General features: G+C 50.8%; 2 protein-coding genes across 2 annotated transcripts in view; one reads left to right on the forward strand and one right to left on the reverse strand.

Annotated features, from left to right (window-relative positions):
- Positions 1 to 41,196: 41,196 nt before the first annotated feature.
- On the reverse strand, positions 41,197 to 57,649 carry MCM2 (minichromosome maintenance complex component 2). Its single transcript, XM_055413395.2, has 16 exons — positions 57,529 to 57,649; positions 56,899 to 57,131; positions 52,939 to 53,114; positions 52,598 to 52,858; positions 52,237 to 52,456; positions 51,922 to 52,129; positions 50,389 to 50,523; positions 49,990 to 50,181; positions 45,904 to 45,997; positions 45,207 to 45,457; positions 44,982 to 45,108; positions 44,467 to 44,579; positions 43,523 to 43,768; positions 42,546 to 42,728; positions 42,207 to 42,362; positions 41,197 to 41,921 (listed from the first exon to the last, which is right to left on the reverse strand). The coding sequence occupies exons 1-16, from the start codon at positions 57,532 to 57,534 to the stop codon at positions 41,811 to 41,813; spliced, it is 2,712 nt and encodes a 903-aa protein (XP_055269370.2). The 5' UTR covers positions 57,535 to 57,649; the 3' UTR covers positions 41,197 to 41,810.
- An 8,594-nt stretch (positions 57,650 to 66,243) lies between these two features.
- TPRA1 (transmembrane protein adipocyte associated 1) overlaps positions 66,244 to 71,279 on the forward strand; it is a 9,066-nt gene continuing 4,030 nt past the window's right edge. Inside the window, exons 1-3 of the mRNA XM_055413396.2 lie at positions 66,244 to 66,505; positions 70,720 to 70,843; positions 71,004 to 71,136. Coding sequence (XP_055269371.2) covers positions 70,737 to 70,843; positions 71,004 to 71,136 — 240 coding nt within the window. The 5' untranslated portion in view covers positions 66,244 to 66,505; positions 70,720 to 70,736. The remainder of the gene's footprint in view (positions 66,506 to 70,719; positions 70,844 to 71,003; positions 71,137 to 71,279) is intronic.

The raw sequence follows: 71,279 nt of genomic DNA on the forward strand, positions 1-71,279 counted from the left end.
TCTGTTCAAAGTTTTAAAAGATTACTTAAGAATAGTTTCTTGTATTTCTATGCCACCTTTATAGTTCTGGTTTCTCATTTCTTGATTAGTAAATTCAGCGTGCAGGTTCTATCCAGGCTAATTTATACACTTCCGGAAGGAACGGCCTCTTAAATCCACAGAGTGTTGAGGTGGGGAATCCCCAACCACGTCAGATTCATTTCACATATGATAATATACATGCTTCAATCCATTCTCCCAAATTATCCCACCCTCGCCCTCTCCCACAGAGTCCGAAAGACTGCTCCATACATCCGAGTCTCTGCTGTTGTCTCGTATACAGGGTTATCGTTATCCTCTTGCTATATTCCATATATATGTGTTAATATGCTGTATTGGTGTTTTTCTTTCTGGCTTACTTCACTCTGTATAATAGGCTCCAGTTTCATCCACCTCATTAGAACTAATTCAAATGTATTCTTTTTAATTGCTGAGTAGTACTCCATTGTGTATATGTACCACAGCTTTCTTATCCATTCGTCTCCAGATGGACATCTAGGTTGCTTCCACGTCCTGGCTATTATAAACAGTGCGGCGATGAACATTGGGGTACATGTGTCTCTTTCAATTCTGGTTTCCTCAGTGTGTATGCCCAGCAGTGGGATTTCTGGGTCGTATGGCAGTTCTATTTCCAGTTTTTTAAGGAATCTCCACACTGTTCTCCATAGTGGCTGTACTAGTTTGCATATCCACCAACAGGGCAAGAGGGTTCCCTTTTCTCCACACCCTCTCCAGCATTGATTGCTTGTAGACTTTTGGATAGCAGCGATTCTGACTGCTGTGAAATGGTACCTCATTGTGGTATTAATTTGCATTTCTCTGATTATGAGTGATGTTGAGCATCTTTTCATATGTTTGTTAGCCATCTGTATGTCTTCTTTGGAGAAATGTCTGTTTAGTTCTTTGGCCCATTTTTTGATTGGGTCGTTTATTTTTCTGGAACTGAGCTGCAGGAGTTGCTTGTATCTTTTTGAGATTAATCCTTTATCAGTAGCTTCATTTGCTATTATTTTCTCCCATTCTGAAGGCTGTCTTTTCACCTTGTTTATAGTTTCCTTTGCTGTGCAGAAGCTTTTCATTTTAATTAGGTCCCATTTGTTTATTTTTGCTTTTATTTCCAATATTCTGGGAGGTGGGTCATGGAGGATCCTGCTGTGATTTATATCGGAGAGTGTTTTGCCTATGTTCTCCTCTAGGAGTTTTATAGTTTCTGGTCTTACATTTAGATCTTTAATCCATTTTGAGTTTATTTTTGTGTATGGTGTGAGGAAGTGTTCTAGTTTCATTCTTTTACAAGTGGTTGACCAGTTTTCCCAGCACTACTTGTTAAAGAGATTGTCTTTTCTCCATTGAATATTCTTGCCTCCCTTGTCAAAGATAAGGTGTCCATAGGTGCATGGATTTATCTCTGGGCTTTCTATTTTGTTCCATTGATCTATATTTCTGTCTTTATGCCAGTACCATCCTGTCTTGATGACTGTGGCTTTGTAGTAGAGCCTGAAGTCCGGCAGGTTGATTCCCCCAGTTCCATTCTTCTTTCTTAAGATTGCTTTGGCTATGCGAGGTTTTTTGTCTTTCCATACAAATTGTGACATTATTTGTTCTAGCTCTGTGAAAAACACCGTTGGTAGCTTGATAGGGATTGCATTGAACTTATAAATTACTTTGGGTAATATATTCATTTTCACAATATTTATTCTTCCAATCCATGAACATGGTATATTTCTCCATCTATTAGTGTCCTCTCTGATTTCTTTCACCAATGTTTTATAGTTTTCTATACATAGGTCTTTTGTTTCTTTAGGCAGATATATTCCTAAGTATTTTATTCTTTTCGTTGCAACGGTGAATGGAATTATTTCCTTAATTTCGCTTTCTATTTTCTCATTATTAGTGTATAGGAATGCAAGGGATTTCTGTGTGTTGATTTTATATCCTGCAACTTTACTATATTCATTGATTAGCTCTAGTAATTTTCTAGTAGAGTCTTTAGGGTTTTCTGTGTAGAGGATCATGTCATCTGCAAACAGTGAGAGTTTTACTTCTTTTCCAATTTGAATTCCTTTTATGTCTTTTTCTGCTCTGATTGCTGTGGCCAAAACTTCCAAAACTGTGTTGAATAGTAGTGGTGAGAGTGGGCACCATTGTCTTGTTCCTGACTTTAGGGGAAACGCTTTCAATTTTTCACCATTGAGGATAATGTTTGCTGTGGGTTTGTCATATATAGCTTTTATTACGTTGAGGAATGTTCCTTCTATTCCCGCCTTCTGGAGGGTTTTGATCATAAATGGATGTTGAATTTTGTCAAAGGCTTTCTCTGCATCTATTTAAATAAACATATGGTTTTTATTTTTCAATTTGTTAATGTGGTGTATTACATTGATTGATTTGCGGATATTGAAGAATCCTTGCATCCCTGGGATAAAGCCCACTTGGTCATGATGTATGATCTTTTTAATGTGTTGTTGGATTCTGATTGCTAGAATTTTGTTAAGGATTTTTGCATCTATGTTCATCAGTGATATTGGCCTGAAGTTCTCTTTTTTGGGGGGGGGACATCTTTGTCAGGTTTTGGGATTAGGGTGATGGTGGCCTCATAGAATGAGTTAGGAAGTTTACCTTCCTCTGCAATTTTCTGGAAGAGTTTGAGTAGGATAGGTGTTAGCTCTTCTCTAAATTTTTGGTAGAATTCAGCTGTGAAGCCATCTGGACCTGGGCTTTTGTTTGCTGGAAGATTTCTGATTACAGTTTCAATTTTCATGCTTGTGATGGGTCTGTTAAGATTTTCTATATCTTCTTGGTTCAGTTTTGGAAAGTTAGACTTTTCTAAGAATTTGTGCATTTCTTTCAAGTTGTCCATTTTATTGGCATATAATTGCTGATAATAGTCTCTTATGATCCTTTGTATTTCTGTGTTGTCTGTTGTGATCTCTCCCTTTTCATTTCTAATTTTATTGATTTGGTTTTTCTCCCTCTGTTTCTTGATGAGTCTGGCTAGTGGTTTGTCAATTTTATTTACCCTCTCAAAGAACCAGCTTTTGGCTTTGTTGATTTTTGCTATGGTCTCTTTTGTTTCTTTTGTATTTATTTCTGCCTTAATTTTTAAGATCTCTTTCCTTCTACTGACCCTAGGGTTCTTCATTTCTTCCTTTTCTAGTTGCTTTAGCTGCAGAGTTAGGTTATTTATTTGGCTTTTTTCTTGTTTCTTGAGGTATGCCTGTATTGCTATGAACTTTCCCCTTAGCACTGCTTTTACAGTGTCCCACAGGTTTTGGGTTGTTGTGTTTTCATTTTCATTCATTTCTATGCATATTTTGATTTCTTTAATTGAAAATTAAAGGAACAACATTATTAGAATAAGCAGGAAGACAAACGATGCCCCCAGTGATCTATTACTTGGAGGATTTTACAGTCCTCATGAGAAAACACTCACTCTCATCACCCTCGAGGCATCAGCACGAGGTAGGAATCATCTGCATTCTTTATTTACCCCTATGAACCAATCACTTCATGGGAAATAGATGGAGAAACAGTGGAAGCAGTGTCAGACTTTATTTTCTGGGGCTCCAAAATCACCGCAGATGCTGATTGCAGCCAGGAAATTAAAAGACGCTTTCTCCTTGGAAGGAAAGTTATGACCAACCTAGGTAGCATATTAAAAAGCAGAGACATTACTTTGCAACCAAGGTCCATCTAGTCAAGGCTATGGTTTTTCCTGTGGTCATGTATGGATGTGAGAGTTGGACTGTGAAGAAAGCTGATTGCCGAAGAATTGATGCTTTTGAACTGTGGTGCTGGAGAAGACTGTTGAGAGTCCCTTGGACTGCAAGGAGATCCAACCAGTCCGTCTAGTCAAAGCTATGGTTTTTCCTGTGGTCATGTATGGATGTGAGAGTTGGACTGTGAAGAAAGCTGATTGCCGAAGAATTGATGCTTTTGAACTGTGGTGCTGGAGAAGACTCTTGAGAGTCCCTTGGACTGCAAGGAGATCCAACCAGTCCATTCTAAAGGAAATCAGTCCTGGGTGTTCATTGGAAGGACTGATGCTAAAGCTGAAACTCCAATACTTTGGCCACCTCCTGCAACGAGTTGACTCACTGGAAAAGACTCTGATGCTGGGAGGGATTGGGGGTGGAGGAGACAGGGACGACAGAGGAGATGGCTGGATGGCATCACCGACTCTGTGGACATGAGTTTGAGTGAACTCCGGGAATTGGTGATGGACAGGGAGGCCTGGCGTGCTGTGATTCGTGGGGTCGCAGAGAGTCGGACACGACTGAGCAACTGAACTGAACTGAACTGATGAATCTTTCAGAAACCTGTCCTTCAGGAGAAATCTCTGGGCTCTTCAGGAACTGTGAGTGGCGATGTCAGGTAACTCTGAGACTGAAAAGCAAGAGGAAAAGAGAAGGTGAGGAGATGAGAGTTCTTGATGGATAAGCAGGGGCGTCCACGTTCAGAGCCAACCTGCGAGTCTGAGTTAGTATCCAGTGAAAGCAAGGACCACCAGGACCTCCCCCACCGGCCTCGTCACCTGGTGCGGGGACTGGAGACACTCAACCTGCCCTGGCCACTTTTAGAGAGATGAAGAAGGTGGGAGAACACCACGGGGGCCACACTGGAAAAGGTCACTGCTACGAAATAAGATGCACTTTTCAAGAAAGTGAAGGATGATCCCTTGGTCCTCAAAGACTTGCAAAGATTCTGTGTTCTTCTGGAGACATGTTGAAGCCTCCAGTCTTTGAGGGCAGTGATGAGAAGGAGCAGGGCTCAAAACCATCCTGCACTCACTCCTTGAGGGTGCTGAGGATGACCAGTGTCCAGCCCAAGGTTGCTGTGGGGCCTGAAACCCCCTTATCACCTGGGGTGGGAGGGGCCCCACAGGCACCCCACTGGGCCAGCGGGGTCTCGGCTTGTAGGCTACAGACCTTTATCAGGTACGATATCTGCAAACATCTTGTGCCGTTTTGGTGGCAGATCTTTTCCCTGACTCCTTTTGTGCACAACTTTTGTTGTGAAGAAGTCTGATTCATCTCTTTTTTCTTCTGTTGCTTGTGGCTTTGGTAGCAGATCTAAGAAATCATGGCCAAATCCAAAGTCATGAAGGTTTTCTCATGTTTTCTTCCATGGGGTGTATAATTTTGGTTCTTACATCTAGGCCTTTGAGCCATTTTGAGTTGACTTAGTACAGTGAGGGAAGTAGGGGTCCAACTTTGTTCTTTTGCATGTGGGATCTTGAGTACATTCAAGATGCTGGTGGAATGCGTGTCCAGTCAACTTTGGAAGACAGTTTGGCACTTTCCTCCAAATCTAAACAGTCTCACCTCAGGATCCAAGAAGTGTGTCTCTTGTATTTAGACAAGTGCTTAGCAAAACTGTGAAATAAAAACTAGCATCAAGTAATGTACGAGAGCTCTATTCATGATAGCTAAACACTTAAAGATATCAGGATGTCCGTCCGCAGATGCATTCATAAGTAAATCAGGTCACAGACATGTCAAGGGGAGCACAGTACAGCACACCCAAAACACGCACCTCTGACAAAAGGGTTATTCTGGACAGATTAGTTTAAAAACAGTAGCACCAGGAGAATCCTGGCAAACCAAGGAGAAGTGCCATTTTATGAAGCAGATTTCCATTTATTAAGGATATCTCCATCGGTAAGGGTGTGTCCCTCTCTGGGACAGGATTGGATGATGACATCTCCAGATGGTCAACACCGAAATCAGACTGATTATATTCTTTGCAGCCAAAGATGGATAAGATAAGTCAGCACAAACAAGAATGGGAGCTGACTGGAGTCCAGACCATGAACTCCTTACTGCAAAATTCAGACTTAAATGGAAGAATGTAGGGAAATCACTAGACCATTCAGGTATGACCTATATCAAATCCCTTATGACTATCCAGTGGAGGTGACAAATAGATTTAAGGCATTAGATCTGATAGAGTGCCTGAAGAACTATGAATGGAGGTTCGTGACATTGTACAGGAGGCAGTGATTAAGACCACTCCCAAGAAGAAGTGGAAAAAGGCAAAGTGGGTGTCTGAGGAGGTCTTACAAATAGCTGAGGAAAGCAGAGAAGCTAAAGGCAAAGGAGAAAGGAAAGATATACCCACTTGAATGCAGAGTTCCAAAGAATAGCAAGGAAAGATAAGAAAGACTTCCTCAGTGATCAATGCAAAAAAATAGAGGAAAACAATAGAATGGGGAAGACTAGAGACCTCTTCAAGAAAATAAGAGATACCAAGGGAACATTTTGTGCAAAGATGGGCACGATAAAGGACAGAAATGGTATGGACCTAACAGAAGCAGAAGATATTAAGAATACACAGAAGAACTATACTATCATGACCAAGATATCCACAATGGTGTGATCACTCACCTAGAGCCAGACATCCTGGAATATGAAGTCAAGGAGGCCTTAGAAAGCGTAACTACAAACAAAGCTACTGGAGGTGATGCAATTCCGATTGAGCTATTTCAAATCCTAAAAGATGGTGCTGTGAAAGTGCTGCACTCTATATGTCAGCAAATTCGGAAAACTCAGCAGTGGCCACGGGACTGAAAAGGTCAGTTTTCATTCCAATCCCAAAGGAGAGAAATGCCAAAAAATGTTCAAACTACCGTACAATTGCACTCATCTCACACACTAGCAAAGTAATGCTCAAAATTTCTACTCCAGGCTTAAACAGTATGTGAATCATGAACATCCAGATGTTCAAGCTGGATTTAGAAAAGAAGAGGAACCAGAGATCTAACTGCCAACATCTGCTGGATCATAGAAAAAAATAGCAGAAATCCAGGAAAATCATCTATTTCTGATTTATTGATTATGCCAAAGCCTTTGACTGTGTAGATCACAACAAACCATGGAATATTCTTAAACAGATGGAAATACCAGACCACCTGACCTTCCTCCTGAGAAATATCTATGGAGGTCAAGAAGCAACAGGTAGAATCGGACAAGGAACAAGGGACTGGTTCCAAATCGGGAAAGGAGTACATCAAGACTGTATATTGCTACCCTGTTTATTTAACTTATATGCAGAGTACATTATGTGAAATGCTAGGCTGGATGAAAGACAAGCCGGAGTCAAGATTGCTGGGAGAAATATCAATAACCTCAGATACATAGATGACACCACCCTTGTGGCAAAAAGTGAAGAGGAACTGAAGAGCCTCTTGATGAAAGTGAAAGAGGAGAGTGAAAAAGTAGGTTTAAAACTCAACATTCAGAAAACTAAGATCATGTCATCTGGTCCCATCACTTCATGTCAAATAGATGGGGAAACAATGGAAACAGTGAGAGACTTTATTTTTCTGGGCTCCAAAATCACTGCACATGGTGACTGTAGCCATGAAATTCAAAGACACTTGCTCCTTGGAAGAAAAGTAATGACCAACCTAGACAGCATATTAAAAAGCAGAGACATCACTTTGCCAACAAAGGTCTGTCTAGTCAAAGCTATGGTTTTTCCAGTAGTCATGTATGGATGTGAGAGTTGGACTATAAAGAAAGCTGAGTGCTGAGATATGGATGCTTTTTAACTGCGGTGTTGGAGAAGACTCTTGAGAGTCCCTTGGACTGCAAGGAGATCCAACCAGTCTATCCTAAAAGAAATCATTCCTGTGTATTTATTGGAAGGACAGATGCTGAAGCTGAAACTCCAACACATTGGCCATCTGATGCGAACAAGTGACTCATCTGAAAAAATCCTGATGCTGGGAATGATTGAAGGCAGGAAAAGGGGACAACAGGCGATCAGATGGTTGGATGGCATCACTGACTCGATGGACATGAGTTTGAGCAAGCTCTGGCAGTTGGTGCTGGACAGGGAAGCCTGGCGTCCTGCAGTCCAGGGGGTTGTAAACAGTTGGTCTTGACTGAGTGAACTCAACTGACCTTGCACCATTTCAGGAAGTGACTCAGCTTTCCCAGGTATCTTTCAAGTCTACACGAATGCGTGGCATATATTAAACCTTCCATTGTTTTTCTCCAGTTCATCTCCCTTTCATTATGAGGATCTCAATGAAGAACATCGAATGGTAGAGAGAAAATTATCTTTCCTCTCTTATAATGCAACACAATAGTATTCAGAGATACACAGGAATGAACCACCAACCCATTTATTTATAAAGCATGAATCTAGCACATTACTAAGTGAAGGAATCCAGCCTCAAGTGCTACACACTGTACAAACTTATAAGACATTCTAGAAAAGGCAAACCAGACATGATAAACAGTTTATGGAATGCATGGTTGAAATATTTCATATGGTATTGCAGTGATGAATATCTGCCATTATGCATTTGTCTAAGCACATGTATTTTTCTTTTTAGAACCCAACAAGTAAATTATTACCTATTCACATTTATTTATTTATGGTATGGGAGTGTCAAAGACTGGAAAGCAGAATTTAACAAAGAATCTAACTGATTGAGAAATCTATGAAAAACTTCAGGACTTCCCTGGTGGTCCAGTGATTAAGACTCCCCGTTGCCAATGCAGGAAAGGTGGGTTCAATTCCTCGTCAGGGACCTAAAATCCCACATGCCATATAGCACAGCCAAGAGATTTTTTTAAATAGAAGAAAAAGAAAAAACCCACTCTTAGTGGTAGGATAAAATGAGCTGACCTAAGTTCACTGTGGCAAAGAATGGAATCTGCAGGCCAAAGGTAAAATGTACCATGCATAAACAATGGACTCTGTAAGTTCTTTCCTATGGGAGGTTGTAGCTAACAGGACTGAAACTACTGTTTTTATCAGTCATCGAATGGAACAAGCACTGAATTTGATAAATGACAAGTAGTGGAAGCCAGGCTTCTTACCACTGGAGTGGGAAGTTACAGGCAGACAAAGGGAGAAGGTTACAATACCTGTGTCATAACAGATCAGGTTGGAGACATAATTATAAACTGCCTTTAAACACGTAGCTCCCTGTGAAAATCTTCATAACTGTGTGTATGCATAGTCTGAGGCAGATGCATATGTATTTTCATGCATTGTCTACTGAGAATAGTAAGTTCCCACATGCAAGTTTTTATTACCATTCTCTAATAAAGAGGAACAATGGCTCTTTAAATATGTGGCTGATACTAGGACTGAGACAGTAAATATGGAAAGCAAGATAATCTTAAAATATGATAAAGAAGTACCAAAAACCCCCACAAAAGCTGAATTATGTAAAATAAAAACAGGAGAACATGGAAAAAGCTCTCAATAGCCAAAGCAAGAATAAACGAAGCAGTCTAATAACGTAGTGCTGGATTATAACCAAAACTTTAAAATAATTTTCATGTGTCCAAACTGGTTTTTAAAGAAAGTCACATATGTTTTATGAGTAGTGTTGAATAAAAATCTCCATGCAGAAAGAGTCTAAACAATTGATACAGACACTCAGCTGTCCATCAAGTATGTGAAGCTAACTTCCCTCTCCTCAAGTGTGGGTCCTGCATTATGACTTCCTCCTTAATAAGGCACACAGGATGGACATGGGGAAAATCAACAATAAAGACAAATAACAAATGCTGGCAAAAATGTACAGAAATTGGAACTCAAACTTTACTTGTGGAGATGTAAAATGGTGCAATCAATGGGTGTAAAACTTCAGCATTTTCTCAAAAATATAGAAATGTAATTATCATATGTTTTGGAAGCTCCACTCCTAGACATACATACAAAGAATTTAAAACAAGTATTCAAATATAAAGTTGTACACCAAGATTCATAGCAGCACTGTTCTCAACAGCCCAAGGTAAAAACAATGAAAATGTCCACCAACAGGTAAATGAATAAGCAAAATAAGGTAGATCCATCCATAAGATGCATTACTCTGCCATAGAAAGGCATATAGTAATATATGCCATATAGTAAAATAGAGCCACAGCTGCAGAAAACAGTAGGGGGCTCCTCAAAAACAAACACAGCGTTAACATAGACTCCATCAATTTCAGTCTAGGGAATACACCCAAAATATTTAAAACCAAGAACGGGAACATATATTCGTATCCCATATTCATAGCAGCATTATTCACAGTAGCCAAAAGGTGGAAGCAACACAGCATTCAACAGATGAATGGATAAGCACAGCGTAGTATATACACAATGGAATATGATTCAACCTTTAAAAACAAGATAACTCTCACATATGCTCTAATGTGAATGAACCTTCAAGTCATGATGTGAAGTGAAACAAGGCCGACACAAAAGGAAAAATGTTCCATGTTCCAAAAATGTACGAGATATCCATATAAGACAAACTCCAAGTAGAAGAAGGTAGCCAGGGATTGAGGGTGGTGAGTGTTTAATAGTTACTTGTCACTTCAGGAAAAGGAAAAGATTCTGGAGATAAATGGTGTGGATACTTTTACAACATGAGTGCAGTTAATGCTATAGAAGTGCATACTTAAAGTGACTCAAATGATAAATATTATATGTTTGTAATCACAATTTAAGATGATACAGGTTACAACATGGAAAAGTACTGAAAACATCCTCAGTGAAAGAAGCCACACAGAAAAAGCTATGCAGATCATACTCATCTTGTTACTTTAAATCCACGAAAGTTTATGACATGAGGAAAAGCTCCAATGGTGGTCCCAGAAAAACAAAAGTGCATTAGAATGCAGAAAGACATTTGCACAAAGTTTGGGCAGCTGATGCAAGTTGAAGTGGTCCTATGGATAAGATTGTAATGTGGACACCATAACTATCCCCCATTTGGGGGTTATGGGTTGGTTCCCTGGGAAAGTGACCCTGTTTTAGGTAAAACACATTGTATTTTTCGGTGTGAATATAGAAAACTTTGTACCACTATTTAAACTTGAAGCTTTTGAAATTTTACTAGAAAGTAAATTACTTTTGACTACAACCATATAAGTCACATGCCAGAGAATCAGAGATGGCATCAAACATTCCAGTAGACTCCAAAACTTAACCAGACCAAATTCAACTAAAGTAGTGATGCTAATTGCCTTGTAGTAGTCCACATGGTATTAAAAGTCACCGTAGGAAGAGTAGCCACCGTGCCTTGAGTGCTGTGGATGGCCCTGATGGAACTGAAACAATGAGATGTCTGAATTCTAGTTTTCCATGTAACACTTCACCAAAGCAACTGTCAGAACATAAAGTGAATTCAGGGACTTCCCTGGCAGTCCAGTGGTGAAGATTCTGCACATCCACTGCAGGGGGTCCAGGTTTGATCCTTGGTCAGGGAACTAAGATCCAACATGCTCAGTTGCATGGCCAAAAAATAAATCAGTAGAACTGCAGGATCATGTGTGATTTTCTACACTAATAATGAACTATCAGAAAGAGAAATTAAGAAAATAATACCCTGTACAATTGCATCCCTCCAAAACTAGAAATTTAACCAAGGACTTGAAAGAGCTGCAAACTAAAAACTGAAAGACACAGTGCTCAATTAAAATGAACAGATATGAAAATAAATCCCATGCTCATGGGTGACAGTACCATTAAAACGTCCATTCTAACCAAAGTAACATACACATTCATGCAATCACTACCAACATCTCACTGACATTTTTCACAGAAACAAAAACAATGTTAACATCCGTGTGGAACCACAAAGGACCCAGAAGAGCCAAAGTGACCCTGAGAAAGGAGAACAGGCTGGCAGCAGCTCCATCCCTGACTTCAATCTACATTACTCACCTAAGGGCACCACAAGATGTGTGGAACTGTATCAGAAACAGGCACAGATACCAGAGACCCAGAAATAAATCTGCAGGTTCATGGTAATCAATTTACAAGAAAGGAGCTAAGAACATACACCCAGGAAAGGACAGTCCCCTCAATAAGCCATGCTGGGGAAAATGGACACCACACACCAAGGAACAACACTGGACACCATTCTATACCACAGACAAAAACTGACGAAAAACCCACAACTTTCCACATCAAGCCCTAACAGTCCTGGGTCCTCTGAAGACAGACACTCAGCAACAGCCACACACAGAAAGTTTCTTCCCAATTTTCCTCACCTATTCCTTCAGCGGCACCACCTCCCTGCAGGTCCTGAGGAAACCAGACTCCTGTCAGACTCGACTGAACCCCACAATGTAACAAAGATGAAACCCCAGCAGGTCCTGAGGAAACCAGGCTGTCAACCTGAACTGAACCCCACAATATCCCAAAGCCAAAGTCCTAATGGGTCCTGAGGGGCCAGACTCCCATCACCCTGGATTGAACCCTAAATGTATCAAAGCTGAAACCCCAGTGGGTCCTCAGTGGCCAGACTCCCTTCAGCCTGAACTGAACCCCACAACGTCTGGAAGCTGAAGCCCCAATGGGTCCTGAGGAGACCAGACTCCAATCAGCAGCCACACGCAGCCAGGCGCTCCGTAAGAGTGGGAACTCCGCTTGGGGTGGGGGCGGGGCAGGGAGGCGGGCTCCGCGCTCCTACCAGCCAATGAGAACTGCAGATCTAGCCTCCCTCACTTGCGCAGGCGCAGCCAAGCGGAGACTCCGCCCCTCAGGGCAGTTCTTAATATCTTGCCACCTGTTAATATCTTCTGCTTCTGTTAGGTCCACACCATTTCTGTCCTTTATCAAGCCCATCTTTGCATGAAATGTTCCCTTGGTATCTCTAATTTTCTTGAAGAGATCTCTTGTATTTCCTATTCTGTTGTTTTCCTCTTTTTCTTTGCATTTATCGCTGAGGAAGGCTTTCTTATCTCTCCTTGCTGTTCTTTAAGTTCAGTTCAGTCACTCAGTCGCGACCGACTCTTTGCCACCCCATGAATCACAGCACGCCAGGACTTCCTGGCCATCACCAACTCCCAGAGTTCACTCAAACTCATGTCCATCGAGTTGGTGATGCCATCCAGCCATCTCATTCTCTGTCGTCCCTGTCTCCTCCTGCCCCCAATCCCTCCCAGCATCAGACTCTTTTCCAGTGAGTCAACTCGTTGCATGAGGTGGCCAAAGTATTGGAGTTTCAGCTTCAGCATCAGTCCTTCCAATGAACACCCAGGACTGATCTCCTCTAGAATGGACTGGTTGGATTTCCTTGCAGTCCAAGGGACTCTCAAGAGTCTTCTCCAGCACCACAGTTCAAAAGCATCAATTCTTCGGCCATCAGCTTTCTTCACAGTCCAACTCTCACATCCATACATGACCATGGGAAAAACCATAGCCTTGACTAGACGGACCTTGGTTGGCAAAGTAATGTCTCTGCTTTTTAATATGCTATCTAGGTTGGTCATAACTTTCCTTCCAAGGAGTAAGCGTCTTTTAATTTCATGGCTGCAATCACCATCTGCAGTGATTTTGGAGCCCAAAAAAATAAAGTCTGACATTGCTTCCACTGTTTCCCCATCTATTTCCCATGAAGTGATGGGACCAGATGCCATGATCTTTGTTTTCTGAATGTTGAGCTTCAAGCCAACCTTTTCACTCTCCTCTTTCACTTTCATCAAGAGACTTTTTAGTTCCTCTTCACTTTCTGCCATAAGGGTGGTGTCATCTGCATACCTGAGGTTATTGATATTTCTCCTGGCAATCTTGATTCCAGCTTGTGCTTCTTCCTCCCAGCGTTCCTCATGAAGTATTCTGCCACTAGACCATTCAGATATGACCTAAATCAAATCCCTTATGATTATACAGTGGAAGTAAGAAATAGATTTAAGGGACTAGATCTGATAGATAGGGTGCTTGATGAACTATGGACGGAGGTTCATGACATTGTACAGGAGACAGGGACCAAGACCATCCCCATGGGAAAGAAATGCAAAAAAGCAAAATGGTGTCTGAGGAGGCCTTACAAATAGCTGTGAAAAGAAGAGAAGCGAAAAGCAAAGGAGAAAAGGAAAGATATAAGCATCTGAATGTAGAGTTCCAAAGAATAGCAAGGAGAGATAAGAAAGCCTTCCTCAGCGATCAATGCAAAGAAATAGAGGAAAACAACAGAATAGGAAAAACAAGAGATCTCTTCAAGAAAATTAGAGATATCAAGGGAACATTTCATGAAAAGATGGGCTCTATAAAGGACAGAAATGCTATGGACCTAACAGAAGCAGAAGATGTTAAGAAGAGGTGGCAAGAATATACAGAAGAACTACACTAAAAAGATCTTCATGACCCAGATAACCACGATGGTGTGATCACTCACCTGGAGCCAGACATCTTGGAATGTGAAGTCAAGTGGGTCTTAGAGAGCATCACTACGACCAAAGCTAGTGGAGGTGATGGAATTCCAATTGAGCTATTTCAAATCCTGAAAGATGATGCTGTGAAAGTGCTGCACTCAATATGCCAGCAAATTTGGAAAACTCAGCAGTGGCCACAGGACTGGAAAAGGTCAGTTTTCATTCCAATCCCAAAGAAAGGCAATGCCAAAGAATGTTCAAACTACCGCACAATTGCACTCATCTCACACGCTAGTAAAGTCATGCTCAAAATTCTCCAAGCCAGGCTTCAGCAATACATGAACCGAGAACTTCCAGATGTTCAAGCTGGTTTTAGAAAAGGCAGAGGCACCAGAGTTCAAATTGCCAACATCCGCTGGATCATGGAGAAAGCAACAGAGTTCCAGGAAAACATCTATTTCTGCTTCATTGACTATGCCAAAGCCTTTGACTGTGTGGATCACAATAAACTGTGGAACATTCTGAAAGAGATGGGAATACCAGACCACCTGACCTGCCTCTTGAGAAACCTGTATGTAGAACTGGACATGGAACAACAGACTGGTCCCAAATAGGAAAAGGAGTACGTCAAGGTTGTATATTGTCACCCTGCTATTCTTTGGAACTCTGCATTTAGATGCTTATATCTTTCCTTTTCTCCTTTACACATATTATCCTTTGATTATCCTTACAACACTCCCTTCCCCTTGGAGTTACATGTCAGAAAGGCCAGGCCACAGAGTCAATGAACTGCTAGACTCAATACTGGGCTACAGACACCAGCCTAGGACTGTTTTTGACAAGACCCTAACACCTCTGTTCCTCATCACTAAGTCCTGACTGCAAGCCCTCGTCCTATATAAGCCCCTGGACTCCTCAAGGGAGGGGGCACAGTTCCCAAGGCATCACCCTACTGGGTTCCCCTCTCCACTGGCTGGAAATTTCTTTTAGGAAGTTCTATTCTGTAACTTCAGACTTAAATTATTATGCCTTCAAAGTTTTTATAAGGCATTCAGCACAGACCTTTTTCAATGTATAAATCGAGCCAAAGCAAAATTCCTATTTTTAAGTAAGAGGTTCTGGGATCACCAGAGTCGGGTAGAGCTGAGGAAGTCAGCCCTTTTTGGCTCAGTTCAGTTCAGTCACTCAGTCGTGTCCGACTCTTTGCGACCCCATGAACTGCAGCACACCAGGCCTCCCTGTCCATCACCAACTCCCGGAGTTTATTCAAACTCATGTCCATTGAGTCAGTGATGCTGTCCAACCATCTCATCCTCTGTCATCCCCTTCTCCTGCCTTCAATCTTTCCCAGCATCAGGGTCTTTTCCAGTGAGTCAGTATTTGCATCAGCTGGCCAAAGTATCGGAGCTTCAACTTCAGCATCAGTCCTTCCAATGAATATTTAGGACTGATTTCCTTTAGGATGGACTGGTTGGATCTCCTTGCAGTCCAAGGGACTCTCAAGAGTCTTCTCCAACACCACAGTTCTAAAGCATCAATTCCACCGTGCTCAGATTTTTATGATCCAACTCTCACATCCATATATGATTACTGGAAAAACCATAGCTTTGACTAGTGTTGAGAAACTAAGGAAGAGATGCCTGAGGAGAAGGTCCTCACCAGAGGCCTTGGCAGAGGGCCGGCCTCGCTTAGCACGTCTCCAACATTTTCACAAACATCTTGCCCTTTGAACCTGTTTCATTTGGCCCTTAACAACCCTTGGCATGAAGGGCAAGAAACAATCCCTAGCCTAAGAAACACTTTCTTTGTTCTTTATTTAGCTTTAGGAATACTCCCTACGCACGTAGTCCTTGAGCTAATTGAAAGCCATGCCAGTAACCTTGATTGATAGCTGACTTGAAGCTTCAGTTCAGTTCAGTCACTCAGTCGTGTCCAACTTTTTGCGACCCCATGAATCACAGCACACCAGGCCTCCCTGTCCATCACCAACTCCCGGAGTTCACTCAAACTCATGTCCATAGAGTCAGTGATGCCATCCAACCATCTCATTCTCTGTCGTCCCCTTCCCCTCCTGCCCCCAATCTTTCCCAGCATCAGAGTCTTTTCCAGTGAGTCAACTCGTCACATGAGGTGGCCAAAGTATTGGAGTTTCAGCTTTAGCATCAGTCCTTCCAATGAACACCCAGGATTGAACTCCCTTAGAATGGACTGGTTGGATCTCCTTGCAGTCCAAGGGACTCTCAAGAATCTTCTCCAGCACCACAGTTCAAAAGCATCAATTCTTCGGCGATCAGCTGTCTTCATAGTCCAACTCTCACATCCATACATGACCATGGGAAAAACCATAACCTTGACTAGACGGACCTTGGTTGGCAAAGTAATGTCTCTGCTTTTTAATATACTGTCTAGGTTGGTCATAACTTTCCTTCCAATCCCAAAGAAAGGCAATGCCAAAGAATGTTCAAACTACCGCACAATTGCACTCATCTCACATGCTACTAAAGTCATGCTCAAAATTCTCCAAGCCATGCTTCAGCAATATGTGAACCGTGAACTTCCAGATGTTCAAGCAGGTTTTAGAAAAGGCAGAGGCACCAGAGATCAAATTGCCAACATCCGCTGGATCATGGAGAAAGCAACAGAGTTCCAGGAAAACATCTATTTCTGTTTCATCGACTATGCCAAAGCCTTTGACTGTGTGGATCACAATAAACTGTGGGAAATTCTGAAAGAGATGGGAATACCAGACCACCTGACCTGCCTCTTGAGGAACCTGTATACAGGTCAGGAAGCAACAGTTAGAACTGGACATGGAACAACAGACTGGTTCCAAATAGGAAAAGGAGTACGTCAAGGTTGTATATTGTCACCCTGCTTATTTAACTTATATGCAGAGTACATCATGAGGAACGCTGGGCTGGAAGAAGCACAAGCTGGAATCAAGATTTCGGGGAGAAATATCAATAACCTCAGATATGCAGGTGACACCACCCTTATGGCAGAAAGTGAAGAGGAACTAAAAAGTCTCTTGATGAAAGTGAAAGAGGAGAGTGAAAAGGTTGGCTTGAAGCTCAACATTCAGAAAACAAAGATCATGGCATCTGATCCCATCACTTCATGGGAAATAGATGGGAAAACAGTGGAAACAGTGTCAGATTTTATTTTTTGGGGGCTCCAAAATCACTGCGGATGTTGACTGCAGCCATGAAATTAAAAGACTTGAAGCTTAGGAAATTGATTATGCTTAGAAGTGGAGACAGCATGTCTGGTAAAGCTATGTAAATCTAAGTTTATCAACACTTCACAGGTGTCCTGGTTTTTGTCATGCTGATATAGCTGTTAAAGTCTTACCTCCTTGTTAAACTATATAATAGCGCTTGTAAAATAAAGCAAATTGTCAGTCTCCGAGAAGGCTGTCCATGTCCCTTTTTCAGAGGCATCTCCGCCGAGCTCTACAAATGGCGCCCAACGTGGGGCTCGAAGAACACGCATTTCGAAAACGGAGACGTGCTTCCTGCAGAAAGAGGTAAGCAGAACATGGGACACCAAGCGAGTAAGATTCCTTTTGTTTCTCTAATGCATCATTTTTTAAAACATTTTTTGGAGCGAATGTTTCTACAGAACAGCTAATGGAATGTTACAACCTTGTTGTTGATTCCAACCCATGGTTTCCGGAGGAAGGGACTTTACATGAGCAGGTTTGGCAGAGAGTGTGAACTAATGTCTTGACGGCATACAGACGAGGAGCCCAGATTCCTCCCCGTTGGTGGGTAACCTGCGCTCTAATTCGTACCGTCTTTGAACAATTAGATGGGAAAAAAGTGGATGTTGAGGTAGAAACAGTGCAATCACTGCATGAATATGAATTGGAAGAAAAGGATATGCAGGGGACTCTTCATCACAGAAATGTCCTTTTTGGACAGAGGGGTGTATCTCATTTGCTGCCGCCGCCTCAGCCAGCAAAAACGGACGCAAAAACGGCTGAACCACTGGAGAGCCAGTTTCCCCCTCCTCCGAAGGAAATCCTATCTTTCCCTACTGCTCCAACTTTAACTCTTCCATCACTGACAACTAACGTTCCCCCTGCTCCTTTTCTGACCCCCGCTACCAGCTCCTTGACTCCTTGGGACTTGGTCAAGCAGGCTTTTCCTATATTCTTTGACCATCCCCAACAGGGGCAAGTGACATGGAGCACTCCTGATTTCAACATCATTTCGACCTTTAAAAAAGCATGTACACTCTACGGGCCCACTGCTCCTTACTGTCTTGAATTCCTTCGGAACTGGGCAAAAAACTGGATACCAGCGGATTTTACTGCCATTGTGAAAATGGTCCTTCAGTTCAGTTCAGTTGCTCAGTCGTGTCCGACTCTTTGCGACCCCATGAATCACAGCACACCAGGCCTCCCTGTCCATCACCAACTCCTGGAGTTCATGCAAACTCATGTCCATCGAGTCAGTGATGCCATCCAGCCATCTCATTCTCTGTCGTCCCCATCTCCTCCCACCCCAAATCCCTCCCAGCATCAGCCTCTTTTCCAGTGAGTCAACTCGTCGCATGAGGTGGCCAAAATATTGGAGTTTCAGCTTTAGCATCAGTCCTTCCATTGAACACCCCCCCAACAATTGCTCCAGTGGCAGATGTGGGTGAATGATGAAGCGAAAGGGATGCTTCAAGAACAGCAAAGTCGGGGAAACCCCGCACAGTTTACTTTTGATATTTTAACAGACACAGGGACAATGGCAGAGATGGCCGCTCAAATACAGGGCGTGACTCCACCCATGATGCATGGAATTAAACAAGTAGCCCTAAATGCATGGTCTAAAGTGGATAGCTCTCTGTCTGATGGGTCCTTTGTAAAAATATTTCAAGGACCAAATGAGAAATATGCTCAATTCCTCAGAAAGTTAAAAGATGCAATGAAAAAATCTATTAGGGATGCAAATGTGCAACAAATGATTTTGAAGCAATTAGCATTTGAAAATGCAAACGAGGACTGTCAAAATGTTATCAGACCCATCAAAGAAACAGGCTCTATTATGGATTACATAAAAGTATGTAGAAACATTGGCTCAATACGTCATAGGGTGAAGGTCGCCGCTATGAAAACATATGCCATACAAAAAAGTATAAATGTAAAATGTTTTAACTGTGGCAAGCCAGGTCACATAAAAAAATAATGCTGTCTGCCTGCAAATCCGTCTTTGACTGCTCCTACAAATAAAAAAGGGAAACCTCCCGGGCCTTGCCCGCGATGCAAAAGGACAATCATTGGTTAAATAAATACAAATCTAAATTTGACCAAGATGACAATCCATTGCCCTTAAAGCTAAAACACAATCAGGGAGATGTGAGAAACTAAAAATGGGGCTTCCCTTCAGCCCTGCACCAAAAGAAGGGGATAATACAAAACCTAGTGTTATGACTCTTTCCTCAGCTACGCAGCGCAGTGCCTGTGTAGATATGCCTAGCCCAAGGGACATAAAACTGTTACTAATTAATTCTCCATATAAAATAGATACTGGTTATTATGGGCCTATTCCTGCTAACACTGTGGGACTTATATTGGGCAAAAGTAGTTGTACTATAAAAGGGTTGCATGTTATGACTGGGGTTATTGATAAAGATTATGACAGAGAGATTTCAATAATAGTACAAGTCACTCAAAATATATCTGCAAAAAGGGGATCACTTTGCCCAGATGCTCCTGTTACCCTATGAGAAACCACAAAAATCGTCCCAAGCTGTTCGTGCTGGGGGCTTTGGCAACACTAACTTATCTGCAGGATTAACTGCTCTCTTACAGGAGTTAGAAAAGCCCATTTTGACTTTGAACATTAGGGGAAAAAAATTTTTTTAAATGTTAGATACTGGGGCCGATATTTCCATTATCCGCTTGTCAGAGTGGCCCCCTAAGTGGCCTCTCCAAACACCCGCAAACCGTATTACCGGCTTGAGAGAGGCCAGCCTTAATGAGACTTTTGAAAGTGTCTCTTACCTGCAGGCTCGAGGGCCCGAGCAGATTGTAGCCTACATTAAACCTTACATTACAGAGGTCCCTATAAATCTGTGGGGCCAAGATGTTTTGCAACAGACTCAAGCCCGTTTGGTATCAAATAAACCTTTTTGTTAGGGGCCATTAAGATACAGCCGCTAAAATTACAATGGAAGTCTAATGATCCAGGATAGACGGCTCAGTGGCCCCTGCCTTTTAAAAAAAATTAGTGGCCTTAACAAAACTGATAAAACAGCAACTTGATCAAGGGCGAATCGAGCCCTCTTTCTCGCCACAGAATTCTCCTGTGTTTGCAATTTTTAAAAAAATCAAGAAAATGGCAAATGTTAATAGATTTAAAAAATGTTAATGAGACTATGGTCACCATGGGAGCCTTACAGCCAGGACTTCCAAATCCGAATATAATACCCAAAAGATGGCCAGTAATTATTATAGACCTTCAAGATTGCTTTTTTACCCTTCCTCTTCATCCAGATGACAACCAGCGGTTTGCTTTTTCTATTCCCACAACAAATAACAAGCAACCCGTTCAAAGGTATCATTAAAAAGTGCTTCCTCAGGGAATGAAAAATTCCCCCACTATTTGCCAGTTTTTAGTGAGACAGATGGAGAAGGCAATGGCAAGTCACTCCAGTACTCTTGCCTAGAAAATCCCATGGACAGAGGAACCTGGTAGGCTGCAGTCCATGGGGTCACTACTAGTTGGACACGACTGAGCAACTTCACTTTCACACATTGGAGAAGGAAATGGCAACCCACTCCTGTGTTCTTGCGTGGAGAATCCCAGCGATGGGGGAGCCTGGTGGGCTGCCATCTATGGGGACGCACAGAGTCGGACATGACTGAAGCGACTTAGCAGCAGCAGCAGCAGTGAGACAGATCCTACTACCCATAAGGGAGAGATTCCCAGATGCATATATAATTCACTACATGGATGATATCTTACTTGCTGCGTCAACAACAGCAACTGTGGAAGCCTTGTTAGTGGCTACCACACAACAATTGCAAATGAGATATCTAATAGTATCTGAAAAAAAATACAATTCCAGGAACCTTTTAATTGTTTGGGATATGTAATGACTAAACAGACTGTAAAACCTCAAAAAATGTCTGTGAGATTGGACAAAACTCAAACCTTAAATGATTTTCAAAAACTTCTTGGCAATATTAATTGGCTCCGGCCTTCTCTAGGTATACCCAATTATGCATTAAAAAACCTTTCAAAACGTTAGAGGGACCCTCTGATCTAAATAGTTCCCGAACTTTAACCCCCTCAGCCAAACAAGAACTAAAACTAATAGAAGAAAAAATTTCTAAAGCCTTCGCCTTGCAGCTACATTTCGGTGTTCTGATTGCTCTTTACGTTTTTGCTACAATAGATTCCCCTACCGCCAAAATAGCTCGGGGAAAAAAGCCTTTAGAATGGGTTTATTTGCATACCAAGCAGACAAAAAAGATTGTTGCTTATATTAAATTAATTGGCAAACTTGTTCATTCGAAAAGGCAACTCATTCAAGCCCTTACGGGTTATGACCCTGTGAAAATTTATCTCCCAATTTCCAAAAAAAATTTTACTGCTGCTTTACAAGTCAATCTCATGTTCCAGATAGTTTTTTCTGATTACCAGGGACAACTTATTCCTAACCTCCCAAAAGACAAACTGTGGGATTTTTTACAAACCACCCCGTTCATTATTAACAACATAGTATCTTCCCAACCACTTTCTGCAGTGCCTACTTATTTCTTTGATGGCAATAAAGCAGGCTATTCTGGGGTAATAGGCCCAAAATGCATAAAACGACTCAAAAGTCCTTTCTCCTCAGTGCAACGTGCTAAATCACATGCTCTTTTTCTTCTCTTGCAAATGGAACCAAATGCCTTTAATGTGCTCACCGACTCTTTATACATTGCTAATATGTTTCCACAATTTGTCACTGCTAGATTCTCCTCTTCTAATGAAAAATTATTACAGTTATTCTCTTCTACACAAACCCTTATTCAAGCCCAAACTAAACCTTTTTTCAATGCTCATATACGGGCACACACGGGCCTCCCTGACCCGCTATCCGAAGGGAATGCTAAAGTTGATAAATTACTAAAAATGATTTTCTCCTCAGCACAAAAAGAGCATGACCTTTTTCATACAAACACAAATAGGTTACATGCTCTTTATCACATTCCTTTAAAGAAAACAAGACAGCTTGTCCGTACGTGTTCAATATGTGCCCCTTTATATCAACGTTCAGTTCCTGCTAGATCTAATCCTAGAAGACTAATCCCAAATAAACTCTGACAAGCTGACTTCTCACATTTCTTTCTCCCTCACACTACTCTTCTTTTTGTGGTTTTAAGCTAGCTTTTTCATGTTCCTCTTTCACTCTCATCAAGACACTATTTAATTCTTCTTCGCTTTCTGCTATAAGGGTGCTGTCATCTGCATATCTGAGGTTATTCAGGCAGCCTTTCCCTCTCCTGGTGCTGGGGGTCCCAGTTCCAGCCTCCTGCCTGAGAATGCAGCCTTCTGACACCTAAGAACTCCCAGCAGTGCACTGTGTGCCCTGAAGGGACTCATCTGGACGGGCTGTTTGTGAGATGCTGTAGGGGAAAGGAGTGAGACTCAGGCCCTGTCTTCTTTGCTCAGGCACATCCCACTCATTTCTTGCACAGTCCAGGAGGCCAGCTTAAGGGTCCGCTTGCCCCCAGGATCCAAAGGAGGGCATGGGAATGTGCTGCCTCCTTTTGGACATTTCCTGTAATGACAACATGACCACAGGCACCTCAGTTCAATCCTCAAGGCCTGGGCTTCTGAACCAGCTGCCCCCAGGGAATGGCAGTGGCTGTTCAGGAAGCCAACTGCCTAAGGAAAATTGTCCTCCACCCTTAAAGGAGAAGAAAGAAAAAACCAGAAAAGCACAGACGCACCCAACCTCCCCCACCAAACAAGGCGCTCAGCATCCCTGATTATTGCAGGAATGCCAATCGAAAGGACAATGGGAAGTCACATTGCAATAACTCACAAATGCCAACATGGCAAGGCTATAGACAATCAACGTGGAAGAGAGTCTAGAGGAAGAAGAATCGCCCTAGGCTGTGGGCGGAAACACCCATTGACAGCAGCCACTAGAATGGAGATGGACAGTCTCTGAATGCCTGAAAGAAACACTCTCAAGTCAGGCCTTATGTCATTCCCACACCTTGGCCTGTTTCCTGAGAGCTCCACTGATCAAAAGGCACATGCACCCCAACAAACCTCGAGCACTTCTTCCTCAGGAGCCTAGACGCACACCCCGCAAAATCCCCAATGAGAGACTGAAGCTTCAACAAAATGTTGTACATAGATCCAGTAAATGGTTTCTCAGAAAAAGTAACACAGAAAGTAGGGAACTCTAACCCTTGGAGACACGGATGAATGGCCCATGAAGGGTAGGAGGCCAAGAGAAGTCAGTCAGGCAGAGGAAGATCCAGGTATATGAGGTCTAGTCTAGGCCAAGTGAGGACAGACATAGAAGGCAATAAACTGACATCCCAGAAAGAGATGCTGAGAGTTCAAAGTCAAAGAAAGGGCTTCAGAAAGAAAGAAAGAGCACGGCCTGGAACAAATTAGCGGGTAAGTACCCAAAACGAAAGCAGATCTGTCCCTGTAATTGTTATGCCCTGAGTCCGGTCCCCCCTTACTGGTTGAATAAGACACTCGCAGCAATGCAAAAGCAAGAAGGGGGTTTATTTCTAGCTCGAGCTAGGGCTCATGCCTCCTCCAGCGCAGTGGAGTGGGACAAGAGCCCCGAGCCCAGGTCACATCGGTTTTTATAGTCTTAGATTACATAAGCACCTATTTTTGTTCAAAAGATCAAACTGGCAGAAGCTCATTGGCCAGTTCATACGCGCGCAGAAGCTCATTGGCCAGTTTATGCGCGCGCGGGGTTTTTCTGGAGGATTTCCTTTTTTCCTCTGATTGGCCTGATTTTTGGCGCCAGCGGGACTTTTCTAGGGAGGAGTTTCTTAATTTTGGCGCTGGCGGGATCTTCTTAGGGAGGAGTTTCTGTGAACTTAGCCTCCACCCTGTCTCCAGGAAATCGAAACATAGGCCTAAGAAGGTCTCAGGCCTATCCCGGCTACTCAGATGTTAGGGCTCCTAACATAATGAATCACCCACGTGGACTGTACCCTTTCTTCCTCCCTTCCACCCACACATACGTACAACTCTGTAGTTCTAAGAGATGATCCAGACCAGTTATCTGTTATCTTCCTGCTTTCCATTGGCAAAAAAAAAAAAAGGTATCTGAGGTAGAAAAGGCATGAAGACCTGATGCTCATCACTCTGCTCGAACTCCTAAGGCAAATAGTCCCCTGAACACCATAGAGAAAACCCACAGATGACTTCATTTCGAATCAGTACAGTGACAATCGTCACAGCAGGTCAACTGGATTATGCTGCAGGTAGTATTGGCAAGATGTTAAAGAAAAGGGAAGGAAAGCAGTGCCTACTGTATGATGTCTGACCTCCCTAGCATGGGATGCTATCGCATCCCTGGAGGCTGAGCAGGCTTGAGTCCCACTGCTGAACTGGGGTGGGGTGGAAACAGTCTGGCAGGGTGCCCCTCACTGAACAATTTTTAAAGGTTTAGTGTGTGCTATGTTGGGCTGGGACAAGATTGCATTGTAGGATGAAGGCCGCTAGGAATTTCGGGCAAAATTAAGCCAGTCTTCACCTCTGCTGGTCCTGCGGATGTTAGCTCAAGCCTCCTTCCTGACAATGCTGCCTCCTGGCATATAAACACCCTCAGTAGTGTACTGTGGACCCTGAAAAGATTCGTCTGGATTGGGTGTTTGTGTGATGCTTTATGGGGAAATACTAGTGAGACTCAAGCCCTTTTGTGTTTGTTCAGGTAGAATCCAGACAGGTAGTCCAGGTAGAATCCACAAACACAGAAAACTAATCAAACTGGTCACACGGACCACAGCCTTGTCTAACTCAATGAAACTGAGCCATGCTGTGTAGCGCCACCTAAGACGGACGGGTCATGGCGGAGAGTTCTGACAAAACGTGGTCCACTGGAGAAGGGAATGACAAACCACTTTAGTATTCTTGCCTTGATAATCCCATGAACAGTATGAAAAGGCAAAAATATATGACACTGAAAGATAAACTCCCCAGGTCGGTAGGTGCCCCATATGCTACTGGAGATCAGTGGAGAAATAACTCCAGGAAGAATGAAGAGACAGAGCCAAAGTGAAAACAACGCCCAGTTGTGGATGTGATTGGTGATGGAAGCAAGGTCCAATGCTGTAAAGAGCAATACTGCATAGGAACCTGGAATGTTAGGTCCATGAATCAAGGTAAATTAGAAGTGGTCAAACAGGGGATGGCAAGGGTGAACATTGACATTTTAGCAATCAGTGAACTAAAATGGACTGGAATGGGTGAATTTAACTCAGATGAACATTATATCTACTACTGTGGGCAAGAATCCCTTAGAAGAAATGGAGTAGCCATCATAGTCAATAAGAGTCCAAAATGCAGTGCTTGGGTGCAATCTCAAAAATGACAGAATGATTTCTGTTCATTACCAAGGCGAGCCATTCAATACCACAGTGATCCAAGTCAATGCCTCTACCGATAATACTGAAGAAGATGAAAGATTCTATGAAGACCTATAAGATGTTCTAAAACTAACACCCCCCCAAAAATGTCCTAATTATAGGGGCTTGAATGCAAAAGTAATAAGTCAAGAAACACCTGGAGTAACAGGCAAATTTGGCCTGGAAGTACAAAATGAAACAGGGCAAAGGCTAACAGAGTTTTGCTAAGAGAACACACTGGTCACAGCAAACACCCTCTTCCAACAACACAAGAGAAGATTCTGGACATGGATGTCACCAGATGGTCAATACCAAAATTAGATTGACCATATTCTTTGTAGCCAAAGATGGAGAAGCTCTATACAGTCAGCAGAAAACAAGACCAGGAGCTGACTGTGGCTCAGATCATGAACTCCTTATTGCCAAAGTCATACTTAAAAGGAAGAAAGTAGGGAAAACCACTAGACCATTCAGGTATGACCTAAATCAAATCCCTTACAATTATACAGTGGAAATGACAAATAGATTCAAGGGATTAGATCTGATAGACAGAGTGACTGAAGAACTATGGACAGAGGTTCATGACATTGTTCAGGAGGCAATGATCAAGACCTTCCCCAAGAAAAAGAAATGCAGAAAGGCAAAATGGGATTGTCTGAGGAGGCCTTACAAATACTGAGAAAAGAAGAGAAGTGAAAGGGAAAGGAGAAAGGAAAGATATACCCATTTGAATGCAGAGTTTCAAAGAAGAGCAGGAGAGATAAGAAAGCCTTCCTCAATGATCAGTGCAAAGAAATAGAAGAAAACAATAGAATGGGAAAGACTAGAGATCTCTTCAAGAAAATTAGAGATACCAAGGGAACATTTCATGCAAAGATGGTCACAATAAAGGACAGAAATAGTATGGACCTAACAGAAGCAGAAGATTTTAAGAAGAGGTGGCAAGACTACACAAAAGAACTACACAAAAAAGATCTTTATAATCCAGATAACCACGATGGTATGATCACTCACCTAAAGCCAGACATCCTGGAATGTGAAGTCAAGTGGGCTTTAGAAAGCATCACTACAAAGCTAGTGGAGGTGATGGAATTCCAGTGGAGCTATTTCAAATTCTAAAAGATGATGCTGTGAAAGTGCTGCACTCAATATGCCAACAAATTTAGGAAACTCAGCAGTGGCCACAGGACTGGAAGAGATTAGTTTTCATTCCAACCCAAAATAAGGGCAATGCCAAAGAACGTTCAAACTACCACACAACTGCACTCATCTCTAGCTAGCAAAGTAATGCTCAAAAGTCTCCAAGCCAGGCTTCAACAGTACATGAAGAATGAAATTCCAGATGTTCAAGCTGGATTTAGAAAAGGCAGAGGAACCAGAGATGAAATTGCCAGCATCCGTTGGATCATAGAAAAAGCAAGAGAATTCGAGAAAAACAACTACTCCTGCTTTATTGACTATGCCAAAGCCTTTGACTGTGATCACAACAAAGTGTGGAAACTTGTTCAAGAGATGGAAATACCAGACCACCTGAACTGCCTCCTGAGAAATCTGTATGCAGGTCAAGAAGCAACAGTTAGAACCCGACATGGAACAATGGACTGGCTCCAAATTGGGAAAGGAGTATGTCAAGGCTGTATATTATCACCCTGCTTATTTACTTTATATGCAGAGTACATCATAAGAAATGCCAGGCTGGATGAAGTACAAGCTGGAATCAAGATTGCTGGGAGAAATATCAATAACCTCAGATATGCAGATGACACCACCCTTATGGCAGAAAGCAAAGAAGAACTAAAGAGCCTCTTGATGAAAGTGAAAGGGGGGAGTGAAAAAGTTGGCTTAAAGCTCAACATTCAGAAAACAAAGATCATGGCATCCGGTCCCATCACTTCATGGCAAATAGATGGGGAAACAATGGAAAAAGTAAGAGTTTGTTTTCTTGGGCTACAAAATCACTGCAGAAGATGACTGCAGCCATGAAATTAAACGATGCTTAATTCTTGAAAGAAAAGTTATGACCAACCTAGACAGCATATTAAAAAGCAGAGATCTTTGCCAACAAAGATCAGTCTAGTCAAAGCTATGGTTTTTCCAGTAGTCATGTATGGATGTGAGAGTTGGACCATAAAGAAAGCTGAACACCAAAGAATTCATTCTTTTGAACTGTGGTCTTGGAGAAGACTCTTGAGAGTCCCTTGGACTGCAAGACCAAACCAGTCCTTCCTGAAGGAAATCAGTCCTGAATATTCATTGGAAGGACTGATACTGAAGCTGAAACTCCAATACTTTGGCCACCTGATGCGAAGAGCTGACTCACTGGAAAAGACCCTGATGCTGGGAAAGATTGAAGGCAAGAGGAAAAGGGGATGACAGAGGATGAAACGGTTGGATGGCATCACCGACTCGATGGACATGAGTTTGAGCAAGCTCTGGGCATTGGTGATGGACAGGGAGGCCTGGCGTGCCGCCGTCCATGGGGTCACAGAGTGGACACGATTGAGCGACTGACCAACAAGAAGATGTGCTGCACTCACATGGTGGACGATTACTCACTCACAATAAACTGCTGCTGAAGTCAGGGAATTGTGACCTAATGGTCACAGGGACGGACCTTGAAGGATCATACACTAAGGGAAGTCAGTCAGGCAGAGGTAGAACATGGTGTATGAGGCATTGTCCAGGTAAACTAAAAAACGGTGTACATGTCAACAAATTTACAATTCAGAAAGAGACTCTGAGAATGCAAAATCAAGCAAATGGTTCCAGAAAAAAAAAAATTGAAGTGAAGGGATGGAACAAATTAGGAGGCCCGTACCTAAATTGACAAGAAATCAATATATCTAACAAGCAATCCATGAGGATAATCCTCTTTCTGCCTTCCTTCCTTCCTTTGACATATGCACAGAAATCTTTCTCTCTAAGAGGTAATTCATAAAATTTACTTCCTACTGAAAGGTTGTTGCTGAACCACGAAAGCTGGGATTCTTGGCCTCCAGAGGAGAAGAATTCAACCTGGAACCAGAGACAAGGCTTGAGAGTTTTTGTGTAATAAAGTTTTATTAAAGTATAAAAGAGATAGAGAAAGCTTCTGACACAGACAGCAGAAGAGGGCAGAAAGAGTGCCCCCTTCTCTAGTGTTAGCAAGGGAGTTATATACTTTTTAATTAGTTACTACAATGAATCAAAAGAGTGTCTGGAGGTTGTAAAGATCTACTAGACCCACTCTCATAATTTACATTTTAAGATAACAGGATTAGCCAGGTTTCCAGGAAGGAGAAACTGTTCTCAAGCAGGACAAATTGTTGTTATATAATCCTTAGTACAGAGTTTAAACTGAGTTTTTTGTTGTGTAATCATCAGTTTGAGGCTAAGGAACGTAGGAGGGAAAAAAGTTTGTCCTTTCCTCCTCCTCGAGAACCCCAGACCCCTCTGTCCTTGGGGACCCCTGGATTTCTTATCAACCTGCCTAGGAATTGACTCTCTCACCATCTTCCTGCTTATATTCACAGAAAAGTGCATCTGATATAAGTAACTCACAAGGACCCTATGCTCACCACTCTGCTCAACCTTCTAAGGCAAAAAGTCCAGGGAACAAAGCAGAGATTTCCCATAGATAACTTGCATTTCAGTCCCCTATGATGAAAAGGACATCTCTTTTTGGTCTCAGTTTTTGTAGGTCTTCCTAGAATTGGTACTTCAGCTTCTTCAGCATTAGACGTTAGGGCATAGACTTGGATTACTTTGATATTGAATGATTTGCCTTGGAAACAAACAGAGATCATTCTCTTTTGAGACTGCAGCCAAGTACTGCATTTCACACTCTTTCGTTGACTATCAGGGCTGCTCTGTTTCTTCTAAGGGATTCCTGCCCACGGTAGTGGATATAATGGTCATCTGAGTTACATTCACTCATTCCAGTCCATTTTAGTTTGCTGATTCCTCAAATGCCAATGTTCACTCTTGCAATCTCCTTGACCACTTCTAAGTTACCTGGATTCATAGACCTAACATTCCAGGTTCCTGTGCAGTATTGCGCTTTACAGCATCGGACTTTACTTCCACCACCAGACACACCCACCACTGTTTCCCCTTTGGCTTAGCCTTTTCATTCCCTCTGGATTTATTTCTTCACTCTTCTCCAGTAGCATACTGGGCACCTCTAAACAAGGGAGTTCATCTTTCAGTGTCACATATTTTTGTCTTTTCATACTGTGCAGCTGAACATTAAATGCCAGCTGAATTGTGAAGCAGTTAATATTCAGGAGGATCCAGGGTTTTGTAGTTGTCCAGTTGCTAAGTCATGTCTGACTCTTTGTAACCCCATGGACTGCAGCATGCCAGGCTTCCCTGTCCCTCACTGTCTCTAGAAGTCTGCACAAACTCATGTCTGTTGAGTGGGTGATGCCATCCAACTGTCTCATCCTCTGCTGCCCGCTTCTCCTCCTGCCCTCAGTCTTTCCCAGCATTAGGGTCTTTTCCAATCAGTCAGCTCTTCGCATCAGGTGGCTGAAAGATTGGAGCTTCAGCTTCAGTCTTTCCAATGAATATTCAGGGTTGACTCCACAAGGAGTTTCTCTCCAACATATACAGATCATTAAAACTCAACAAAAAAAATCAACCAAAGATCTAAATGCATGTTTGCTGTTGCGTCACTTCAGTCGTGTCCGACTCTGTGTGACCCCATAGATGGAAGCCCACCAGGGTCCCCCATCCCTGGGATTCTCCAGGCAAGAACACTGGAGTGGGTTGCCATTTCCTTCTCCAATGTGTGAAAGTAAAAAGTGAAAGTGAAGTCGCACAGTCGTGTCCGACCCTTAGCGACCCCACAGACTGCAGCCTACCAGGCTCCTCCATCAAAGAGGTCATAGAGACGGTCATAAAGCACATGAAAAGATGCTCAGCATCACTAGTTCTTTGAGAAAGGCAAATCAAATGTACCATGAGGTATCACCTCACACTGGTCAGAATGGCCACGTCAAAAACCTACAACAATAAATTCTGCAGATGATGTGGAGAGAAAGGAACCCTCCTATACTGTTGGTGGGAATGTAAATTAATACACCCATTAGGGAGAACATTATGGAAGTTCTTTTAAAAACTAAGCATACAAGTACCCAGTGACCCAGAGATCCAATACCTAGAAGTAGATCCAGAATAAAAAGCAAGCTTATAAAAGACACTTGCACTCCAAAGATCATGGCAGCCTTAGGTACAATAGCCAAGACAGAGGAGCAACTTAAGTGTCCGAGGACAGACGAATGGATACATAAAATGAGATCATACACACAACCCAATATTGCTCAGACACAAAGAGGGTGAAATAATGCCATTTCCAGTCACAGCGGAGAAACCTGAGGCCCTCAGAGGAGTGACATAACTGAGAAAGGGAGAGACGGGCAGCAGAGGGCGTTGCTTCCGGTGGGATCTAAACACGGTGCAAATGAACCTCACTACTGTGGCTCAGCTGGTAAAGAATCTGTCTGCAATGCAGGAGACCTGGGTTTGATCCCTGGGTTGGGAAGATCCCCTGGAGAAGGGAAAGGCTACCTACTCCAGTATTCTAGCCTAGAGAATTCCATGGACAGTCCATGGGGTCACAAAGAGTCGGACACGACTGTGTGACTTTCACTTCCACAGAAGACAAGCAGACTCACAGACTCAGAGACTTAATATCACCGAGACAGAAAGGCGGCGGGGCGGGGGGGGGGCAGTCAGCGGGCACAGGCCAATACTCAAGTGTTAATACTGGTGCAGTTGTTGCTGTTTGGTTGCGCAGTCATGTCTCTTTGCGACCCCACGGGCTGTAGCCCTCCAGGCTCCATTGTCCATGGGATTCTCTAGGCAAGAATACTGGAGTGGTTTGCCATTTCCTTCTCCAGGGGATCTTCCCAACCCAGGGATTGAGCCCAGGTCTACTGAAAGTCCCTGCATTGCTGGTGGATTCTTTTACCACTGAACAAGCAGGGAAGCCGGAGAAGGCAATGGTAAGCCACTCCAGTACTCTTGCCTAGAAAATCCCATGGATGGAGGAGCCTGGTAGGCTGCAGTCCGTGGGGTGGCTAAGGGTCGGACACAACTGAGCGACTTCACTTTCACTTTTCACTTTCACACATTGGAGAAGGAAATGGCAACCCACTCCAGTGTTCTTGCCTGGAGAATCCCAGGGACAGGGGAGCCTGGTGGGCTTCCGTCTATGGGGTCACACAGAGTCGGACACGACTGAAGTGACTTAGCAGCAGCAGCAGCAAGCAGGAAAGCCATAAAACAGGTGCTGAAGGGCTCTAAATAGTCACAAGTTTGACAGGGCTTTAAATGACATCTGCCCTCAAGAAATGTCCTGGGGTATTTCATCAGAAAAGAATTCCAAACAGGGCCCAGATTCAGGAAGCCACTTTCAAGAGGTAAACTGTACACATAAAGTATAAAATAATAAAAACACATGGAAAGATACTCCACAACAGTAATTATTAAATCAGTGCCAGTGAAAACTACCATAAGGTATCACCTCACGCTGGCCACAATGGCCATCATCACAACGATCTACAAAGAATAAAGATAAAATAAATAAATTAATTAAAAGATCTGCAAAGAATATACAGAAAATGAAATCCTGCTACAATCTTTTTGAGAATGTAAATGGTGAAGCCACTATGGAAAACAGCATGGAGCTTCCAAGAAACACAAGACATAGAGGTATCACATGACCCTGCAATCCCATTCATGGGCTTAGGTCCAGGGAAAGTGAAGTGAAATTCGCTCAGTCATGTCTGACCCTTTGCAACCCCGTGGACTATCCAGTTCATGGAATTCACTAGGCCAGAACACTGGAGTGGGTAGCCTTTCCCTTCTCCAAGGGATCTTCCCAACCCAGGGGTCAAATCCAAGTCTCCCTCATTGCAGGCAGACTCTTTACCAGCTGAGCCACAAGGGAAGTGCAGGTCCACAGAAAATCACCATTCAAAATGACACGTGCCCCTTGATTTTCAGGGCAACACTGTTTCAATAGGCGAGACATGGGATCCACCAGAAGGTCCACTGACAGACAATGAAGACCAGGTGGTACATCTGTGCCCCAGAATCCTGCTCAGCCGTGAAACAGAATGGAGTAAGGATGCAGTCAGCAGCACGGATGGACTAAGAAATCATCACAGTAAGTGAGGGAACTCAGAGAAAAAGACAAATATCACGAGATCTCACTCACGGGTGCAATCCATAAACTCATACCGAAGACCTAGTGTACAAAACGGACCTCACAGCCTGAGAAAAGCAAATTATGATCATCAAGAGAAGTTAGAAAGAAGGGATAATTAAGAGTTTAGGATTAACTATACACACTAATATGTAACAAATTAATAATCAAATAGGACCTAGTGAATAGAACAGGGAAATCTACTGAACAGACTGTAATAATCTATAGAGAAAAAAATGGAGAAAGAATAGATACGCTTCTATGTAAAATCAAATTGAGTTCTGATATCGCTGAAACTAACAAAACAATAGAAATCAACTTGACTCCAATAGAAAATAAAAATTAAATTACCTGAAATCCATCTAGGGAACCCCAGACAGAGGTGACCCTATGGATTAGATATGTGATACGCTATGACATTAATATGACACCACCAACGGTTTTCACTCAGCAGAACACAGAGCAGCAACCCATTCAAAGGTGCCTCACCTCGTGTGAATGTCCCAAGATGAAAAGAAGAAAAAGGACCACAGGTTAATTAGGGCAACGCCCTCAACTCAGATGCTGGTAATCTCCGAGGGGCAAGACACACTGAGGTGAAGAGCAGAAACAGGGTGTCCGGGTACAGGATCCGGACCCACGTGGGTGCGGTGAGACCCACACAACCCCAGACCCTGCATCCGGGGTCACAGGACTTTTGGTTAGGACACCAGGTCTCTGATGGCTGGGCCCCTAAGGCAGAAACGAGTGGGTTCCTGGAACCTCCTGGGATGGTAGAAAGAAGCGTAGGGTGGGTCTCCTCTCCCCACACTTGTCCCAGAGAAGTCCTCCTCTCCTGCCCTTTGGTTCTGTCTGATACTGTTTTTACAGCCATCACAATAATGTTGAACATACTACCTTGGTTCCAGCAGGCTCCGTCCTTTGTTTTCCCGCTGAGATGTTGAGAAAACACACCAGGCGCGGGGCTGGAAGCTGAGGGGCAGGTCTGGTCTCTGCTGAGCAGGGACAGCTGACCGGAAGGCGATCACACAGCAACCTCACCTGCTGCCCGTTGGTTTTTTGCCTGATCCCTGCACCCTGGAATCAATTTACCAGGTGAAGCTGCCTCCCTACTCAAACTGAATGAGCTGAAAACTGGAATAATTACCAGGTAGTCCACCTGACGGAGAAGGCAATGGCAAGCCACTCCAGTACTATTGCCTAGAAAATCCCATGGATGGAGGAGCCTGGTAGGCTGCAGTCCGTGGGGTCACTCAGGGTCGGACATGACTGAGCGACTTCACTTTCACTTTTCATTTTCACACATTGGAGAAGGAAATGGCAACCCACTCCAGTGTTCTTGCCTGGAGAATCCCAGGGACGGGGGAGCCTGGTGGGCTTCCGCCTATGGGGTCACACAGAGTCGGACACGACTGAAGTGACTTAGCAGCAGCAGCAGCCCACCTGAGGCGTCTCCATAAGCCCCAGGGAAGGTGAGCCTGGAAGGAGGAAAGACTAGGAGCCCTACTGCAGCACTGACCCCTGGGAGGGCCATGGAACCCCACTCAGAGGAGGGCATGTTACCCAGGGAAGCCCACCTCAGCTCCAGACCCCAGACATCTGAGCACTGACATTTGGACACGGCACGGAGTTTTCCAGGACAGAGGACAGGCCCAGGCTGCACCCAGGTCTCCACATCCTGGTGCACATAGAACATGGTCAGGTGGAAATATTCTCATCGTAGAAAGCACACAGTCTTGTCTAAACATAATCAGTGCAGACAGGATTGAAAAGTCAAAGTGTTCATCGTTCAGACACGTCTGACTGTTTGTGACCCCATGGACTCTAGCCCTCCAGGCTCCTCTGTCCATGGGATTCTCCAAGCAAGAATACTGGAGTCAGTTGCCATTCCCTTCTCCAGGGGATCTTCCCGATCCAGAGATCGAACCCAGGTCTCCTGCACTGCATGCGGATTCTTTACTATCTGAGCCCCTAGACAAGACAGAGAGGTCTAAATCTACCATGTAGACAGAACTTGGGCAGGTTTAAACTAGCGTAAAGTTGCTCTCCCTGGAGGCACAGGTCACACCCAGGCAGGGTCTCTCATCGTTGGACAGGGGGCTCATCCTGGTGTAGGAGCTAGCACGTAAGTCTCTTAAAGAAGAAATCATCACTGGGTTCCACATGTCGCCCATATCAAGTCATTAAACAGTTCAATCGCCAGAACAAAACTGTTACCAGTATCTTTTGGCAAGCGGTGGCCAGGATCCAGGGGAGATCCAGGGATTCCTTAGAGTTGAGCCCAGGGTCCTGTACAGACAGACAGGAAGTGCCCTGATTCCATCATCCAAGGCTTCCAGCAGGAGGCAGCCACACTGGAAGCCTTCTAGAAAAGGATATTCTTTATCAGAATAAAAATTGTTAAAATTTAAAGCATACTAGTTATTATTTGCCAACCTAAAATATTCTTAAAAGCCTGGCCCCCAGATCTTTGCAGTTCCCACTAGTTCCTTTGTGTTCAGATTGTCAGGGTAGAAACAATCCATCATTTCAAATTAGTTTCTTCTGATTCTGTTATTTGCTATTATATGAAGGAAAGGTCACACTTGAAAAAATACATAAGAAAATTCTTGCAAAAAAATTGAGTCAAGGAGCCCATAAGCTGCACGAACTCTGCCTTCTAACAGTTTCAATTTCAAAGACTGAGAGCAGAAGGAGAAGGCGACAACAGAGGATGAGCTGGTTGGACGGCATCACCAACTCAATGGACATGAGTTTGAGCAAGCTCCGGGAGATGGTGAAGGACAGGGAAGCCCAGAGTGCTGCAATGGATGGGGTCACAAAGAGTTGGACACGACTGAGTGACTGAACAACATCAAGCTTCAATTTTCTGCCTGGAGGAACCTGATAAAATGGGCACCCTGATTTTTTCAAACTGTTCAAACTCTGCTAAAATGAAATTGATATTCATATCAACACGTAGGAGTTTCTGAGTTTTGAGATGTCACAACAAGGTAAGAGGTTCTGGTGAAAATAGAACACTACTGGTAGGCAAAACATTCTTAAAATAAAGCTTTGTTTCAAACTGGATTTAAATACAACACTACATGGTTACGTGAAGCATGAACTAAGAGTCTGAATACAGCAGGCGACGTGTGAAAGCAAGTCTGAGATCCCACCCGTGAGAACGAAAGCTACCGGCTCTGCGGCGGTCGTGTGCGGATGCGACAGTAGGGCCAGGAAGAGGCGGAGCACCAAAGAACCCATGCTTGTGAGCTGTGGTGCTGGAGAAGACTCCTGAGAGCCCCTTGGTCTGAAAGGAGATCCAACCAGTCCATCCTAAAGGAGATCAGTCCTGAGTACTCATAGGAAGGACTGATGCTGAAACCAAAGCTCCAATCCCTTGGCCGCCTGACGTGAAGAGCCAGCCCCCCGGAAAAGACCCTGATGCTGGGAGAGACTGAAGGCAAGTGGAGCCGGGGCGGCAGAGGAAGAGGCAGTTGGGCGGCGTCACCAGCTCAGCAGACAGAGGTCTGGGCGTCTCCACAAACAGTCTGAGCGTCTCCACAAACAGTGTTGGGACAGGCGGACATCCACACACAGAATGAAAGGAAGACCCCCCCCCCACCTCACACACAAAGTGTCCTCCAAACAGATCAAGGACCGAAATGTAAGAGAAAAAACTGTGAATCTACTAGAACAAAACCTGGGGGTATATATTCATGACCATGGCTCGGGCAACAGTTTTTGAGATGATACCAAAAGCACAAGCCTTAAAAGAAAATATACATAGGAGACTGAGAAGTGAAAAACATTTTGTGCTTCAAAAGCCACCATCAAGGGCTTCCCAAGTGGCACCAGTGGTAAAGAACCTGCCTGATGCCAGAGATGCAAGAAACGCAGGTCTGATCCCTGGGTTGGGAAGATCCCCTGGAGGAGGGCATGGCAAAGGACACCATCAAGGAAGTGAAGACAACCCACAGAATGGGGAAAAAATACTTGGAATTCCTAACTCTGATAAAGGACTCATGTCCAGGCCACATAAAGAACTCATAACTCAAGAAGACCGCCTAATGAAGAAACGGATATAAACATGTAGACACTTCCACACAGAAGACACAGAAACGGCCACTAAGCCCATGAAAAGGCGCTTAACGCCACCAGCCACCAGGGGCTGGAGAGCAAAACCACAGGAAGAGACCGCTGCGCACTCGCTGCTGGCCCAGTGCTTACGAATCGCCCTGACAACGCAGGGTGTCCGGGTTCGATCCCTGATCGGGGAAGATGCCACGTGCCGTGCAGCAGCTAAGTCCATGCGCCACAGCTACGGAGCCCGCACTCCAGACCCCGTGCTCGGAGACGAGAGAAGCCACTGTGATGAGACGCTTGCACCCCGCAGAGTAGCCCCTGCCCTGTGGAACTGGAGAAAACCCACGTGCAGCAATGAAGACCCAGCGCAACCAAAAGAGAGAAAGAAGCCACTTCACGGGCACTAAGGATGACTAACACCAAAACGAAAGACTAAGTTTCATGCAGAACACGGAGAAATACACCAGAAACCTCATGCGCTCCTGGTGGGAAGGCAGAACGGTGCAGCTGCAGCAGAAAACAGGCTTGTGGTTCTTCCACAGAGGAAGCACAGAGCTGCCGATATGACCCTGCAACTCCACTCTGGGTACATACCCGAGGGAAAACGTGTGTCCACGCCGAAGCTTGTTACAGGGACGCTCACAGCAGCAGCACTCACAACAGGCAAGTGCTCATCAGCTGACGAGTGGACAAAGTGTGGTGGTGGTGGTGTCACTAAGCTGTGCCGACTCTGAGAGCCCATGAACTGCAGCGCCCCAGGCTTCCCTGTCTGTCACTAGCTTCCCTAAAATGGAATGTTACTCAGTAGTAAAAAGAACTGAAGTGCTGACATACACTACAACCTGAAGGAACCTTAAAAAACCTTAGGCTAAGTGAAAGAAGCCCGTCACAAAATACCAGCTAGTGCAGGATTCCTGGGTGTGTGAAATGTCCAGAATAGGCAAATCTAGAGACAGAAAGTACATTTGTGGTTGCCGAGGGTTGGGGGGTGGGGGTGAGGAGGGAAGGAGAGTGCATTTCAACAGCTGTGGGTTTGGGGGAGGAATAAAAATGTCCTAAAATTGAATTCTGGTCGATGGCTGTACAGTTCTGAACTTGATAAGACCACTGAGTTGTAGATTTTAAATCATATTATTTAACCATGTCCCAGTAAACCTGTTGCCTAAAATAATACGTGTCCACAAGCACATATCTTACATGTCTTCAGAACTATGCAGTATCAGTATATTTAAGTTTTACCTGCACGATAGCACATCTTCCGGTATCTTATTTTTTCAGTCACAACTATGTTTCAGATTAACCCATTAGTAAACTCTTGCTGGGAGGGACTGTAGGCAAAAGGAGAAGAGGGCGGCAGAGGACGAGATGGTTGGATGGCGTCACTGACTCAGTGGACACGAACACGAGCAAACTCGGGGAGATACTGAAGGACAGAGGAGCCTGGCGTGCGGCAGTCCATGGGATCGCAGAGTCGCACGACTTAGTGACTCAACCACAACAAAACCGCAGGAATAAAAACTTTGCCTGTTCAGTCCTAAACTATATCAAAGGGAAAGCTCCCCTTGATCCCATGTCGCCTGCCAGCTGCCCCCTGCCTGCTTCAGAACCAGACTTCTCAGGTTTCCACCTGTCAGCCTCCACTTCCTTCCACACACGCCTCTACCCACGCCACACTGACGCTGCTGGCCAAGGTCACCGTCAACCTCTGCATCACCCCAAATACCGAATTTCAACCGGAGACGCACATCTATGCTTTCCCAACGTTTCTAAACTGGGCTGTTTCATGCTTGATGGCGTCTGGTCGTTTTAAGTGCCAGCATCTTTGTCTTAGTAGCACAGAGACCAGCGGTTCCTGTAACAGGGGGCACCTGACACGCAAGGAAACAGCGCAGGGGACAGGCCTGTCATCTCCGTGTTCCTGCAGCTGTCTGGGCCCCAGCTGACCTCAGCCCTCGAGAGGTTTCGTCTCCCTCCGTTCCCCCCACTGCCTGCGCATGCCTACATGTCCTTCGCTGGCTCACACAAAGGACACTCAAGCTCCCCGCAGCTGCCAGCCCTACAGGGACACTGTCGGAAGACTGTAGATCGCGGCCAAACCTCCTCTCCGCAGCCCTGATCACGCCTACCCTCAACGCCCCCGTCCTCCTGGGGACTCACCCAAACCGAGCTCCCGCTTCTCCCCTGACCTCAGCCCCTCTCTCCAGCCAGAAGCCTGGTCATCATCCATGAGTTTCCTTTTCTCCCATTACCACTGACTCACACAACACGCAAGATGCATCTCAAATATGTCCGCTGTCCCCACCCCCTCTGCCCAGACTGCCACCATCTCTGGGCTGCAGCCCCAGCTTTCACTCAGCTCCCCCACTTCGGGACAACTCCCCGAGGCCAGGCAGGACCCCCCGCCAAACACGTGGGACAAGCTTAGTCTCTGCTAAGGACACTCAGGGCTGTGCACCGAGGTCAGGCTCAAGGCCTTACTGGGCAGGTGTCACACTGGGACAGGATAAGAAAGTTTGGTCTTCACCCCGGCTCCTGGCCTGCGCTCCAAACACCCATGCGATTGCCTAAGAGATAAGAATGGCTGATAGACAAGTCTTCTGCTGTAGCACCTGGGTTTATCCCCGGCTCCAGAAACAGCTCTGGACTAATTTAGGTGAAAAAAAGCATCTTCGGTTATTCTTAAGGAGCTCTTTGGACCACTCCTGAGTTTACGTTAACAAGGTGAACTTTGGAGACCTAAGGACAGGGCCCGGTTGCCAGGGGTACCAGCCAGGTGATCCAAGGGCTGGACATGCCCCAGCCCCCGACTTCCTGGGGGGGGGCTATCCAATCACCACTGCCGAGGATCCAAGCACCACACACACACAGACGGAATGAGGCCCCCACGAAAACCCGAACTGAAGGGGCGGAGAGGACTTCCAGGCTGGTGACAGGGATCCCCCTCACCGGGAGGGGCGGAGAGGACTTCCAGGCTGGTGACAGGGACCCCCCTCACCAGGAGGGACTGAGAGGACCTCCAGGCTGGTGACAGGGACCCCCCTCACCGGGAGGGGCTGAGAGGACCTCCAGGCTGGTGACAGGGACCCCCAATACCAGGAGGGGCTGAGAGGACTTCCAGGCTGGTGACAGGGACCCCCCACACCGGGAGGGGCGCACCCTCTCCCACGGGGACACTGCTGCTGTGCGGGACTCTTCTCTGGCTGTTCCTCCACGTCCTGTGGTATAGCTTTCAGTTCACAAGTGAACTTGCTCTGGGTTCAGGAGGTGTTACGGCAAATTACCACCCCCGAGGGGGCCTGGGGATATTTGAGCTGCAGCCCAGCTGGACCAAAGTACAGGTGAGCTTGGGCCACTGCTCGGGGCTGGTGTCTGAGCCATAATCACGGGGTCTGCAAGGACCCCTGTGTTAGTATCGGAGCCGACACCCCGTCTGTGATCATGGGCACCCGGAGGGTCAGTTGGTGTGGAAGACACAGCCTCAAGTGGTGCGCGTGTGTCTATGCGTATGCACGTACAGAGAACACACTGGCCTTCTGGCCCGCGAGCCGGCCTGGCGGTTCCTGCCCTCCTGCCTGTTGCGCTGCAGCCACACCCACCCGCCTTGAGGGTCCGCCCACCGCCCCCAGCCTGGCCCTTTCTCCCCGCTCTTCCTCACTTTGCTGACCCACATCCCTCCGCCCTATCCCGGCGGGGACCATGTCCCACTTGCTCCCCAGTCCTGGCAGCCGCTCACAAGGCTCTGGAGGATCGTGGGAGGCTCGTGAGGCATCAGATGTCTGCAGGGCTTTCATCCAAGTCCTTGTCGTGGAAGGTTCCAGAAAGGGAAACCTGGACAAGGGGAAGATCCAACGCAAGGAGATCCTTGTGCTCCGTCCCAGGTGGGACACAGGAAGGCACGCGGGAGTGCACCGCCCGGGTCAGCTGTCCAAGCACAGGGGCGAGTGGGGTTGCTCCCTCCGAAGCCCGGTCACCACCAGCTCCCCCGGGTGTACAAGCCTGTCCCAAAGTCCCCTGACCCCATACAGACACCAAGTGCCAACCAAATTCCCCAGAGACCCGCACCCACAAACCAAACCGCTCTGTCAGCCTGATCCACACCTGCAGAAAGCCAGAGGCAGAGCAGAGGACCTTAGAGAGAAGTGCAGGAAAGCCTGGGTCTTCATATGAAAACTGAACAGACACCAGTATTTAGGTTTACTTGACTTTATTAAAAACTAAAACCATAGAAGAACTGAACGTACAAATGACAGCATGGGAAGACAGCCAGGTGGAGCAGACCATCACAGCAACGGGGAGGGGGTGGCCCGGCTCGAAGGACCCTCCCCACCCGACCCCATCCCACCCCTATCGCCACAAGCCAAGGCTGTGGGCCGTCAGAGGGCGCAGGGCTGTGCTGACCCACAGGCTGTGCCTACTCACGGGAGCCAAGACAAGCCTGTGGGACACGGTTCAGAAAAACACTGCAAGTGTGGGGAACTCACTCTTTAAGACCCGGAACTCACGCCAAGAGGCCAACAATTCTGGTGAAGCCCTTACAGCTTCAGTCCCCCAGCACGGAATCCTCCTCCACCCCGGGCCCTGAACAGAAGCACCTCGAAGGAGGTGAGGCAAATCTGCAGGTGGGGGGCAGCTGGTGGCGGGGGGTGCTGAAAATGCAGCCCTGGAAAACGAGTCCCCCAGATAACAGAGCAGAAAAAATAAACACCCGGGCAGATACCAGCAGGGGAGCCACAGCCCGGCTCCACCCTGTGAGTCTCCTGCTGTTTGGCTTTGGGTCCCCGGGCAGAGTGAAGCCTGGACGCTAGAACTGCTGTAGGATCACCTTGCGCTTCAGGTCGTGGGTGAACTTGTGCATCCGGAAGAGCTCGCTGTCGTAGAAGGCGGACAGGTTGTGGATGTTGATCTGCCGGGCCTGAAAGAGGGGGCGTCAGGTGAGCCCTGAGGACTGCGGGCTCCCAGAGCCCAAACCCAGCATGCTCCCAGGGACCGTTCGCGGGGGCAGCCAGCTGGGCTCCGTCCCCATCACCAGGAGGAGTGAACAGGACTGCGGACACCAAACAAACAGTCTGCAACTGGGCACGGGGCTCAGAACCGCAGCCCGGCGGTGCCCCTGAACTCAGACAAGATGCGAGCTGGCCTGGCTCCTCGGCGGGACAAGGAGGACACGGGCGTTCCGACCGCCCCGCCACAGCCATACCTTGTCCACCAAATCCTTCTCGGGCACCTCGATCGTGTCCTGCTGGGCCCCGAAGCGGTTGCGCTGATACGTCACCTGCTCGGCCACCAGCTGCTTCAGGATGAACAGCAGCAGCTCGTTGTTATCCCGGCGGAACGACAGGTAGCGGGAGAATGTCTGAGGGGACAGCAGGTGACGCTCCAACCGGGGTTCAGGCCCCGCCTCCCCTGCCCCACCCACATGGCTCAGGCCCCGCCTCCCGCACGCTGCCCCCACAGCCAGCCACCGCCCGCCCCCCCCCCGCCGGGCTCCAGGCCCCGCCCACGCAGCCCAGGCCCCGCCCCCAGACCCCAGGCCCACCTTCCGCATGCCGCGCATGACGCTGAACTTCTGCGTGTCCACGAAGCTCTCGAGCATCACACGGATGGCCATGTTCACGTCGTCCTCCATGACGTAGTCCCGCAGGTGCATGCGCGCGTGGGCCTCAGCCATGCGGATCATGGACTCGATGTGCCGCACGGTGATGGGGATGCTGCCGGTGGCCTGGAGGGGGAACCACGTCAGGGCGCCGTGGGGCAGCCAGGGCGGGAGGAGCCTCAGTGCTGGCACAGCCGAGGGCCCAGCTGGCCACTCCGCAGCGGGGTGCCTGCCTGAGCCAGGTGTGCCCACACTTCCACTCACTCCCAAAGCGCAGTGGTTCATGCCCGCTAGGACCACCGGTTTGGGGCATCTGCAGCGCACACGCCTGGGGGCGGCTGTTTGTCTCTGTCCGGTACCTGGGGCCCCACGGTACCGTGAGCATGGGGGGACAGAGTGCTTCTGTGAAGCCTGCCCTATCCCTCGGCAAAGGCCTGCGCCAGTGACAAGGTAGTGGGGAGAGTGGCTGTGTGACTCAGAGGGTAAGGGAGCAACCTGCCCTTAAATTCTCCCTGAACCAGCCCCACACCGAGGTGCATGCATATGCCCGTAAAGTTCCATCTATGAACAGACTCATCTGAAAAGACCCCGATGCTGGGAAAGACTGAAGGTGTGAGGAGGGGCCGACAGAGGATGTGACAGCTGGATGGCGTCACTGACTCAATGGACAGCACGAGAGAAGGGGACAATGAGAGGGCTGGACTCAGTGGACATGAGTCGGTGAACTGCAGGGGCTGGTGATGGACAGGGAGGCCTGTCGCGCTGTGGTCCACGGCGTCACAGAGTCAGACGTGCCTGAGCGACTGCCCTGACCGGTGAACAGACTGGGGGGCCACGTGAGCACCGCGTCTTTCGGGCTTCCCTGCCCCAGCTCTGGGCCCTCTACCCACACGGACGGGACTCGGCTGCAGGGCCCTCACCATGGACTCCTTCCTCAGGTCACTGTACATCTTGGCCACCTTGTCCTGGTCCATCTGGTTGAGCTTTGGGTGGACCTTCTCCTTGGCATAGATGATGTACTTCCTTAGGACCTCTTGCGGCAGGGGCTCCACGCCATAGGTGTTGGGCATAGCGGGCTCCAGGGCGCCCCCGGGGCCCCCGTCCTCCTTGTTGCTGGGGTGGTGTCTGACGTGGCTGCTGACCACGAAACGGGCCAGCATCTCATCCTGAGACAGCAGAGGAGGAGCAGGGTGAGCCCGGTGCAGAGAACATGAACCCCAACGAAGCCCTCCAATGACGCGTCGTCTGCCTACTGTGGACCCAAAACTCCGGTGTGGGGGTGAGGGTGGACAGTGAATGGGGCGCACCCCCAGGAGGGCAGAGGAGACAGGCGGGGTTTAAGCTCCAGGAAGAGAGGCCGCGGGGCAGGCTGGAGGCCTGAGGAGTGGCCCCCCACCGAGGTTAGCAGAGCCCCGATCACGACACCTGGGAGCGCGCGAAGCCCAAGGGAGAGGTCAGGAGGCTGTGCAGGAGAGGAGGGGCGGGGGGGATCTCACGGGACGGTGGGCTCCCTGCTCCTGAGGAGGGAGCGGGGCCAGGGAGAGGCAGGCCCGCCTGTGCACCTGCAGACAGCTGGCTGCCGGCAGGGGAACTGGGTGGCTGTGAGGGTGGAGGCCTGGGGCCAACACTAAGGGTGCGGCACACGCACCAGCAGAGGGAAGCTGGGGCCAGAGCAGCGAAAAGCAGTGGACTCGGGAAGCAGTGGGCGGAGGCGGGGGGTGGCCAAGGAGAGAAACTGAGGACCTCTGGACTCAACAAGCATGGAGAGCACACAACCATCGAGCGGCCCTTCTGAGCTCTCCGTCCCAGGACCCACGTGAGGCCCCCAAGCTCGGCGCACAGCCCCAGGCCCTGGCCCACGTACCTGCACGGGGTCCACCGTGTCCCTGACCACACATAGGACGTCGAAGCGGGAGATGATGGGCTCAGTGAGGTCCACGTTCTCCGAGAAGGTGAGCGAGGGGTCGTAGCGGCCACCTGGGACAGAGAGGCAGTTGCTCTCCGGGCTACTGCTCCAGGGCCCTCTTCTCCTTGACCAAACACGGCTTTCCAACCCGCATGGCTGCAGTGGCAGGAGGGGGGTAGACGGACACAGCGTCCGCCCCGGGCATCCACATGGGTCCACAGTGCGTGGAGCTGGCGGGGCTCCCAGTGCTCCAGCCACGTGCCGGCTGAGACCGGCGCCAGCCCCCGCCACAGGACACACCGAGCTCCTCCCGCCCCCAAGGGCGCAGCTCCACAAGGGTTGGGGAGTCTCTGGCCTTCCACCCGCGCCCCCACACGCAGCGCGGGAGCGAGCCCCGCCTTCCGCGGCTGGGTCCTTCCCTCGGACGGGTGGCCGGGCCCTGTGTGCGGGCTCCCCTGGCATCGTGCTCCCACCTATGGGGTTGGCGGCGGCGATGACGGTGCAGCGGGCCTGCAGGGAAGTGACGATGCCAGCCTTGGAGATGGAGATGCTCTGCTGCTCCATGGCCTCGTGGATGCTGGTCCTGTCCTGGTCGTTCATCTGCGTGGAGGCCAACGGGGCTCTTGACGTGCCCGTTCAGACCAGGCCCCAGGCTCCCCACCTAGGCCCGCACACACCTCCACGGCCCAGGACCCCACCTTGTCAAATTCGTCAATGAGGCACACTCCTCGGTCAGCCAGCACCAGGGCCCCAGCCTCCAGGGTCCACTCCCGGCTGACCGGGTGGCGCTGGACATACGCGGTGAGGCCCACAGCCGAGGCGCCCTGGCCGGTGGTAAAGATGGCGCGGCTGGACACCTTCTCCACGTACTTGAGGAACTGCGACTTGGCCGTGCCGGGGTCCCCACACAGCAACACATTGATGTCACCTCGCACCTTGTGCTTGCCGCCTGCGGGGGGGTGATGGGGGTTCAGGACAGCCCCCAACCCCCACCACTGACACGAGCTTCTTCTGGTAGGGGGTGGGCACCAAGATGCTCTTTGTGACATGAACCCTGGAGGCTGTGCACGAGCTCTCCCGCCAGGACAGCTGGACACAGCCCTCTGGACCAGGACATGGTCACTGGGAGGAGGAGCCTGTGCTGGGTGCGCCCATGGGGGGCGAGGCTGGACAGCCCCTCACGGGCACGCAGCACCATGCATGTAAGGAGCAACATGCTTCTGAAGTCACCGAGCTGTTTCCCGTGTCAGCCCGTGTGCCGTCCACGTGAATGACCACAAGGGTCTGCCCCCCAGCCCCCACCCGTGACCCATGACCAACAGGAGGGCGCACACCAAGGCAAGGCGGCCTGTGGGGCCTCGTGGGTCGAGAAGGGGACTGCCCGCCCCTGCTCACCGGGGTTCTTGGGCTCCCCTCCGAACAGGGCCAGCGCCAGGCCTCGCTTGATGTCCTCATGCCCGTAGATGGAAGGGGCGATGCTGGCAAAGATCTGGGGGTGAGGGGCGATGGGAACGGTCACCTGTATGCTCCGGCCCCGCACGGGTGCCCCCACCCACCGACTTGGGCCTCCTTCCTAGTCACAGAACCCGAGGGCTTCCCTGGGGTGTGTGTAACAGGGAGAAAGGCTCTCAAAATCCACGTGAGCCAGAGGATACAACCACAGACGTCAGAGTCATCTTCCTGGTAGAAATGACACCTCCCTCCTTGGCCTCCCGCCCCACCCCATGAGGAGGCCCTGCAGACCCACCACGTCCACGAACCCGACACAGCTCAGACGAGGCGGCTGGACAAGCACCCACCTCGGGGAGCGGGAGCTGCAGCAGCAAAGCGGGATGCTGGGATCTGACCCCTGGACCAGGGCGTGGGCCGGCGGTCTGTCCCGTGCACAGCTGCTGCGCACTGCGGCCACACGGCAAGGTGACCAGCGCACCCTCCTGGGAACTGCCCGGCCCTGCCTGACTGCCTCTCGCCTGGCTGCACGTGGTCAGGACAGAGATGATGCCCGTTTCCACAGCATGGGCCCCTCTGCTAGATCTTTCCTCGGCCTGAAAACCTACTGCAGAACCCGGCCCGAGGAGCGGCAGCCCTGTGTGCAGTGGGGACAAGGGTCCAGGGCAGTGCCCTGGGGGCACCCCCGAGAGGAGAACCACACTCCCCATGGGGCGCGTTGGGGGAAGCGCTGCCGCAGAGTCCGGGGCAGGAAATGTATAGAAACACGCAGGACAGCGAGGACGCACCCAGATGACTGGCCATGGCCGCCGGTCAGGAGCCAGCATGAGCAGGGTCACTGGCAAGACACGGACACAGGGCGCCAAGGCGCTGACCGAGGGGCCAAACCCCAGGGACGTCGGGTCCACAGTTGCGCTGACCCTGAAGCGCGGGTGGGGGGCAACAGTCTCTCCTTTAGAAACTGGTGAACAAAAGGAAACGAGCCCCACCTCGCTTCTCCTCCAGGAGCCCCCGGGCAGTCAGCAGTCGAGAAGGAAAAGCTTCTCTGAGCACAGGATGCCTGGCAGGGAAGGGACAGAGCCGGGCCAGAGGCCGGGCCTCCCGCAGTCCCCGTGAAGGACCCACACAGCAAAAGCGCGTCTGGGCTGCTCACGGCAGAGATGAGTGAGCACCACCTGCTCCTGGGGGGTCCACCTCAGCCCCCACCCAAGGAAAACCCGCCCCGTCTGACCAAGCCTCCGAACTATTTACAGAAGCAGGCGACAGAGGAACGTGCTCGTGCAGGACAAGGTTGGCAGCATTCGGGCTGCAGAAGGCTGGGAGGATAAACGCCCCGGGTCTCCCACAGAAAAACCGAGGGGTGGAGGGAACAGCTCCAGGCAGGAGACGATCAACCAGCCCCCACGTGAGGACCGAACACACCTGGACGCCGACCACAGGGAGCTCTTCAAAGGAGGAAGATCACCAGGGAACCGTGGGGCCCCCATTGAGTGTCCACCCTCAGGACCAGCTCCGTTTTTTCAGCGTGACAGTAGCGGCAGGACCAGGCTCAGGGAGGAGAGAGCCTCTTATAGACTTATTGACGAAGGTGCCGGTGCCACACCAGGTCTGAATCGCACAGAGACCAGCCTGGACCTCAAGGAGCAGACACGCCAGCAAAGGACCTGGGGGTCATCAGGCCGCCACACCCGACTCAAAACCTAAGCCACGTCCCCGACACTCCCACACACGGGAGCCCCACAGAGGGGGCAGCGGGCGGCCCCTGGGAGCAGGGCTGGAAGCCAGGCAGCCTGGCAAGACCCCCGCACTGCCACATGTGAGCCCTGTGACGAGGGCACCTTACAGTAACCCCTGACATCATCAGTAACACAACACAGCCCACTCTCTGCAAACCGCTCACTCCCGAGCAGACACTTGGTGAGCCTCCTGCTAAGCCCCCATCTCTGTCGGGAGACGGTCACCCTGGGCTGCTCCTCTGCCAACACGTCCCGGGGGGTCAGGACTGCCGACCAGGACCCTCCACCCAGACCACAGCCCAGTGCTGTCTGGGCACCAGGCACGCAGCAGGATGAGGTGACATCCCCTGCAGGACTGGGGGCAGCAGCCCGCTTCCTGCTGCTGTGTCCACAGGCTCCCCGGGGCCTCGCTGTGGCCCGAGGGCAGGGGTTGGCCCCACTGCCCCGGGGACCTGAAGTGACCAGTGACCGTGCTTTCAGCGCCCAGTGACACAGACAACATCCAGCCCAACCCTGAGGGGGAGACGCCCACTTCCCCAGGGTTGGTCCACTCACCTTCCTGACCTCCGTGTCACAGGGAGGAACGAGCCGCCAGCTGCTGAGCACAGGGCGGGACGACCGTGGACTCCTCTGCTCCTGCCGAACCCCCTGGGCCCTGCCTGCAGCCTGCCGCGGGGATGGCGCCCCTGCTGTCTGAGCTCATCCTCCCGCCCCCCCCAAGCATAGTCCTCGCGCCCCCATCCAGCTGCTGACTGGGAGGGCTGCCGCCCACCCTCCATCCCGTGCCTGCAAACTCTGGCCTGAGCGGTTCAAGGAAGCCTGATTACTTCTGGACCTGCCTGTAATCCCTTCAATGTGTCTCCAGAATTGTAGAGGCATGCCCAGTGGTTGGTGAGAACCCACCCCAATGGTGGACTCAACATGAGGCCAGTGCTGACCACCCCCCATGGGGCTCAGACGGGCGGACCTGGAGGATGTACCCCGTCCGCCTGAGGGCTTGCTCTGTGAGCATCATGGCAAGGAGCAGGCAGGACTGAGGTCCCACTGGACTCTGCCTGGAGATGTCAGTAACCAGCCCGGACAGACGGACAGGAGGGAGCAGCCTCCTGGGCTCGGCAGCAACGGGAGCTTCTAGGAGCCTGGGCACAAGGCACCCTTGGGCCGCCCTGTTTGGAATCCAGCTGCCTCACTCTGCAGACCAGCAGAGCAGGAGGTAAGGGGCGGGAGGTCACAGCACAGGCAGGGCAGGGAGCTGGGAGGGCCGCAGACCCCCATGTGGACACCCACTACCCACAAACAGGTACATGCGCAGGCAAGCTGACGTGTGCCCGGGACACAGAGTCCCCACTCTTAGAAACTGGCCCAAATGCTGCATCAGGCGTATGAACACGTCCATCACGCTAGCACTGGTTTCTTTAGGGAGGCAGGAGGAGCCGAGGTGTTACTGGGACCCAGGAAAGAAGAAGCCCCGTGAGGGCGACGATCAGGTCCGACTCCCCTCTGGAGGCCCGGACGCGGCCCTGGAGGGTCTTCCCTGACCCAGAGCATCGGCAGGCCCGGGAGTCCTATCCCCTGGGGGGCCCCAACCTCGGTGGATGGATTACAGCGCTGATGGGGTGCAGGGCCCTGCCCTGCGGGCAGAGAGCAGACTGGGAGACAGCGGGTGGTGCGTCAACAGGTAGACAGCAAGCGGGAGGCGAGGGGAGGGGGACCCAAGGGGCCAAGCGCAGACCCAGCAGGCTGCAAGGACAGGAACCACGCACCCCACGGCTGAGCCCGCGGCAACACGGGCCTGCCCATGAGGGTGCACACACGCGATCCTTGGCGGTGGGGGGTGGGCACCCCTCAGCCCTGCGCTACTGAGAAACCACCTCTATCTTCATCTCTAGACCGTGAGCCCCGTTCTCCCCAGCCTCCGCAAACACACCTGCCGTTCAAGGGCAAACGACAGCCTGCACTGGGGAGTGGTCTTCCAGGAGGCAGACGGGGAAGTGGGGGGTGGGGGGGTGGGGGTGGGATGACCCCCCACCGAGCTCTTCCTGCTCCCGCATTTCCGGTCCAGCCTGAGCACTCCCCCGTCCTCTGGACACAACATGGGCCCCAAGAGGCCGCCTGTTGCTCTTCCCTGAGAGTGCAGCCCCCGCTGAGGCACATGGACTCTGGACTCGGGACTCGGGAATCAAACCGAGGGCCCAGGTTCCAAGACCCGGAAACAAGACGGAGGCTCGCGTGGCCAGGGCGCGACCCCAGGCACCCAGGCTCTGTGGCAGCGTCCACCCCCCCACCTTCCACCTGCCTTCTCCCCGATCTGCTGGTCCTTGGAGAGGCTGGTGATCATCTTCACGTCCTCGTCGGTCAGCTCGCCCACGGCCACCTTGTTGTCCTTCTTGGTCACGTGGTTGGCAAGGATGACGGTGGCGAAGACCGGGAAGCCATTGGCGGCATTGAGAGCCCCAGCGTAGTTGTTGTGGTAGATGCCGGTCAGCTCCTGGAGGAGGCTGAGAGGTCAGGGGGGCCAACCCAGGGCCGGCCCCACCCCATCCCACCCTTTCCCAGGCCCCCCGGTCTGAGAGCCGAACTCAGTAGAAGCATGGCACCCGGCCGCTGCACCCCAACAGAAGCTCAGCCCAGCAACAGAGCTGCCTGCTGCCCGGCCACAGCGCCCACACCGGCTCCCTCGGCCCCGGGCACGCACAATCTCATCGCCCGGCTTGCAGCTGTCCACCAGGTCCGCGAGGAGGATGGCATCCTTGGAGCGGGGCAGCCGGCCCGCCGCCACCTTGCCAGGGCTCTCCTGAATCCGGATGCGCTGGTAGTTCTGGTAGACGGTCTGCACGGGACAGACACGGTCTCAGGGGCCATCCAGCCCAGGATCAGCACCCGGGGTCTAAGCGGCGGCTCGCCACCTGCTGGACCGCGGCCCCGGGTGGGGAGAGCAGCTTGCTACTCTCACTGGTGACAAGGAGACGCGAGACCGGGGAGGGCAGGGAGCCACAGGCGCCGGCGCCCCGCCCCACTCTGCTCCGGCCGCCACCCCCGCAGACGCAGAGCCCACTGCGGGCCCTGCAGCTCAGCCCCGCATGTGGCCGCGGGAGCCGGGCTGCTCTGTGGCCTGAGCTGAGTGACGCTGGCGGATGAGGCTCCCCGTGCTGTCCCATGGGGTGGGGCGTGAACGCTGCAGGTGCAGTCACACGGGGGAAGTCAGGTTCACGGGAAAAGAATCAAACCGGTGCCCAGGAAGCGAGTTACGCTGGAGGCAGGCCTGCTCTCAAAGTCATGGGCAGCACCGTGCATGCAATCTAACACATCCCATCTCCCTACCGTCCAGAAAAGCCATGTGACGGCAGTTGAACGCACGTGGTCTGGGTCAAAAGGCTTGAGTTCTACCTCTCTGGGCCACCTCTGAGCCAGACGACCTGCTGTTACTTCATTGGCTAAACAGGACCGACAACAGTACCCACCCCCACGGGGCGATGAAGACCCACTACCACACGCCCGCCCTGGGCACCAAGCAGACCCTCCGGAAACTCCAGTGTGAGGACCACTCCTCCACAAGTTCCTGTCCCCACACGCAGAGCCTGCGTCTCTTGCTCCTGGGCAGGAGGCGTCCAGGCAACATGTGTGACAGTGGAACCATAAAGGGAGGGGACCAGTGAGATGGGGGCGCGGGCTCTGGGCAAAGGCAGGGGCTCACCCGGAGCCCCACCCTGCAGCTACCCTCCCCAAATCAAGGCACTCTCCATTTTGAACAGGTCAGACTCTGGCCGTGGGCTGCCAGGCACTCCCTGGCAAAGCTGCTCCAGCTGGGGCGCTTCTCAGATTTGTGGAGCAGTGAGAGGTCAGCCTGACACAGAGCAGACGGTGGAGAGGTGTGTGCCCCACACAGGGGTCGTGATGGCCCCCCAACATGGACAAAGCTAAGCATCACGTGTCCAGGTGCTTAATGCCCAGAGCCTTCGAGCAGGGCCTCCTGCTGATGGCACAGCAGTGTCTCGGGCAATTACGACCCGGGCGAGGCCAGAAAGACATGTCCCAGGGAGTCAGGACTGGGGGTGGGCCTTGCTGTGGGTGGGGCTCTGGGGGGAGCCGGGTCAATTCTCCAGATCTTCCCAATTGCAAAAGAGCCATAAACGCCGATGTTTCAGAGGAAAACATCTGGACCACTTGGAGAGCTGGCTGGCGCCCACCCACGCCCTGTCTCCCGGGCCGAGGGCTGGCCTGCGCTCACCTCCTCCATGTTGACTTCAAAGGGGCCGGCTGACTGGCACTCGGGGCAGGAGCCCGGCTTCACCTCCTGGTTCTGGGACTGACAGAAGGGTCCCAGCACGAAGCTGCACTTGTTGCAGTTGTACTTGACCATGCTGAGCTGGGGCAGGACGCCCGTGCAGCTGGTCACCACGCCGCTGGTGCGGATCAGCTGGTTCAGGTGCAGCTGCCTGCGGGGGGCGGGGCGGGGCGTCAGGGCGTGGGCGGGGCATCAGGATGGGGCGGGGCGTCAGAGGGCCCATCTTGCAGACCCAGGGGGTGAGTGGGGGGCGCTCACCGGAGCGAGCGCAGCTCCTCCACCAGCGGTAGGTGGGAGATGCGCACGTGGATGTGGCTGGCGATGCGGTCGTACTTGGGGTACATGGCCAGCACCACCTCCAGGGCCGCCTCGTCGAAGATCTGCAGCAGCTCGGCGGGCGCCTCAGGCAGGAAGTAGGCCAGCACGTGCTCCCGGGCAGCCAGGTCCTCGTAATTCACCACCAGGCTCTCACGGTTCTCTGGGGGGGCGGGGCGGACAGGCTGAGCAGGACGGCCGGGGAGCGCGCCCCGCAGGCAGAGCCCTGAGTCCAGGCCGACGGCACCAAGGGCGTCGGGCCCCCGCCCCGCGTGCCCGGCGCCCACCCGCGGGGCGGGCTCACCTTTGCACAGGTCGCTGATGCGCTCCTTGAAGACGTTGTGCCCGCGGCCGTCCACGTGGGTGCGCAGGAAGTTCCTGAAGCGGTGGTGGATCTCCAGGCGCGGGCCGGCCATGCTCACCCACTCGCGCACCGAGTGGCCCTTGAGGTCCTCCAGGTTCTCCACGCTCTCGATCACGTCCTCCTCATCCTCGCCGTCCTCCGGGGCCCGCTCCGCCTGCCGCCGCTTCCGGCTGGGGCGCTCTTCCTCCTCTTCGTCGCTGTCTGCGAGCCGGGAGGCGCTCGGGGTCGGCTCCGCGCCCCACCCACCCCCCCGCCCCGCCCCGCGCTCCCCGAGAACCCACCATACAGCAGCCCGCGGCGCATGCGGCCCAGGCCCCGGCCCGCCTCCCGGTCGCGCTGCCGCATGACCCGCTCGGCCGCCTCCCTCTGACTGGCCGTCAGCTCCTGCACGTCCTCGTCGTCCAGGGCTAGCCCCTCGGCCTCATAGACGTCCAGCTCCGGGATGGCGCGGTAGTCCCTGCAGGGCCCGGACAGGCGTGTCAGCGACCAAACCCCCAACAACAGCACCAGGATCTGGGCCTCGAGGGTTCCGGAGGCCCGCGAGGGTCCCCAGGGACCACCACCCCGCCCACACACCCACCCACGATGGGGTGCAGTCTTCAAAGGCTGAGATGCTGAGGACACTGCGCTCGGGGAGACGAGCCAGGCCGAGACTGGTGTCCTGCAGAAGTCAGTCTGGGAACCGGCTGGAGGTGGTGTTGACTGTCACACCACACGAGAGACCTGATGCCCCTGACCTCACACTCGACACCTGAGACGGGAAAGCTTACGTCATGTGCACTTGCCACAAGGCAAAGGGGAGCTCTCAGCACCCGCAGGAAAAGCAATTGGAGGACCCACCAAACCTCCCGACGGAAGGGCCTTCAGAGCACCAACCCAGCTCCCCTTGGGCAGGAGAGCGCCCCTCCAGGACGGTCTCTGGCAGCCCCACCTAGAACCCTGGACCCCGGGAGGCCCACTCACACCAGCCCAACTAGCCTAGCCCAAATACATCTGCGGCTCAACCCTCCCAGCCACGAGAGACCTTCCACCTGACCACCTCTCAGATACTGGATGGAGCAATGTCCACCCTCAGAGCTAACGCAGCTGCCCTCCCTGGCATTCGGGGAGACATACATACCCTCCATCAGAAAGAGGAGAAAACCCAGCTCAAGACTCAGGGGATTCCTGCCACTGGTCACTCAATACGGCTGTGTGTCACAGTGGATCCAACGGCAGGGGCCCAGCTGGCTCCGACTCCACGCTGGCCCTCTGCAGTCCTCCCAATTCTCCTTCCCTCAGGGGAGGTAGTGATAGGGGAACAGCCTTTCTTAACTTTCTTTTTTTGGTGCCATAAACTCTGTCAAGTGACAGTCTCAAAACACATAATCCCATAACGCTGATGCCAGAAACAAAACCCAGAGCCAGCTTCATTTCTGGGCCGATAGTTCCAAAATTTGAAGTGTCCTCGGGAAAAGGTACCTGTCTGTCTGATGCTTGCTTCTTGGAAGGAAAGCTATGACAAACAGACACCATATTAAAAAGCAGAGACATTACTTTGCCAACAAAGGTCCGTTTAGTCAAAGCTACAGTTTTTCCAGTAGTCATGTACGGATATGAGAGCTGGACCATAAAGAAGGCTGAGCACCGAAGAATTGATGCTTTTGAACTGTGATGTTGGAGAAGACTCTTGAGAGTCCCTTGGACTGCAAGGAGATAGAACCAGTCCATCCTAAAGGAGATCAACCCTGAATATTCATTGAAAGGACTGACGCTGAAACTCTAGTACTCTGGTCACCTTATGCGAAGAGCACTCTTTAGAAAAGACCCCGATGCTGGGCAAGATAGAAGGCAGGAAGACAAGGGGACGACAGAGGACGAGACGGTTGGATGGCGTCACTGACTCAACAGACACGAGTTTGAGCAAGCTCCAGGACACAGTGAAGGACAGGGAAGCCTGGTGTGCTGCAGTCCATGGGGTCACGAAGAGTCAGACAGGACTTAGCGACTTGTTAAGAATTTCAAGTTATGTGAGATACCATCAGTGAAATTCTAATTAGTCTGCAGAAAAAATTTTGATAAATTCGATCTCAGAAAATTTAAAATTAATTATGCATCTGAAGCAAAACCATTTTTTTAAACTTAAAAAAAAGCCACAGATTGAGAAGAAAGTAATTACAAATCACATACCTGATAAAAGCCTCATATCCAGAATAAGTTTTTTATAATTCTTACAACTCAGTAATAAGAAATCAAGCAAACCAATTAAAAGATGGACAAAGACCTGAAGACACATTTTCCAAAGATACACTGATAGCCAACACACACATGAACTGATACTCGATGTCACTGATCATCGGAGAAAAGGAAATCAAGACCACAGTAAGATACCGCATTATGACTATTAAGGCGGCTATCAGCAAAGCCCAGAACACATCAGGTGTTGGCGAGAACATGCAAAAACTGAATGGCATACGCCACTTGTGGGAAGGGAAAATGATGCAGCTGCTCTGGACAACAGTTTGGCAGTTCCTCAAAAAATTCACCTTAGTTATCGCACAACCTAACCATGCCATTCCTAGGACCTGGAATTCCATTTCAAGAGAATTAAAACACACGTTCACACGAAAATCTCACAGCAGTACTATTCATAATCGCTAAGAGCTTTCAGAGAACCCAAATGTCTCCCAACTTATGAATGGGTGAACAAAATGCGGCCTGCCCATAAAATAGAGTATCACTCAGCCAGGAAAAAGACTGACGTAGGGACGGGTGAGTCAACACAGATAGATGGACAACGAAAACCAGGGACACGTGCATTACAGACCCTGCTTATGATCAGAGGAATGAGGGGCGGGCTGCTGGTGGGGAAAGGGGATGGGATGAGCTGGAAGCAGGTACAGGGGATTGTCCTGGGATGACAGAAAAGTGGGGCTGTGCTGACGTCCGCACAACTTGGGTTGTGCAGTTCAGAAGCACTGAACTGTATTCTTGCGAGATGTAGCTTATACATTATAGAAACCATACCTTGATAACACTGCGTTTTAAAAACCTACAAAACACAAACCCTAACTGGGCCCAACCAGTCCTCAGAACCTCTATCAGAGCCCTGGCAAGGGAAGGGCAGAGAGGCAGAGAGCGGTGGGCAGAGGTAGCGAGGTCAGGGAGGGGCGTCCCACCCGCACAGCCCCACAGAGCACGGGAGGAAGCTGCTCCGGGCCCATCTGTCAGGACTCGGCATCCTCACTAGAGCAAAGCCCCAGTGGTCCACTGCTGCTGCTGCTAAGTCACTTCAGTCGTGTCCGACTCTGTGTGACCCCATAGACGGCAGCCCACCAGGCTCCCCCGTCCCTGGGATTCTCCAGGCAAGAACACGGGAGTGGGTTGCCATTTCCTTCTCCAATGTGTGAAAGTGGAAAGTGAAAGTGAAGTCGCTCAGTCGTGTCCGACCCTTAGTGACCCCACAGACTGCAGCCTACCAGGCTCCTCCATCCATGGGATTTTCTAGACAAGAGTACTGGAGTGGCTTGCCATTGCCTTCTCCGCCAGTGGTCCACAGTGCCCTTCAAAGTCCCTGTGACGCTCCCGCTGGGCCCCGCTGACTGTGGGGTGGCCTGAACACACAAAGGCTGGCGCCCCCCCAGTCAGAGCCAGAGGGCCCCAGAGCAGAACATCTGTGTGGCTCTGGGGGTTCAGACAATCCTGGGGCAAACGTACAGTCAGAGAGGAGTGGGGCCCAGCCTGGCTCACTCAGAGCCCTACTCCGCGGTCACAGCACTAAGCCTCTGTGGCCGTGAGTGCGTGCTTCCACAGCGATTACTAAGGGTGGACACAGGGTCTGGCACAGATTAGGCACAGTAATCCTTTGCTGAACTGAAACTAAACCTCGATTAGTCAGACCCACCCCCACCCCCAGTCTGTCTGAAGTTGCAGAGAAACCTGGCTGCCTGCTTCTTGACCTTCCCAGTTGGGATCCCCAACGTGTGCCCAGATTAGACAGACCCCTGGGTGCACATCTCACGGAGCTGGGGCTTCCCCGGGCCTTAGGTAGGGTCTGGTCTAAGGTAGACACAGCAAGTTACAAGGATGTACGCTGTGGCTCCACAGACCTGTCTCCCCCCGCGCCGGACACTGGACCAAAATGTGCTCAAAGGCAAGGAGGCTCCGATGTATCTGCTTCTCCAGGACCCCAAACAAGGGAGGCCAGACACCGAAGGCACACCCTGCGAAAGCCGTGGAGCGCGGGGCCCGGAACTGCATACCTCTCCATGCCGTCTCCAATAAGCTCCTCTCCGTCCTCCTCCTCCTCCAGGGGCCCCTCGGTGCCCAGCAGTCCCTCCGACTCATCCTCAAAGGGGGGAAGGTCCCGGCCAGGGCTGGAGGTCAGGGCATCCGTGCGCCGGGAGCTGCTCCGCCCGGGGCTGGAGGTGAGGGGCTCGTTGGCGCGCCGCCGCGGGCCCGGGCTGGACGCCACCGTCAAGGACTCGGAGGATTCCTGCGAGAGGAGACAGGCTTGGGGCGGGCGAAGGCCGACCGCGCTCCCCGGCACGTCGCCCCCGACTCGGGGCGTCTGCCTGCGCCCCCGCACCGCGGCCCCCGCCGGCCTGCGCCCCCGCACCCGCTGACGTCCCCTGGGCCGGCGGACCGCCCGCTCCGGCGCTCGGCCCGGCTTCCCACCCATCAGGACACCGGGGGCAGCTCCCGGGGAGGCGGGACGCCAGGGCGGCCGCCCCGAAGGGGTCCGGCACTCGGGCTGGAGGCGCGGCTGCTGACGAAGACCAGCCGGGGGAAGGGGACCCGAGGGCGCCGGCCGCGCCAAGGCGCCCGGGAGCCGCCGGCCCCCGACCGGAGCGCGGAGTCGGGCCCGGGCCCGAGCCAGGCGCCGCGCTCACCGCCATCTCCGCGCCGCGCTCCTCTCCGCTCCGCCCGCCGCGACCAGTTTTCGCGCCAAAAGCAGCCCACGTGACCGCGAGAGCCCGGGAAGCGGCTGACGCGACACTACGTCACGACGTCGGCGACCGCGTTCCGGCCGTCTCTCGCGGGGCGGCCCGACGCCCCGCCCAGGCCACTCGAAGCCCGCCCAGCTCGCCCCGAGGCCCCGCCCAGGCCGCCCGAAGCCGGCCCAGCTCGCCCAGAAGCCCCGCCCAGGCCGCCCGAGGCCCCGCCCAGCCAGCGCTCAGCGCTGCGGGACCCGCTGAGACGCTGCAACCCGCGGAGGCAGTGAGGACCAATCTCTCGTGCCAGCAGCACGACTTTGTCACTCCGGGGCCATTTGACAGACGAGGCAACGGAGGCTCAGGGCTCTGTCTTACTGTGTTATGTCAACTGCTCCGAAAGTTCAGGCTGAACGCTTTAAGCGCCGAAAAGGCAAGGGTGCTAGGAAGCTACGAGGTTGGGGTGCCCTCTGGAGGCAGACTTGATGCAAGGGGGGGTTCAAGGGAGCAAGAGCCTCCCGCGCAGAGACGTGGAGAGCGGGCCGCCCTGGCATCTGCAAGCACTTCCCTAGCTCCAGGTAGACCGCTTGTGATGTCCTGGAAGGGACAAGACGACGTTGGAGACTCCAGCTCACGGAAGGCGACCAAGTCTTTCTAGAGAACTGGAGCTTCCTGCGGACAGTCGAGAGACCCCTGGGTTTTAGGAGAATCTTTTAGGCTGCCAGGGATGCAGGAGGATGGAGGCAAGTTAAAAAAGTTAGTCAATTCCGACTCTGCGGACTCAACCAACTGGGTGGTTAGGAAAAAAAAAAGACAATTCCAAAAATCAAAGCTTGGTTTGGATGTATGCCACTTAACTATTTACCTGCTTTTTACAGCGTATTTATACCTATTTGCATAGAATTTACATTGTATTATATATTGCTCAGTTCAGTTCAGTCACTCAGTTGTGTCCAACTCTACAACCCCATGGACCGAGCCTCTTGATGAAAGTGAAACAGTGGAAAAAGCTGGCTTAAAACTCAACATTCAAAAATTGAAGATCACGGCATCTGTTCCCATCACTGCATGGCAAATAGACGGGGAAACAATGGAAACAGTGACAGATTTTATTTTGGGGGACTCCAAAATCACTGCAGATGGTAACTGCAGCCATGAAATTAAAAGACGCTTGCTCCTTGGAAGAAAAGCTATGAGCAACCTAGACAGCATATTAAAAAGCAGAGACATTACTTTGCTGACAAAGGTTTGTCTAGTCAAAGCTATGTTTTTTCCAATAATCATGTATGGATGTGAGAATTGGACCATAAAGAAAGCTGAGCACTCAAGAATTGATGCTTTTGAACTGTGTTGTTGGAGAAGACTCTTGAGAGTCCCTTGGACTGCAAGGAGATCCAACCAGTCCATCCTAAAGGAAATCAACCCTGAATATTCATTGGAAGGACAAATGCTGAAGCTGAAGCTCCAACACTTTGGCCACCTGATGCAAAGAGCAAACTCATCAGAAGAGACCCTGATGCTGGGAAAGACAGAAGGCAGGAGGAGAAGGGGATGACAGAGGATGAGATGATTGGACGGCATCACTGACTCAATGGACATGAGTTTGAGCAAATGCCAGGAGATGGTGAAGGACAGGGAAGCCTGGCGTGCTACAGTCCATGGGGTTGTAAAGAGTCGGACACGACTGAAGAACTGAACAACAACAGCAAGGTGTTGTAAATAATCTTGAAACTACCGTATACAGAAGGATGTACACTGGTTACATGCAGGCAAGATGTACAGATACTGCACCATTTTATATGAGTAACTGAGCACCCTTGAAGTTTGTCGTCTGCAGGTAGCCTGAAACCAGGCAGAGGCAGTCTGGATGGGGCAGGGGAGCAGGGCGGGGCTGGGGCCCTGCTCTCGTGTGGTGAGCAAGCATCTCAGGAGGGGACCCTGGTAGGGGCAGGAGTGATCCCTGGAAGTGCAGATATCCGAGGGGCCTTCAGGAGGTACAGTCTGTTCGTCTTGAGGATCTGTTCAGTTCAGTTCAGTTCAGTCGCTCAGTCATGTCCGACTCTTCGCGACCCCATGGACCGCAGCACACCAGGCCTCCCTGTCCATCACCAACTCCCGGAGTCTACTCAAACTTATGTCCATGGAGTCAGCGGAGGATAGCAAAAGGGAGGACCAAGATGGAAAATCTCCTGGAGGAGGGCACCCACTCCAGGATTCTTGCCTGGGGAGTTCCATGAACAGAGGAGCCTGGCGGGCCACAGTCCACGGGGTTGCAAAGAGTTGGACATGCCTGAGTGACTGACACTTTCACTCTCACCATGGCAGCAGGAGTCTGACTCGGGAGACTAGGTGGGGGACAGCACAGCTCTGAGCCAGGGAACTCGAGGGGAAGCCAGGTGAGGAGTCCAGCGGCTCACAGCAGTCAGCATGTTATCAACTCAGTGTCTGTGGGTCTGGGACTGGGCCAGGCTTGACTGGGGCCCTCTGCTGCCTGGTCCCTCTGCTGAGCAGAACCAACCCTGTCTATTATTTTGGGGTCCTCGCTGCTCTCAGGGAGCCCAGTTCTGCAGGAGCTGCCCCACTGTGGGCCATGCCTCGAGAGGCTCACCCTTCGCAAGCCTGATGTAGGGCAAGCGAGACATTTGGGGGTCAGATCTGTGTTTATTAAACCCCATTCATGGAGGCTCACCACTGCCCTGCTCTATCTGTGTGCAGGGGAGCATAGCACTGAGCCAGCGCACCTCTGCCCCGAAGGGAGGAGGCGAGGAAAGTGCCCTCGTTACTCCACAAATAGGATCCCACAGAAATCTCCAGTGGGGCTCAGCTCAGAGCACAAAACCCATCCCCGATCTCCACCCCGCAATTGTCGCGTCTCAAACAACAAGGGTGGAGGGCAGGTCAGTGTACCCCACCTCCCCTCCTTCCTGGCACGGGGGTCAGAACTTTCCTGCCCCTGGAGGTCAGAAGTGGCCTGGGCCTTGTGTTGCCAGTTACAGGTTAGCAGGGGTGATGCAGGTAACCCCCAGGCAGAAACTCTCGGAGCTGCCCATTCAGGGATGCAGGCACCTCCTAGAGCTCTGCTTCTAGGGGCTGCTGCAGAAACGGCACGTTGACCGGGGTCCAGGCTGGGAAGGGCAGATAAACTGAGTCCCAGATGGTCCCAAGCTGCTGGTCTCCTCACCTTCCCCTCGTTTCAAACAGGAGCTAGGCAAAGACTGGGGCCTGATCCCATTCCAGCCCAGCTGTGGAAAAAGCGTGGTGTCACGGGTGTGTATCTGGGTGTTACTGTGATAAGTGGGTGCTTACGACGTGCACCAGGCCCTGAGTCAGACTCTGGACACTCAGGGAATGTGATAAGCATGGCTCTATCATCACGACACAGACATTCTACTTAGGGGAGGCTGATGCTGAACCACGAAGTGACTAAATGAACACGATCCTGTTAGAGAGACTGTGCTAGAGTAAGCAGATAAGGGCTTCTCAGGTGGCTGAGTGGTAAAGATTCCACCTGCCAGTGCAGAAGTTGTGGGTTTGATGCCTGGGTCAAGAAGATCCCATGGAGAAGAAAATGGCAACCTGCTCCAATATTCCTGTTGGGAAAATCCCATGGATAGAGAATCCTGGCAGACTGCAATCCACAGGGTCACACAGAGTCAGACACAACTGAGCAACTGAGCATACACTCACGCAAGCACGCAGATAGGGCAGGGGGCCCCCGAAAAAGAGCACTGGCCATGGCTTTCTTGACATAAGAGAAGCCGTTTTTGGTTTAAGCCATTTGGGGATCTAAGACTGGCCACCGTGCTTGCCCTGGACCAGGTCTCAGTAATTAATGATGTTAATGGAACACAAGAATGCAGAGACAAATTGTAATCAGGCAAGAGAAGTAACAATGCTGGACAATACATCAGTTGTAAATATACCCCATTTTGTTTCAATGGTAAAGACAAGATCACCAGGCCAACTGGAACCTAAGGGATGGTCTCTAACCCATATGACCTCAATTAACTAAAGCTTGGATGTCCCAAGACCCTTCACGAATATGCATGTACCCTTAATTTAAAATAGGACTTCCCTGATAGCTCAGTTGGTAAAGAATCCACCTTCTATGCAGGAGACCACAGTTCAATTCCTAGGTCAGGAAAATCCGCTGGAGAAGGGATAGGCTGGAATGGGTGAATTTAACTCAGATGACCATTATATCTACTACTGTTGGGCAAGAATCCCTTAAAAGAAATGGAGTAACCCTCGTAGTCAACAAAAGAGTCCGAAATGCAGTACTTGGGTGCAGTCTCATAAATGACAGAATGATCTCTGTTTCCAAGGGAAACCATTCAGTATCACAGTAATCCAAGTCTATGCCCCAACCAGTAGTGCTGAAGAAGCTGAATGGTTCTATGAAGACCTACAAGACCTTCTAGAACTAATACCCCAAAAAGATGACCTTTTCACCATAGGGTACTGGAATGCAAAAGTAGGAAGTCAAGAGATACCTGGAGTAACAGGCAAATTTGGCTTTGGAGTGCAAAATGAAGCTGGGAAAAGGCTAATAGAGTTTTGTCAAGAGAATGCACTGGTCACAGCAAACACCCTCTTCCAACAATACAAGAGAAGACTCTACACATGGACATCACCAGATGGTCAATACCGAAATCAGATTGATTATATTCTTTGCAGCCAAAGATGGAGAAGCTCTATACAGTCAGCAAAAGCAAGACCAGGAGTTGACTGCGGCTCAGATCATGAACTCCTTATTGCCAAATTCAGACTTAAATTGAAGAAAGTAGGGAAAACCACTAGACCACTCAGTTCAGTTCAGTTCAGTCGCTCAGTCGTGTCCAACTCTTTGCGACCCCATGAACCACAGCACGCCAGGCCTCCCTGTCCATCACCAACTCCCGGAGTTCACTCAAACTCATGTCCATCGAGTCGGTGATGCTATCCAGCCATCTCATTCTCTGTCGTCCCCATCTCCTCCTACCCCCAATCCCTCCTAGCGTCAGACTCTTTTCCAGTGAGTCAACTCGTCACATGAGGTGGCCAAAGTATTGGAGTTTCAGCTTTAGCATCAGTCCTTCCAATGAACACCCAAGATTGATCTCCTTTAGAATGGACTGGTTGGATCTCCTTGCAGTCCAAGGGACTCTCAAGAGTCTTCTCCAGCACCACAGTTCAAAAGCATCAATTCTTCGGCCATCAGCTTTCTTCACAGTCCAACTCTCACATCCATACATGACCATGGGAAAAACCATAGCCTTGACTAGACGGACCTTTGTTGGCAAAGTAATGTCTCTGCTTTTTAATATGCTATCTAGGCTGGTCATAACTTTCCTTCCAAGGAGCAAGCGTCTTTTAATTTCATGGCTGCAATCAGCATCCGCAGTGATTTTGGAGCTCCAAAAAATAAAGTCTGACATTGTTTCCACTGTTTCCCCATCTATTTCCCATGAAGTGATGGGACCAGATACCATGATATTTGTTTTCTGAATGTTGAGCTTCAAGCCAACCTTTTCACTCTCCTCTTTCACTTTCATCAAGAGGCCTTTGAGTTCCTCTTCACTTTCTGCCATAAGGGTGGTGTTATCTGCATATCTGAGGTTATTGATATTTCTCCCAGCAATCTTGATTCCAGTTTGTGCTTCTTCCAGCACGGACCACTCAGGTATGACCTAAATCAAATCCCTTGCGATTATACAGTGGAAATGACAAATAGAGTCAAGGGATTAGATCTGATAGACAGAGTGCCTGAAGAATTATGGATGGAGGTTCGTGACATTGTATAGGAGGCAGTGATCAAGACCATCCCCAAGAAAAAGAAATGCAAAAAGGCAAAATGGCTGTCAGAGGAGGCTTTACAAATAGCTGAGAAAAGAAGAGAAGTGAAAAGCAAAGGAGAAAAGAAAAGATATAAGCATCTGAATGCAGACTATCCAAGGAGAGATAAGAAAATCTTCTTCAGTGATCAGTTTAAAGAAATAGAGGAAAACAATTGACTGGGTAAGACTTGAGATCTCAAGAAAATTAGAGATACCAAGGGAACATTTCATGCAAAGATGGGCTCAATAAAGGACAGAAACGGTAGGGACCTAACAGAAGCAGAAGATAGTAAGAAGAGGTGGCAAGAATACACAGAACAATTATACAAAAAAGATCTTCACGACCCAGATAAACATAATGGTGTGATCACTCACCTAGAGCCAGACATCCTGGAATGCAAAATCAAGTGGGCCTTAGGAAGCATCACTACGAACAAAGCCAGTGGAGGTGATGGAATTCCTGCTGAGCTATTTCAAATCCTAAAAGATGATGCTGTAAAAGTGCTGCCAGCAAATTTGGAAATCTCAGCAGTGGCCACAGAACTGGAAAAGGTCAGTTTCCATTCCAGTCTCAAAGAAGGGCAATGTCAAAGAATGGTCAAACTACTGCACAATTGCACTCATCTCACACGCTAGCAAAGTAATGCTCAAAATTTTCCAAGCTGGGCTTCAACAGTACATGAACCATGAACTTCCAGAGGTTCAAGCTTTTAGAAAAGGAAGAGAAACCAGAGGTCAAATTGCCAACATCAGTTGGATCATCGAAAAAGCAAGAGAATTACAGAAAAACATCAACTTCTGCTTTATTGGTTACACCAAAGCCTTTTACTGTGTAGATCACAACAAACTGGAAAATTCTTCAAGAGATGGGAATACTAGACCACCTGACCTGCCTCCTGAGAAACCTGTATGCAGGCCAAGAAGCAACAGTTAGAACCGGACATGGAACAACAGACTGGTTTCAAACTGGGTAAGGAGTATGTCAAGGCTGTATATTGTCACCCTGTTTGTTTAACTTCTATTCAGAGTACATCATGTGAAATGCCAGACTGGATGAAGCACAAGCTGGAATCAAGATTGCCAGGAGAAATCTCAATAACCTCAGATATGCAGATGACACCACCCTTTTGGCAGAAACTGAAGAGGAACTGAAGAACCTCTTGATGGAAGTGAAAGAGGAGAGTGGAAAAGTTGGCATAAAGCTCAACATTCAGAAAACTAAGATCATGGCATCCAGTCCCATTACTTCATGGCAAATAGATGGGGAAACAGTGGCTGACTTTATTTTTTGGAGCTTCCAAAACACTGCAGATGGTAACTGCAGCCATGAAATTAAAAGATGCTTGCTTCTTGGAAGAAAAGCTATGAGGAACCTAGAAAGCATATTAAAACGCAGAGACATTACTTTGCCAACAAAGGTCTGTCTAGTCAAAGCTATGGTTTTTCCCATGGTCATGTATGGATGTGAGAGTTGGACCATAAAGAAAGCTGAGCACCCATGAATTGATGCTTTTGAACTGTGGTGTTGGAGAAGACTCTTGAGAGTCCCTTGGACTGCAAGGAGATCCAGCCAGTCCATCCTAAAGGAAATCAGTCATGAATATTCACTGGAAGGACTGATGCTGAAGTTGAAACTCCAATACTTTGGCCACCTGATGCAAAGAACTGACTCACTGGAAAAGACCCTGATGCTGGGAAAGATTGAAGGCGGGAGGTGAAGGGGACGATGGAGGATGAGATGATTGGCTGGTCTCACCGATTTAATGCACATGAGTTTGAGTATACTCCGGGAGTTGGTGATGGACAGGGAGGCCTGGCTTTCCTAAGCCCATGGGGTCGCTGAGTCAGACACGACCGAGTAACTGAACTGAACCCACTCCAGTATTCTGGCCTGGAGAATTCCATGGACTGTATAGCCAATGGGGTCGCAAAAAGTTGGACCCCATTGAGTGACTTGCACTTGGATTAATTTGGGAAAGATCCCAGATGTTCTCCTTACTTGCTGCAGTTAATAAATCCTTCCTTGTCCTGCTTTTTACCACGGTTGTGTCTTTCTACTCAACACCCCTGGAAAAAGGAGTCCAGTTTTGGGTAACAACTGAGGAGGAAATGAAAGGGCTTTGTGTTACAGAGACTGGACAGCTGCTTTGGCTAGGGTGTCAAGTGGAAGTGTGTGTCAAGTGACAGACCCACAGGTAAGGAAGCTTGGTGTAGTCAAGGAAGAGAAACAGGGAACACAGAGAGGAGCGGGCGGGAGGGAAGAGGATGAGGAGGCAGGAGGGGCCAGGCCCGGCGGAGCCTTGCGGTGGGGGCAGAGGCGTGAACCCCGCGCAGACGCAGGAGGGGAAGCACAGGCTGTCTGGGAGGGCTTCCTGGAGGAGGCTGCCTGGAGGGAAGCGGTGAGGGCAGGCAGGCCAAGCCGCAGGCCTGGGTCCTGTCACCTCCCGGTCCTGTGACTTCGGGGGAAGCGCTTAACGCCTCCGCCCCGGGGTCTGCTCTGCGAAGAGGGATGACAGCCGGCCTGCAGGGCGGCCTGGAGGCGGAGGGCGCGTGGGCGGGTGCGAAGGGGCCGCGCCGAGCCCGGAGGTCCCCGGGCCGGAGGCGGCGGAGCGCCTCCCCGGACGCTGGAGGCGGGGGCGCTGCGGGCGGCGCGCGTGGACAGGCAGGTCGCCAAGGGTTGCGGCCGCGACCCCCGGCGGCCGAGGGTGGCGCGCGCGGGTCCTTTAAGAGGCCGGCGGGCCGCCCCGCCTCCCGGGGACCCGATTGGCTCCGTCCTCTGCACGCGCCCCGCCCCCTTTCCGGCGTACCTCCGTCCCTATTGGTCGCTGCCGGCTGGGGGCGGGACCCCGCGCCGCCGCGGGCAGGGAAGGTGGCTGTTTTTGCAGTTTCGGCGGAACGCAGAGGACGCGCCTCCCTTCCGGGTCGCTGCAGCCGGGAGGGCCGCGCGGGGTCAGGCCGATCGCGTCTCCCTTCCCCGCCCGCCCGCCGCCCGGTCTCCCGGAGCCGGCCTCCCGCGCCACGCTCCGCGCGCCACTTTCCCGGCCCGAGCGCCGGAGGTCCAGGCCCGCGGCCTTCGGCGGGGTCCGCGCCCGGCGGCGGATGGGCGGCCGGGGCCCCAGGTAAGGGGGAGCCCCTGCTCTGCCCCAGCTGCGCGAGCCGATCGCGAACGTCCCTTTCCCGCCTCCTGCCGCCGGGAGCGGGCCTCCCGCCCAGAGGCAGGCCCGGGGCCGCCGGGGAGGCCGAGCTCCCGGACCCTGTGCCCCAGGCTGTGCGCCGAGACGTGTCTGCGAATGGTCACCTCACCTCCCGAGAGGGTGGGGGGTGCGGGGTGTCTCCTGGCAGGGGCAGCGGGAAGGGACCTGTCCTCGCTGTGTGGTGGGGACGGGGCCGTGGGGCCTCCCGGACGGTCCTCCCACTGTCCAGAAGGTCTGGGCCGCCCTCTCTCTGCTGCTGGACGTTCATCTGTCCAGCTCACCACATTGGCTGTCCCCCCGAGAACTGGATCATGAAACGCCGGGGCTGGACGGCCCACAAACACACAGACACACAGCTGAGGGCCATTTCAGATGGAAGGGGTGGTCAGGGAGGGCTTCTTAGAGGAGGTGGCCCAAAGGGTGCGACCCGGTCGGGGGCCGGGAGAGCACGCAGCCTGCCAAGTCGAAGGGAATCTGCAGAGGTCAGGCCAGAAGGCACAGGGCTGTCTTCCCTCCTGGGGGCTCCTGATAGGGTCCACCCCCTTCCCCAAGGCTGGAGGATAATGGTTGTGAAACATTCCTCACCCAGTTTTGGTTCAGGATTGAAAGTTCGTTGAGCAGCTGGGGCCGGCCTCCCTGAGGGGTTTTTCCACAGCAGCTTGTCTACTCAGGGTTTTCTGTTTCTTCAGGGCTCCCATCCAGGACCTCTGGGCCACACATGGTCAGTCCCACTGCACATACCGGGGAGACCCAGCAACTGAGGCTCAGAGAGGGAGGGCCCTTCTGGCCCAGGTCCAGCACACAGGGCCCACACCACTGGCCTGATGCCCACAGGCTGGCCACAGACAGAGGCAGGGCGAGAGGGTGGGAGGAGGTCTCTGGAATGGCAGCGAGGTCAGGAGCGTCCTCCCTAGGTGGAAGAGACAGTCTGTCCCAGAGTCCCTGGTCCTGAGTGGCGCGGGGCTGCCCAGGGCACTCAGCGTCCCAGGAAGTCCCCCTCTCTCCGTGCCCTCCGCCAGCCTGCCCTCCTGGCTCCTCTCTCCTGCAGACCCCTCGCTCTGGCACGGCCTGGAGCTCACCTGTGGTGGGGGAGGGGAATGGGGGCCTCCGATGGTCCCCCTCAGCCTCCTTCTGTCTGTGAGGGGACAGCAGCTGGCCGCCCGCTCCTGGAGGCCGGGGTGGTGGCCCCACGGATCAGCACCCAGAAAGTATGGGCCCGGAGTGCTCACAGGAAGGGTGGGGTGCGCTTGTCCTGTTGCTTGTGTCCCAGCTTCAGTTATTTTGAGCTCTGACACACCGTGGTAACCTGCTGTGAGTCATGTGATCCCTACCCCTGTCCGCCCCGAGTCCGCTTGTTACCAATAGTCCACCCTGGATCAGGCCTGGGCGGCCCTGCGTCTGCAGGGGAGACACCGAGCCCTGGGACACCCCCCTAGGAGGGGGCCCGGGCCCTGGAGGCGAGCTGGGCCATGGGGGTCTCCTCTTCTGCCACTATTGTGGGGCTGGGGCGGGGAAGCAGGCACAGCGGACACCGACCTTCCCCAGCCCAGACTCCAAAGCAAGTGGGGCTTGGACCCCGTGAACCAAATCTTGCCCGCCCACACCCCCAGCTCCCCCTCTGGGAAGAAAGCAGTCACCTTTGCGTGTGTGGTCCGGTGCAGACTCCCTTCTCTGCTCTTGCCTGATCCTTCCAGCAACCTTGCTGGTGGGGATGCTACGGTCCCGTGACACTGAGAGAGGGAAAAGACTGGCCCAAGGTCACAAAGGTAGCACCTGGCAGAGCCAGAAGGTCAAGCTGGGGATTTGTTAAGATTTCAGAATGCAAGGTCCTCCCCAGCGGTGGGGCTGGGGATCCTAGCTTCAGGTGTGGCTGGATCCAGGGGCTCCTGTCTGGCGCTGCCTGTGTCTCTCCTCTGTGTTCCTTTGTCGGCTCTTGTCCCACGTGGACTCCAGTGTGAGTGCTCCCTGGGGTTGCGGAGGGGGTGTTATAAGTCGTACCTACTCACTGTGCACAGAGATGGGGGTGCTGAGGTTCCCCCCAGGAAAGGGGGCTGCTGGCCACGCAAAGCCAGGAGAAGTCCTCCAACCACACTTCCACTCTGGCCACCGTCCACCCACAGGCTCCTCTCGGCCGTGCAGGGGTCCCTGCAGGACATGAGGCAGCCCTGAAGCCACCCTGCTGAGGGGGCTGCACTGGCCATGCCACCCCTGCTGGAAACCACTGGCTTCCGGTCAGCAGCTTCAGCTTCTGGTGCCTGTGAGGGGCCTTGTCGTGAGCACAGGGCATCAAGGAGGTCCTGCAATGATGGAGCACCTGCTTAGCGATCGTGGGGACTCCATCCTCACCTTAGCAATCCCAGGGACACCCCCCTCACCTTAGTATCGCGGGGACACCGTCTGCAGCCAGTGGGGACGCTGCAGGCGCCCCGAGACTCAGGTTGGAGCCTGGAATGAGCTTCCCCCGCCTTCTGCCCTCACCCCTCTTGGGTCCATCTATGGGTCCCGCTGGCCGACCCTCCCAAAGGGGTCCCAGATCCCACCACTCCACCCCTGCTGCTGCCTCCAGTAGGGCTGCTGTCCTTGTCGGCAGGCCGAGCACTCCGTCTCCCTGCCCCCATGCCCCTGCTTTGGTGCCCCCTCCACCCGTCTCCCTCCACCCATCCCGTTGCGCTTAGAGGGAGATTGGCTGACCTGGCCACCACCCTGTCTCCTCTCTCTTCCAGCATCAGCATGCCCTGTGCCCTTTGAACAGGCCAAGACTGTTTCTGCCTCCTGCCTTTGCCTTCACTGCTCCCTCCCCGGGATGTGCTCTGCCCAGATTATCCCAGTTCAGCTACTTTCAGTTATTTAGATCTCAGTCCAAATGTCATTCTGTCTGACAACCCAGCCTGTGGCAGCACTACTTTGCATTCCGGTTTAGCTACTGAACAAAGGCTGAGATGACAAGGTAGACGGGTACTGCCATCTGCTGCACAGTAGTCTGTGCAGGCTGACCTGATTGAGACCCAGATGCCCTGTTACCCTCTGTTCCATGACTTCTGCCTCATGGTCCATAATGGCTGCTACTGCTCCCACCACCACACCCACAATTCCAGGCAGTGGGAAAGGAGGAGGATGTGCCCTGAAAATTGGCACACTTTGCTGCTCATACCCAGTTGGACTCAACTTGATCACGTGGCCACAGCCAGCACGAAGGGAAGCTGCGAAAGTGGCCCTGCTTCTGGGAAGCCATGTGCCAGCTAGAATCCATGGCTCTGGTACAAAGTGGCATGGACGCTGGGGACCCCAGCAGTTTCGGCTGTGTTTCCCGTCATTTTATTTTGTCCCCCTCCTGTTTTCTTCTCAGCACGTACTTCTGGAAGTTTGGTTTGTAAGCACGGGTGCTTTAATACCTTTAATCCCCTTTAACACCGCCTGGCCTCCTCATCAGGTTGCCGAAGGGGTCTGATCCCAGAGCCTCCAGCAGCGGCATGTGTGGGAGGGAAGGATAGAGGGTTCTGAGCCCCCGGTCCAGGCCTACCCACCCCAGAGTCTCCCCAAGTGCAGGGCTGCCCCTGCACCCCCCACCCCAGCCTGCACAGAGGGCACCGGCCCCCTGCAGGAAGCGTCCTGGGCTGCTTGTGGCCGACCTGGGCACTCAGTGCGTAAACGATTCACCTTCCTTGTTGCTGAAAACCTGCTGAAGCCGTAACCCACCCAGAAAGGCGCCCCACTCACAGGCGCGTGCTCGATGAACCGCGATAGGCAGCACAGCCACGCACCGACCCCGCCGTGGGCCCGCCACCCTCCACTGGGCGCCTCTCCCCGGCCTCCGCTCAGCATGCTGCCTGCCAGGCCTGGGACAGGGACTCGCTCCTGTTTTTGGGCAGCGTTCTAGCATTGATGCAGACACCCCGCTGGGCGTGCATTCTGCTGATGGCAGCACTTGGGCTGCTCTCGCCCCGGGCTGTTGTGGACTGCCGGTGGTGGGGGTGCCAGGTCAGGAGCGTGGCCTGTTCAGCCATCGTTTTCAACGCTGGCATCTGTCACGTCCTGCTGCCGGGCCCCGTGCTCCCTGCAGACACCCCCTCCTTCCTGCTGGGTTGGGGACCCCAACACCCTGGTGCTGCTCACCTGCTGACTCTCCCCTCTCCCCCCAGGGCCAGCTGCTGGCAGGATGGACACCTGGGACATGGGGGCCAGCTCGCCCCCGCCTCTGGCGCCCAACATCAGTGTGCCACATCGCTGCTTGCTGCTGCTGTACGAGGACATTGGCACCTCGCGGTGAGGGGCACGGCCCTGCCCGTGAGAGGGGTTCCCTGTGGGAGTGTGTGTGCGCGTGGTGGGGGCAGGCAGGCACAGCCCTGTGTATTTGTGTGAGGCAGGCGTCCTGGGGTGCAGACACAGCCCCACCACTGAGCCGCCTACTATGCCCATCTTCTAGGGTCCGGTATTGGGACCTCCTGCTGCTCATCCCCAATGTGCTGTTTTTCATCTTCCTGCTCTGGAAGCTTCCATTTGCTCGGGCCAAGATTCGAGTCACCTCCAGCCCCATCTTTATCACCTTTTATATCCTGGTGAGTTCATTCCAATTGGTGACAGAAAACCCAGTTCCACCTGGCTTAAGCAAAACAGGGAATTATTAACTGTCTTTGTAAAAAATAACCAGCTTTAGGTATGGCTGCATCCAGGGGTTACCTGACGCTGTCCAGACCCTCTC

This window comes from Moschus berezovskii, chromosome 24 (genome assembly GCF_049115385.1).
Source record: "Moschus berezovskii isolate FMDL1 chromosome 24, NW_MosBer_1.0, whole genome shotgun sequence".
NCBI lineage: Eukaryota > Metazoa > Chordata > Mammalia > Artiodactyla > Moschidae > Moschus > Moschus berezovskii.

Excerpts from the sequence above, each read along its gene's own strand:
- MCM2 (XM_055413395.2), bottom strand. Across the intron at positions 52,457-52,597 it reads CATCAGCGACCTGTGCAAAG|AGAACCGTGAGAGCCTGGTG; the intron begins GTGAGCCCGCCC and ends CCGCCCCCCCAG. Across the intron at positions 50,182-50,388 it reads GCAAGCCGGGCGATGAGATT|GAGCTGACCGGCATCTACCA; the intron begins GTGCGTGCCCGG and ends AGCCTCCTCCAG.